Raw genomic sequence first — 72,089 nt, 5'->3', positions numbered from 1 at the left:
TTGCTGTGCTGTGACTGTATCCAAGTCATTTTGGTTTTGTCTTTAAGTCAATAATAAAACAAATTAAGCAATTCTCAGAGATGCACACACACTTTTGAGAACAGTTAACAGAAGTAAAAAATAAATGCAGGCTACATGTAAAAGGGTTTCTTTTCAGTCATCTTTACCATTATCATACATCAGCAAGATCTTAATGGTATCTTAGCAAATCTGTATGTACTTTTTGTATGTACTCTTAGCAAGCACATAAATTAGCTGGGTGACAACTCTTCTGTAAATGCCCACACTCTTGCTGGGAACTTCAGCCAAACCCCACACTCTGCAGGGCAGGGTCTCTGTCCTTCTCGGAACTTGCCCCAGCCCATGCTGCTGCCTGAATGAGGGCTGTGTGTTTGGGAGGTCTTGATTGCAGCCAGAGGGGCTGAAAACAAAAGGAGTTTTCAGTGGCTATGAAATAACTGCAACACTACAAGTGCTTGATTTATACTTGACTATGATCCATTTTACTGAGGTCACTTCTCCCGACGCAACAGTCACAGTCTTCCCAGCAACAAGACAGAGAAAAGTTACAGCAAATTAATATTTTTTAATCTGAGTGGCTTCACTACTTGTTAAAGGCACCAGCAGCTCTACAAACTGACAAATCTATATCCAAAATGCAGACAGAAATAAGAGCATCACAGAACTGAACCCAAAATAATTGGCTTCCTGTCCTGCTCTGCAAAGCTGTCTCAAATTTGACACTTCTAACAAAGCCAGAGAAGCAATTCAAGCTGTGAGGTTTTTGCTGCCCAGGGAGAAGGGAGGTGTTGGTGCCTGGGATGGGTATTTGCACACTGTGTGGAACCAGATCACCAAATCACTTCACAGAGAAACTCAGGAGGGTTTTAGAGAACTTTTAGTGTTTCCATGTATAAAACATTTCTCTGTGGTCATAATAATTCCTACTGCAACTTTTTCAGGTGGATAAATGTCTTGTCAATATAACACTTTAATGAGGTTTCTTAGCATTGATGACAAAAATATTTATTTTCCACTGAAAATGTTTGCCTTGCTAGAGATGGGGAGAAAAAAGAAGAAAAAAAAGGAGACAACAGCACAAAAAATACCTGCCACCTGCTGAACCATTTCTGCAGAGGAAACTATCATTTTCAACAACAGCAATCATTGCCAGATGGGACTCAAAATTAAAGAGGAGCCTAGGCATAGGAAAGCAAAAAAAAACCTCCAAGCAAAAACTGTATTTGGACGCTAACCTCCAGAGCTATCAGGTGCACCTCAGAGCAGCCTTCACTGGGGCATAAACAGTCCCTGCAGGTTGTTTAACATGCTCTAGGTTATCTGGTTTGATATCACATGTTTTGTTGTTTCACCTTGATTTGCCTGAACGTGCAGGAGTTTGGCCAAATTAGGCTCAGGGAGCACAACTTTCACAGCCAGTGCTACATGACAACTGCTAAGATATTTAAAATACTAAGCACAGCAAAAGAGCTGATTGCTGAGTGCTGCACTGCAAATGATAAATGAAAATCTGTCTGGTTGCAATCCACGCAGCCACCCAAGCACAAGAGAAACCAATAAGCATGCCAAGACATCCCAAGGTGCAAAACACAGCTCTTTTTGTATTTAGCACACAATTAAGATCTATTCATACATACAACGCTCCAATTACTTGACTGCCATTATTAATCATAGAATGGGTTGGGTTGGAAGGGACCTCCAAAAACCACCTAGTCCAACCTCCTCTGCAGTGAGCAGGGGCTTCCTCAACTAGATCAGGTTGCCCAGAGCCCTGTTGAGCTTCACTTTGAATAGCTCCAGGAATGGGGCCACAACCACCTCCCTGGGCAACCTATTCCACTGTTTCAGTGTTCTCTTATCTATTTTAGCATCATTTTACAAGAAACCTTTGTATTGGCCTGCAGTTTGCACTTCTGCAGGTTTACAGCTACAAAGACACCCCCTCCTTTTGTCAACACAAGCTTCTTCCCTGCAGTACATTCTGATCCACTGCACATTTCAGTGTGGAATAGCTGAAGCAAGAACACAGAAAGCAGTAGCAGTGCAGAGCAGCAAGTAGTAAAGTTGCTTAAACAACTGCAGTGTGGGGAGTGTTGGATCAACAGAGTGTGATTTACTGTTTGGCCCCCAGCCAGCCACCTCCTGCTCCAGCAAAAGAGCCAGAAAACTTGGGATTACAAAAAAATGGCTAGAACTGGTTTCTCTCTTCACCACTTGGAGGAGCAAGTCCTGGACCAGCACAGATCACCAAAGCATCACCTCCTGAAGGACAGCTTCTTGAAGCTCTTTATGTTTCATCCACAGTCTGCTGCCCAAGTGCTTGCCTGAAAAATCCCAATTACATCATGACAGACACTGGACTAGACGACATCTCAACATGGCAGAAACACCACAGTGCTCTTTTGTAAACCTCTGATGAACCACACTTTGCTGAGCCACGTTTCAGATGAAGGCTAAAGCTCCACTAAAGGATTTAATTTTCTTCCAGAAACAAGCAGCTTTAAACCCCAGTATAAAGCACAAGTTATGACAACAGACTTCACTTGGACGCCTGAACCACTCCTCTAGGAAGGATGCTCATGAAACAGCAGCAGTCAGGGGGTAATCTGCCATACTTCTATATACAGTTTAAATTCTTGCACATAAAATAAAACCTCATACCCACGCTGCACAGGCACTGACTAGGACACATACAGAAGTGCAGATGCTGAGGGGTAAACCCATGGCAGGATCAAAGTCATGACTATTAAACTGGGGTTTCTTTCTTTTTCTCACTAAATGCATATTAAGTTTGCACCTTTTTTTGAACTAGGAGGTAAATTATTCAGAGGTGAAGATGTACCTCCAGGTATCACCAAAGCAGGAATGCCTTTTAAACATCACAGCCTGAGCTACTGTAACTGGCATTAAATATTTTGGGGTTATTTTCAAATGACACTGCACTAGGAGGTCACAGAAGGCCATCCCTCTGTTATCATCTGCTGGGGAAGCCAAAGGGATCGTGCTGATGAGAGCTTGATGAGGACCTGTCCTTTGATGTGACTCTAAGGTAGAAGGAATGTGGCAATTAGGACAGTTTCTCTCTGTATTTCACTTCTCTGTCAGGCACAGTCAGGCATGTCTGAAACAAACAGAGATCCTTCTCTTTAGTAATTTTCTTCCATTCAGGGGTGGGAACATCACTGATCCAAAATGTGGTCAAGCTGTTCTAGGAGGCTGATTACTATTCTTGAAAGCCTGGGCTAATTACTATAAACCCCTGCAGTGTAACTGATGTGGCAAAAATCTCCAGAGACTGGAACTGGTGACAATAGGCTCAGGGACAAAGTCTCTTTATATTGATGAACTGGGTACAGTCAGTACCAGCAGCAATAACTCATGTTTATTTCCTTTTCTACATTTTTCCTCATTTTCAGATAGTATCAATAGCAGCAGCTGTCACGTAGATGGCTAACCAGGCTGGGAGAAACACAGGTACAATTTGAAAGCAACAAAATACAGCAAAGGTTGGGGGTTGCCTTAAAAAAAACCCTGATTATTGGCAATCTGTAAGCATCAGTGATTTGTACTAAAGACCTAGAACTAAGAAAAAAACTCCTAGAACCAGCATTGTGCCTGAATTCAGAAATTATCTATGACAGCTCTGGACTTCCTATGGACAGAAAAAGACCCAAGGGATGGAGCACCACTGCTACAAGGATAGGCTGAAGGAGCTGGGACTGCTCAGCCTGGAGAAGAGAAGACTCTTGGGGAGACCTTAGAGCTGCCTTCCAATAGCTGAAGGGATCCTACAGGAAGGCTGCAGAGGGATTTTTCATGAGACATGATAAGGGGGAATGGTTTGAAGCTGAGGAAGAGTAGGTTTAGACTGGATCTTAGGAAAAAGTTCTTCAATACAAGAGTAGTGGAAATCTGGAACAGGTTGCCCAGGGAAGTTGTGGATGCCTCCTCCCTGTGGTGTTCAAGGCCCCGTTGGATGAGGGCTTGAGCAGATGAGTCTAATTGTGAGGAATTCTTGCCCATGGCAGGGAGGTTGGAGCAGATGATCTCTGAGGCCCCTTCCAACCTAAGCCATTCTAGGATTCTAATTCCTGTTTTTATCAGGTGCCTATACTTGTATTTAATCCCAGGGAAAGGTGAACCATGGAACTAGGCAGGAGCATTAGAAGACATTGGTGGCAGACAAATGCTGTAGCAGGGCCTCCTCCAGGCAAGACAAAAGATTTTTTAACACCACAATCACTGCCATCTCAATTCTTAAGTAATGTGACAACAGGGGCATGAAGAAGAGACTTCTGCACCAAGTTCTGTTATGGCCAAAGAAGACTACCTGATTGGTCAGCCAAAACTTTTGTACACAGAAAAACACTTTAAAATCCTATTAAACAGTCAGATTGGAAGGATCAGTGGACCTAAGAAGCATTTTTGCCCTTTGAAATCTCAAGTACATGGCAATTGTCACGCTGCTGCAGGATCTACTCTGTCCACTTGGCCCCCAGGCAGCTGTGGACCTGACTTAATGACACCTGCATGGCTCAGCAGAACTGGAACTGGCAAACAGCTTCCTGCTGACTGGAACTCTGGAAAAATTTGATAACCTTCACAAAAATCACCCAGAGGACTTTGGTAACAACAGAGTAGCCCTGACGTAAAGGGAATAATGATCATAAGGAGCAGACAACATGAATTTGTTAAAAACTCCTCATGTCAAATAAAAGACAATTCTGGGGGGAGACCTTTCAAATGGACTTTCCAAAGCAAAGTAGTGTGGAATAGATGGAGACAGAAGAACAAAAATAAGGCTGTTTCCTAGTAGAGGAAACTGCTGTTTGCCATGCATCTGTGAGCCATGAGTGCTGGAGACAAGATACTGGACTGAAAACAAACCTTGTACACAGAAATTCTGAGCCCTCAGAGGGGAAGTCAAAGCTTGTGTGGTTTTGGGGGTCTTTTGCTGTGGCTTTTTTTTTTTTTTCCTTTTCCTAAGTGACAAAACAAACGGGATAAAACTAAAAATCCAGAGATTCAACTGTTGCACAGCTTGAGGACTCCCCAACGATGACTTGTGCACCAAACACCCATGAGGTGGTTTCTCCAGAGCTTCCACATGTCTATCGCAGCTACTCCTCCACCACTGCTTTAAAGTTAAAAAAAACAACCCTGGCCAAAAGTAGACAAAACACTTCTTCAAAGCAAGCACACATCAATCAATAATTCTACTGATCTCCATGGATTTTTTTCTGGGTTTCTGCCAGTCCAGATGATACAGAAATATGGCTCTACACTGACACTGCTCCCCATGATACACATTTCATAGTCATCTGCCTTAACTGGTAGTGTTTAGGCAGTCTTCTACTAATTCTATTAGTTGGGATTTCCAACACCTTAGCTGGTAGTGTTTAGGCAGTCTTCTACTAATTCTATTAGTTGGGATTTCCAACACAAATACAGAACATACATATCTTCTTACTCCATTTGTCTCTTCAAAAGCTGTGCCTACTTTTACATAAAAACCCTTTCCTCTGAAAATTATCAGAGGCAAAAAAAAATCTGAGCTGCTGCAGATATGCTAATTCCAGGGTATGTCTCAGTTACGAAGATTTGCCTTTGATTTGGACACTTGTTTCAAGAAAATTAACACATAACACAGAAATTAATTTCATCCTTTGTCTTATCTATGATAATTTTAAGATTTCTGTATATTTTTCTCTGTTACTTCCAGTCCAGAACATAAAAGTTCTGTGTTACATGGATTGCAAAAGGGGACTGGTGTCTTTCATGCACCAACTGCTATTTTCTGTCAGGTGAATTTCGGAGCCACCTAAAGCAGCTTTTGCCCTGCAACATGGAAATGGAAGATTATTTTGTTAATGTAGTGAACATTTGCCAATGTTCATGTTAAGGAACCATCAGCTATTTTATGATGCTGTGAATAGAATTGACCCTGTTACCATCACAGCTACCCAAACCAGGTGCAAGGCAATGACATTTCCCAGGCTGTCCATTCCAGGCAGAGGTTCCTCTCCGCTTGGACGCAGGGTTTAGGAAATAGCCATCCTGGAAATCTGTTCCCCTGTGAAAATCACACCCTTCTAAAGATCATTATTGGGGTTAATTCGGTGAGGCAGGTGGAACTGAGGTGGTTTGAATTTCACTTCCAAAGCCACTAGCAGTTTCTTGTATGATACTGGTGCTAATTTCTAACAAATTCAGCTGGGAGCTGCTCTGTCCTACTTCAGTGAAGCATCTGGGTTGGTGTGTACCTCTGATACGTTTTCAGTCTGAGACTAAAACTTGACATTTTGCTAAGCCACAACCCCAGGCTCTGCCACTGGATTCTTCACCCTGGAAATGAAGACACTGCTTCCTTCTTGACACCCTTTGGACTGCTCGACACACAGTTTGGACATTTATGTAGAGGGCATACATTTTACAGCAGTGGTTTTAAATGGTTCAAGACTCCAAAGCAGATGAGCTGCAGAAATCTCTTGAACTAAATTGCCTGCAGGACAAAAACCACACACACCCTCACCATGTGTATCCACACATATTTCAGGAAAGCTGTTCAATATTTCTCAACATTTCTTGCTCTTCCTTATTTATAACTTTCATTAAAGCTATCAGAAAGTCAATCTCTCCATTTCCTCTCATCAAATAACAACCAAAATCAGCACATTCATACCTTGCTCTGAAAGCCATTATCAAATAATAAAGCTTCTCTCCAAGACAGACTTTAAAAACACTATTATTCATGCTCAGATGGCACAGCAAAAACATTGAAATATCATTTTACCAAAAGGAATTAAAAGATTGCAACCTAGGATCTCAGAAATGTCTCAGTAACATAATAATATCCTTTAAAGTTGCTGTGATTAGCAGGTTGCCCTTACTTAATATTCTCAGCATCTTCTACACCACATTTCTGAGGTGACACACACATAAACGTGCACTGATTGAGCTACCAGGGAATAGTTATAGAAATGGAGCTAAAACTGATATGAACTCTTTGAAAACTCTCTTAGGGCTTTTAAACATGAATTAATTTTGGTTTATGCAAACCGTGAGAATTAGTTATGTATATGGGTTCCAATGAATACACAAACATAAACACAGAGTAGACAATAAGAAGCTGAAAAGTCAGGTCTAGGATATGCTGAACAGTAAGACCTTGCTTATGAGGAAAGGCTGAAGGACGTGGGTCTCTCTGTGCAGAAGGAATCTATTTCAAATGCTACTAGTGTATCTAAACATAAAACACCCTGGGAGGAAAAGTAGAGGCAACTTTGACCCTCAGAGTGGGGAAAAAATGCATCTCTTGCTAAAGGGTTTCTGATAGAGTGAGGAAAACAGAACAAAACCTAAAATCCCAACAAGGATATCCTGTCAAGCAAAAGTATCAGCAAAAGTAGGAAAGGAAGAAAATCTCAAGTGTATTACTGGGTTATGGTGTGATTAAGGACTTCACCTCAAATGGTTGTACTATAAAGACATTTCCTTTTGATGCTATCCAGACTGAACAGACATGAATGAACTAGCTCTCCTGGTAAACCTGTAAAAAAAGAAAAGAAAGCACCCTATTGCCTGGGATGGCTGTGCACAGAGACGACAAAATCAACAGCAGGTCTTCTAGGCAAGACCTGCTCTTATCTATTTTGTTTCCAGGAGGCTTGACACTCACAAGATGTCTTTGGTCCTCAGGTCCAGCTTCCTGATAACAGAATGACAGAACATTAGGGGTTGAAAGGGATCTCAAAAATATCATCCAGCCCAACCCTCCTGTCAAGAGCAGAATCACCTAGAGCAGGAACATGTCTAGGCAGGTTTTGAATGTCTCCAGAGAAGGAGACTCCACAACCTCTCTGGGCAGCCTGCTCCAGGGCTCCAGAACCCTCACAGTGAAAAAGTTTTTCCTTCTGTTCACGTGGAACCTCCTTTGCATAGTCCAGCTTTCCCCCAGTACCCCTTGTCCTATCATTGGATATCACTGAGCAGAGCCTGGCTCTGTCCTCCTGACACTGCCCTTCACATCTTTATAACCATGAATGAGGGCACCCCTCAGGCTCCTCTTCTCCAGCTAAAGAGCCCCAGCTCCCTCAGCAGGTAGATGTTCCACTCCCTTCACCATCTTTGTGGCTCTGTGCTGAACTCTTTCAAGCAGTTCCCTGAGGTCCTTCTTGAACTGAGGGGCCCAGAACTGGTCACAATATTCCAGATGTGGCCTCACCAGGGCAGAGTGGAGGGATGTTATTGTATTATCCACTCCCAATCAGACATTTATACAACTTTGTACTAAAACAGGGAACTTCCCTGCCCCTATTCTCTTAGCAGAAAGCTCCTCCAAAAGTTCATTAATCAAATGGTTACAGTGTAACTTCAGGGCTAAACTTAATCACAGGAAATTCATATCCATTTACCATCTGCACTAACATTTTCATCTCTAACAAAACAGGCTCCTTTTCCCAGCCTCCTCCATGGCCTTTGCTTTGAGATCATCTCTGTAAAGTCCAGGTTATTGAATTTTGCATATGAATACAGATGAGATGTCAACAGCAGTTTGCACAACACTGCTGACATTCACCATCTCTGCTGAAAAGCCTCACTTGATATTATCATAAAATTGCCTTTTTATGGCTATACCAAATGTGTGGCTCATCTTTATTCTGCAATCAGCCATATTACATTAAGGGTTTTCTCGCTTCTGACTTTCAAAACACCAAGATCCAAGACCACAGAAGAAAATGTTATTAGGCTACAACTGCATGATCTGGTGTTTTGTACTAGTGCCTTTCATCCCTTTTCTAGAACACCTCTGGAACACTTCATTCTTCCTGTGTTCTGCCCTTCTCAGCCCTGCAGATTTCATCAGCAAGTTCCTAATTCTAGCATCAAAATTAAATTACTTCCAAAAATCAAACTCTGAGGAAGTCATTAGTCTTCTAGGTCAGCCAGATTCTCTTCCAGTGCAAGTCACTAGCATCTCTGCTTCAGACCAGTTCTTACTGACAAGATGGCAAGTGAGTTCTGCCCAGGCCCTGCAAAAATATTTAGACTAAAGACAAAAGAATGGATGTTTTGGTACTTTACCTGTATATATACTTAAAGGGGTTACAGAAAGAGCTGGCCCCATTAAAGTAGTCCCATGTATGCTGATTTCTACTCAAATTATGGCAAATCTTGCTCATTTCCTTCCTATCTCTTGTGGTTGTTGTTCAGCACAGGTACCTACTGTTACTACCTTGTGACTACTCTCTTTTGGCTGTCTGGAGTCCTGGGAATTTTGATTTCCATATCCAGAGGCCAGCTCAGTCATGGTTCCCAATTCCTCTCAGTCACTAACTGCTAAAGTAAACAAGAGCTCTGAGTTCCCAGATCTAAAAGTCTTCTGAAAATTTACTACACAAAACATTAGGGTTTAATTTCTTCTTTATAACCCAAAGCAAAACGTGATTTTTTTTTTTCTTTTTGTAATGCTATAATCACAAAAGAATACAAATTCTGAGAGAATGTTACAGATGTAAAATTACTCATAGACTACCCCTCTAGTGCTGGATTTGAGGTGGTCTCATCCATGACAGTTCCTTCTGCACCACTTAGGGAAATAAAAGACAGTTCTTCAAAATATTTGTAGCTGGAGGCACTGCTGTAGCAGGCACAAGAGCTCTACAATTTGTCCTGCCTAAAATGTTAACTCTGAAGTCTTGAAAAGGTGAGAGTAAACCACACATACATATTTAATATGATGCTTGCTCATGTTTCTGAAACCTAAGAACTCCTTCACTCCCTGCTTTCTATGAACAGCTGATATACACACCAAGAAGCACATGGGCAGTTAAACTCTCGTCCCACAATACATTTGAAAACCAGTCCACAATTTAGTATTCTCAGTGGGAAAGCAAAACCTCAGGGATTAGATCAATCCCTGACTTTAGAGACTGAGTGAAAGTCTAAGTAACAAAAGCCATCATGCTGTTCTGCCTCCTCAGCACCTTCCTCTTTTTAATATAACCAGTGCAAAACGGAAGCACCTACATCTTGTTTTAAGAGCAAATCTTTAAGGTGTTGCCAGAGACATGTCCATTATCCAACCAAATGACTTAGCACTGCTAATAGTTTTGCTGCTGTTTCTGTCCATCCCAAGCTCACTAAACAAACACAATGTCCAAATGCTATGTCTCTATTCCTTAGAATGAACATTGAACTCTTCACCACTTCTGTGCTTTAGAGGAATGACACACCATTTCATCATGCCCTTTACTCTGAGGTGGGGTCTCACCAGAGCAAATACTGCACCCAGTTCCGGTGTCCCCAGCATAAGAAGGACACAGAGCTGCTGGAGTGAGTCCAGAGGAGGCCACAAAGATGATCCAAGGGCTGGAGTACCTCTGCTATGAGGATAGGCGGAAGGAGCTGGGGGTGTTCAGCCTGGAGAAGAGAAGACTCCAGGGGGACCTTAGAGCTGCCTTCCAACCTGAAGGGATCCTACAGAAAGGCTGGAGAGGGACTTTTCATGAGGGTGTGTAGAGACAGGCCAAGGGGGAATGGTTTGAAGCTGAGGAAGAACAGGGTTAGTCTAGATCTTAAGAAGTTCTTCAGTGAGAGGGTGGTGAGACTCTGGAACAGGCTGCCCAGGGAGGCTGTGGATGCCTCCTCCCTGGGGATGTTCAAGGCCAGGCTGGATGAGGCCTTGAGCAGCTGAGTCTAGTCGAGAGGCATCCCAGCCCATGGCAGGGAGGCTGGAGTAGATGATCTCTGAGGTCCTTTCTAACCTGAGCCATTCTGAGATTCTGTGATCATCTGTATATAGAAATGCATACATCAACATAAGGCCCCAAACATACAGAAATTATCACATTTTGTAAAATCATGTTATAAGTGACTGAGGATAAGATGTGGGAGGCTGAGAAGGTGAGTGGGGAAGCTGCTGCTGGGTGGCAGAGCTGCTGCTCATTAATCTTGGCTGCTGATGTCCCACCTGCTGTTCCAACCGCTCTCAGGGAGCCCAGCACCTGCACAGGAGGAACAATGCCAACAATGCACAAGGACAAAAGCTTGCATAAATTCTGAACTAAATACCTGGCTAGAAGCCAAGCAAAGTGAGACAGAAATTTTAGGCATATTCTTTTAAAATATCAAGAGAAGAGAGGAAGGAGAGGGGGTGATAAATCCTACTTTCAAAATTATGCCTAAAAGCAGAGATGCTGACAAAAAAAACCCTATGCTTTTTAGAAACAAAATACAATCCTCTTCCAAGAGTTGTCCCTTTCTGAATGTCAAGTAATTTTCCTAAAAACCTTTACATCATTTTCTCAATTTTATTTCACTGAGATTATTTTACATGCCAGCAATGTAACGGTGAAACCTCTACACTTAGTAAATTCCTAGAGGCTACAGAAACATTTCTTCATTAGAACAGCTGAAGAAATATTTCTTTATTCAAGCAGACAGATATATTGAAGGCATTTAACAACCTTAGTAAAAACAAAAGAAAAAGATCACTGAGCACTACACAGAGTGACATGTTACATGGCTGGAGAGGACAAAGGTCTTCAGCAGTCATTTGAACCTAGCTCATGGCCAGACCTGGAGATTGATGTCAACTTTACCAGATGCGGAATGAGATCAATATAAAGAACATTTCTTTTACCTCTGTTCTGAAATGGTTTGTGAGACAAAATGTAATTAAAATGGAATTTTAAAACGTTACACCATATCTATGAGTAACAGAACAAATATTGATAATTCATATATTTCTATTTAGAGTTGTATTCATGAGAACAAAATTGAAACACCACCTTTACACAGAAATGGGAGAGAGGAAGGACCACTCTTTGAATTCCCCACTAAGGTCTTGAGAGTTATTTGAAGCACACTGCAATGTATCCTCTCTGCTGCTCTGTCAACAAAGCCTGCACAGGGAGATTTGGCACTGCAAATGGCAGTGCCCTCTCCAGAGTAAGAATTTACTCATTTGGAAATAAAGTTGCTGATACTCAAATTCATTTTGCCACATTACTACTTAGTGATATTCCTTGAATTTGTTTTCTTATCCCAGTTGTTTCTGGTGTTTACCACCACACACCCCTATAGTTTTCCATTCACATTTCATTCATGCTCATCTCGAAGTTCTCATGTCCTGCTAATGTTCATTATTCAGCCTTTCCTTACTGCTGGAAAAACTTATTGTCCATTTGCTCAATCCTTGCTGCTGAGATACAGGTAGGTCATAGCTGAGTGCTGCTTTTCTACTTTACAGGTAAATGGACATGCTTCAAGTAAAGTATCTGTTGTTTCTACAGGTGTCTGACAAATTTGATAGCCCAAGCTGGGAAATGGACTGAAGGTATCATCTATTTTCTACAACCATCAATAGATACTAATGGTCATCATTACTAGTGCAATAAAACCATCCAAATCATTTTACTAAGTAACAAGGAAAGATGTTCCAGAGAAGGATTAAAGACTTGGCCCCAGCATTTATCAATCCAAGCTCGAAGTATATTGAAAATCAGCCCTAATTTAGCTATTAATGTTCCTACAAGCCATAAACATCAAGGGTAAACAAGGAAATGTTCACTCAGTCCTGATGGGCTGAATCTCAAAGTCATTAGAAGGCAGTCAGTCAAGATGACTGAGGGCAGTAAAACTACTGAAGTCAGTGCAAATCTTTCCATTAACTCCAGCAAGCTTTGACTGGGACTCTGAAAACAAGTTGTGGGGTTTGTCTGAACACAGTTAAGATAAGGCCTGCTTCCCAGGGCACACTTCAAGGTATTCATGTTAAAACCAACCCAAACGTCCCTGAATACTTTGTGTAACCTCTGAGAAAAGACTTAGGGCTCAGAAGGTCTTCAGGTGTAAAGTACAGAGCCTGGAGAGCAAGGAGAAGAGGCAGAGTTTTAAAAAGAGGCAGTGTGGGGAATAAAGGTCCTTGAAGTTGTATCCAGCAGTGGAAGAACAGCAGGAATGCTTAGGATCACTGGGTTCTTGCTTTGGCACTTGTGCCGAGGCTGCCCTGGGCAAGCCCCTGTGAAGCAACTGCCTGCAGCACGAGGCAGTAATCCCAGTTTTATTCCATACAGCACGTTAGCTGCAACGATGAAAAATGCTATTTGAGAAAATGATTGTGAATTAATATCCCCATTATTAGAATGGCAGCCCAGTCTCAGTTGGTTGAAGCACACAGTACAGTAATGGAAATCACACTTATTTTGTCTGTATTCCTACAAATCACAACTTTGACAGAAAAAAAAGCACCAAATAACGATGTGCTTTTCGTGCTCTTCCAATAAAGGGGGTTCATAAGGACATAATTGTGAAAAAAGATCCAGAATTTTCTGATGATCTAATCAATCACTGATGCTGTCACACCAGAAACAGCTCCCTACCCTACCCAGCTGCCCATTTCCAGAGGCCAAACCCAGACCAGCTTTTCAGGCCAGTTCCCATGAAGGACAAGCCACCCCAGATTCAACTGGTGTTGGTGCCATGTGACTCCACTTGCAAACTGTGCCCTCAGGCGTGGAACAGTGAAACCCCACAACCCCATCAGCCTCAGGACTTATTTCTGAACAAGATTACAAGTGCTACAGCTGTGGTATGGACTTTGGGGACTGGAAACTATCTCAATATGAAGTGTTTGTTTTACCCCTGTGTTCACTAGGGCTTCTCTTTTGGGGAGAGCAACTACATCTGTTTTCTCAGAAAGCTCCAGCAAAAGGTTAACCATTCATTCCCTCCTCCAGAAACAAAATCATTGTGTTAATCACAGAAAACATACAGTTGGAAGAGACCTCAAAGATCATCCAGTCCATCCCTCAACCCAGCACTGAAGGGTCAACACTAAACCATGTCCCTAAGCACCAGGTCCACAAGCTGCTTAAACACCTCCAGGGACAGCAACTCCACCACTGCCCTGGGCAGACCATTCCACTGAACCTCCCAGTGGCACAGCTTGAAACCATTTCCTGCGCTCCTGTCACTTGGCACCAAGGAGAATCCTCCCAAGAGAACAGATAGGAACAAACGTCCCTTATGCACCTGAAAAATCCACTGACTCTGGTCTCCAGCATCTACACCTGACACACAAAGCTTCACTGCCTCAAACGCACACTCCACTGGTTTGCAACCCTATCTTTGTCACTCCAATGACACCAACTAAAAAAGGTGACTTTGTTTAATTGTATTTACCAAGTGATTGTGTTTCCAATTAACTGTATCTGCTTTCCATTTGGACGAAGCTATGTTGTGCAGAAGAGATTTCCAGCAGGGTAGTTTTGCCCATTCACTAAAACACTCAGGATACCATTCATTAATCTGTATCAAAATGAGCCAGATTACACTATTTCTGCTCAGAGGTAGTAACTGCTTGATAACAATGATTTCTGGGAAAGGCTTGTTGTGGATCACTCCCCTAATTGCTGTCAGCTCTGTTTCAGACAGGCCACACTCCCAAGCTTACACTGCAAAGGCACAATCGTGCATCTTAAAGTATACATTAGCCTGTAATGAGCCCCTGGCAGCTCTTTCACAACTGAAAGCCATCGCCTGCTGCTTCTGTTGGTGATGTGGCTGTGAAAAAAGCAGTTTTGCTGACAAGCAATGGGGAGAGAGGCGTGTACAAACACAGCCTCAAATATCATTAACCATAAGCCCCCACACACTGCTTCCAAACACGGCCACAAGCTCTGCTAGCTTCCTTGCACAGCACCTTCCGCACCATTCAAAGCAGTCAACTAAAAATAAATTCAAGAACAAAAGCTGTGCTTGTCTTTTACAGGGGGAACACAAGGTAGAGGGGAGGAAACCCACACCTTTCCTCCCCAGCTCTGAAGCGTACCAAAGGAAATATGTAACTCTGCATTTAATCCATTTAATTTGATTTCACACAAAACCATCTGGTACCATCAGCTCCAGCGGCTCCATGCTCCTCGACCAGAGCAGCCAGTCTTTGGCAGGACAGTGACCTCCAGACCTGGTATCAGCAGCTCCAGCAGCTGGTGGGAGGCCATGGTCCTCGACCAGAGCAGCCAGTCTTTGGCAGGACAGTGACCTCCAGACCTGGTATCAGCAGCTCCAGCAGCTGGTGGGAGGCCATGGTCCTCGACCAGAGCAGCCAGTCTTTGGCAGGACAGTGACCTCCAGACCTGGTATCAGCAGCTCCAGCAGCTGGTGGGAGGCCATGGTCCTCAACCAAAGCAGCCAGTCTTTGGCAGGCCAGTGACCTTTAGCCAGAGCATAGCAGGCATTTCCCATCGCTCTCCTCCCCTTGTTTGTTTGACTGGTGCAGTCATCGCTCTGCCCTCGGCGTGAGTAAAGCAGTTACAGCACAAATGGAAATGCCAGCTCATAAAGCGCCTTTCTTCAGCATGTCAAAGCTAATGAGCATGATTCAGAGGATGATTGGAAAAATCTGTGCCTGTTCCAGTGCTGCTGTTTTCCGATCTTCACCACTGCTCTGTTGCATAGGTACACACAGCAACAAGAGCAGATCCTCCGCTGATGAGAGCTGGCAGAGCCCCCGCCAGTACCCAGCAGAGACTGTGGCCCACTGTGCTCAGTTGCCATGCACAGAAACAAACAGGCATAAACAGGCTGATAAGGCATGAGGACACCCACCCAAACGTGTGCATACCCAACCCAGGGCCTGCTTCTCCTGTGTCCATTCACTCATTTCTGGATTGGATCACAGCAATGTGCCTACCAGGACAGTCAGGCGAGGTTCCTAATGGTTTGCATGATGAATAACTGCTGCTGTTTCTTGACATTTATACATTGACATCTGCTCTCTGATACTGAGAGCTGCCAGATGCATTAAATACTTAAAATGTTCAAAAAATAGGGACTAGCAGAGTCTTTAGGGCACGGGAAACTGGAACCACTTTTAAGCAAACGTGGTTCAGAATCATCTTCTACAAAAGGGTACAAATTGTTTCTAAACACTATTAGTTCACACTTTCATTTATGTTTTTCAGAACTACCACCAATGTTCTTCACTGCCTCAACAATGTCAACAGATAATTCAAATGCTGCTTTATAAAGACAGTGGAACAATTAGATTTAATTGATCATAAAACTAAATTGCTGGAGGAATCTGTGCATTCCTGGTGCCAATTTAAATCCACACACTCTGCTCAGATCCAGTACTATACCAGAATATAAACACATGCCATCCCAGAATGGATTAAATAAATAAAAGCAACCAACCACTTCTGAAATACTTTGCCCATGGCAGACACCTTTATGCTGTTTAACCTAGAAAATCATTTCAAGCTGCAATTACTCCCATTTACGCTACCATTTCCTCAGGAGCTAGCCCTGTTCTCCAGAGAGCACCTCATTCATGGACTGAGTTTCTGTCTGTGTGTGTGAACTAAGCCAGGAGAAAACAGAAGTAGGTTACAAATTGTTTACCTGCATGCAAGCCAACTGCAAGCCAGCTGGAAGCAGTCACGGGCAGGCTGAGAGAATATGGATAGGCATCTACCTTTACTCCCTGAACTGTTGTGTGCTCAAGGAGCAATTTCTATTTCCCAATGGTTTGGGGAAGACTAATCAATGCCCACACATTTGACTTGCAATGCCTGTAAGATCAATTTGAAAATTAATTATGTATATTTAACACCGGCCTGTTTCTACCTACATTTTTTTCCCTTCTGTATTTGGTGTCTGAACACAATGAAATTAATGAAAATAAATAAGGAAATGCTAAATTTCTGTGGGGCCACAGCAAATTTCTACTGCAAATAAAATGTGGAAATACTGCATTATTCCTACACTGTGTAAGAATAATAACAGTAGGTTTAAACTTTCAGCTCAGCAATTTCTGTGACTAAAGCAACCCACTTAATCAGCTAGGAAAGATTTTGAAATAATTAATTCCTGCAGATAATTGAGGATGTAGAGCCCCCAGCCATCTTATTATTTTCTTGGCTTCCCTCTGTTCCTTACTCCTCAGATCTCCAGGGCCCCCATTGTCTAGCCTAAATATCTATCTACGTGCTGCATATGTCAGTCTCAATTTGCAGAGTGGAGAAACTTTCCTAGCCAGAAATACCATCTCAAATCATCAACACAACCAGGCCCGTGGAGACAGGGACACAGAGCTGCACAAAACATGGCATCTCAGATAGGGACAGACAGGTAAGAGAGTCAAAGAACACAAGGAGCTGTGACACACCCCAGGGAGCTGAACAGTCAGTGCCTTGTCTGCACATCTTGCTGAATGGAGACTTCCTGAAGAGAGCAACAGTCCAGCACTGGCTCAGTGGGTAAGACTTAAAAAAAAAAAAAATTAATATGCAGAAGACCAAACAGAATGCTCACTATGGGTATATTTAAAAGTATCAGCCCTTCTCACTGACTCGACTCACTAAAACACTTCTCCCAAATGCTCTTCCATCATACACACACTGAAGCATCCCCAGCAGGAGGCAGAGAAAGAACACATGGCTGCCTCCAGCATGGACCCCAGTGTCCCCAGAGAGCTGGGACAGGCATCTTAAAGCTGCTGCCTGAAAGCCCAGCTCAGCCCTTGTCACCAAAGGCCTGCAGGAACGCTTGACAGGACCGCAAGATGCACGGTGCGATACCATGTGTGTGATACTTGACAGCCCCAGGCATCCTGCAGGGAGAAAGGAAAGCTGGCTGGGGAAAAAGGGATGTGCTTCCCTGACTCAGTTGATGTTTGCCAAACACTGGTGAAAATGAGCAAAGACTGTGAATGATAAATCAGGAGCCCAGAATGCCTGGCAGGCGGGTGCAAGCTCAACACATCACGTGGTGCTGTATAAAACTCACCCCTCTTATCCAGATTATTTCCTCCTTGTTATCTTCTCAGGATTTAATCTGTGAAATGTAGCACTTGCACAAAACTGCTAATACCCTAAAATAACTCCCACCCATGTAATAACCCCCTAAGTAGTTGTGTCAGTTCTAAGACTTGTTCATCACTTAGGCCATCAACACAACAGAGCACAGTAATGCTTGAGGTGATCCTGTTATACTAGGGCATCAAGACCTAGAAAAGCCAGGCTGAGCTGTGTGGTGCCTTACACTCTTTACAACACTACAACAACACTCACAAGGACAACACAAAATGCTGTTGTACAGATGTTCAGCTACATTGCCTGTCATCATTTTCCCTGCCTCATTGCTGTAAGTAAATGGAAGTGATTTCTCCAGAGTGTCAACCACCACAGGGATGCTGTGAGAGTAGCACAAGGGGGGTGCTGATGCAATCCTCAAAACAATGGTTGCTCTGTGGCAACTAGTGACAACAGGGCAAGGTGTTTTATCTCACAGTGCCATAAACACACAGCATTTTCAGTTTGTTACCACCACACATAACAACTGAAGTGAGAGAGGAAAGGCAAGGAAAGAGAGAGGAAAAGAAAAAACACATCAAAGCCTCTGCAGCTATGATGTTAGTTTCATACCTGGCACAAAATGTGCTGGATGCCTTGTGATAGGAAGAGACAGTGAAGGGAACAAGCAGAACCTGATCTCAATAACGCAAGAGCATCAGTGGAGTTGCATCAGACTTACAACAGTACAAACCACACTGAAATGCAGTGCAGACATTTGGAATATCTCTGAGCCTTAACACTCTCTTTATGAACTTTCCTCTTACTTCCATGACCTAAGAATGAGTTTGCCCTTTCCTCCATCTATTATCTTGTTTCCTGAACATATAAGCACCTTTTCTCTGTTTGTTTACTTTCATTAACTCAGCTGAAAGCAAGGCAGGTCCAGGTTTTTTTAAGCTGGACCAATCTAGAGGAATAAAACCTTCCAGACCTACAGAAGCTACAACACTACTAAAATTAACTATGTCAAACACCAATGAGTTGGGTTAACTTATAACAACTACTTTGTGATAAAGCCTTTTAGATATCCTAGTCCCGAATATAAGAAAAAAATGTGGGGTTCCTCATTAGCTCCTCCTGCCTGTTCAGTTTGCTGTGTATCCTCTGAAGGCAAACCTTCTTTCCTCTAAAGCAAGAGAACATGATCTCGCTTAGGAGACATACTCCTGATTTCATCTCAGTTGCATCATCACACAGTACAGCTATTTATCTGACACCAATAATGATGGGATAGCAAGGGAAAGAGCAGCAACTGGAGCAGGCTAAGTGGGACTCTGCCAGAGTGAAATGAAGGCCATTTAGAGGGAACACCATGCAGCAGATTGGAACTGCTGTTGTACAAGGCCCCATACTGATTTGAGGCAGAGATGGATACCAGGTCGAATTTTTCTTCTAATGACGTTCATTTTTCCACTAAATTTGGTAGCTGGAGGAGTGAACTACCCAAGTAAACAAACATTCTCAAAGACTTTCACAGCCACGTTTCCCATTGATTAAGCTGCTGTGTAATATTACAGCACCATCACTGCACAGGTAAGGGTGGGAGGGAGAGGAACCTCCTTCTGTTGAACACGTTAGAGAAATCACATCTCATTCATAATTAATCAAGTTTCTCTTGGCCCTCTACCTGACTGAATCTATTAGAAGGCTGCTGAAGAGCCTCATTTCCTTCTCGCCTCAGAGCCTTTTGCTTTAACACAAAAGAGCCAAGCTCTTACAGTTTTTGCCTTCAAGAGGCTCTCTCTGCATGCTGTGTGTGCATTTGGGTTCTTGTTCTTGAATGCAGGTGACCAACACTGTGCTTGTATTCCAAAGTGGGTCTCAATTACCTGATCCATAGAATTAATAGTCTTAAGTAATCAGCGTTAATTAAAAGCATTAGCTTGAATACTGTAAAGGTTCCATTAGTAAGTGTACAGCTTCCACTGGAAGGACCTCACCTAACACATCCAATTTTCATTTTTTCCACAGACTCATTTCAAACAGGAATGATGCTTAGGTTAGAGAAAGAAGCCTCATTTATCTTCCTTTAAATCAGCATTACAACTTCCGCCAAGTCTTTCATGGTATGAACCTGACTCCAAACTTCTAATTTCTTTAAAGAATGAGCAAGTGACAAAACTGGAATTCTGCAGCAAGCTAAAATAGATCATGTTCACATTGATCCATCAACAGTGTGTGCTTTATGATCAGTGGAGTAAGAACCTGTGGTTTCTGGAAAACCTTTTGCCATCAGTGCCGTTAGCACTTGATATAGGAGCATAGATACAGATACAGGAGTACAGGACCAATGCACACCAGATGCTGTTCTTGCTGGGTTTCCATACAGTTACACCAGCACCAAAATGAGGTTGTCTTGTTCACACCTACCTCCAGCAGAGCACATCCAGAAATTTAGCATGATTTCTTTCCCCAGGAACACAAATTTCACCATATCCCAATTATCACGTGGGGGTGATATCTGGAAAACCGTACACAAACCTACTACTGGATTCTCAAACCTATTAAGGCAGCCCAGTGACTTAGTTCCACTTCTCTGGAATGCTTAAAGCCACAAATGTCACCACAAGGATTCAAGCTGGTTTGAGGTGAATAGTCATTTCCTCCATTTCAGTTTTTCCCATCCTGTATCAAGACATCACTAAATCCTTTTCATTGTGAAGTGTGTGTGCATAAAACCCCTGGGGTACTGATGAAATGGAGATACTCCTCCATGGTTTCCTAGCGAGGGCACACTGCTGGAATATAGAAGATTCAGCCGAAGCTTGGACCTGAGACACGTTTCTCTCTGTCTCTCCCAATACATAGATCAAACTCATCTGGCTCAATTAATATTTAATTATCCACACAAAAGAGATCAACTTCCATAGAACAGATAGAGGGCATGTTGGATGGCGCAATGCAGCTCCCTTCAGAAAAAGTAGTTCAGGACCTGAAAACAGGCAATGTTACTATGGATTTTGGAGCCCTTGCATTTGGCACTTTCATCTCTGCTCCCAAGGGAAATTGTGCCTACCTCATCAAAGCACAGAGGAATTCAATCTGGAATTCTAGTGTTCTTGGCTATTACAAGGAGTCTCTCATTAATAAAAAAATAAATAAATAAATTCTAGGTTTCAAGAAAATTATTCTTAGAATTTAAGAAGGAATATTAAAGGCTGGAGCTATATTTCCTCATGAAGTCACTAAGGGTAAATCTTGAGGACAGCTAATCCAATAGCAGAGGGACCAACATCTACTGCATCCAAACAGAGTAAATTAGAGGGATTTGGTTTACACTTGTCAGTTGAAAATATCTGATTGATATTGTCTAGTTGTAAAAGACAACTTTAAAAAGATACTCAAATAGGATGTTACTGAAAAATGCAGGTGCATCAGCTGTTGGAAGACTGGATGTGGAGACTCAAGACAAGAGATGCTTTTTAAGCATTCATCTGGCAGCAGTGGCTTATAATTGTGTTTCAACCTTGAAAGGCTCTAGGCCACTTGACTTAGAAAACAACAGTAAAAGCAGAAACCTCACATACATGCATAAAGATGAAGAGAAGGGAACATCCACATTGATTCCTCAGCTCTTCCAAACCTCTCTCCTAGTACAATATTGTTGCCAGGTTATCTAACAGTCAAATGAACTGGCTATGCACTTGATCATTTGATTTTTGCTTCCTCCTATGGATTTATACACCCACACAAACACACCTTCTAAATTCAGAGGTAAGTCAAAGCAGATATTCCCTCTGCTGCTCGGTTGTGCTTAAATATAAGGCCAACGTGCTATATAAATTCCCCCACTGTGTGGAGATCCAGGCAATGTTCCAAGCACAGTGGGGTGGGGTAAGGATGTTTTTGTTCATTTTCTTGCTTGGACTGGATTATCTCATGACCTTCTGGTTATAGGTACGAATCTTCTCGGTGATAAAACAGGACCTAAGCGTCACCTATTGCAAAACAGCTTTTCTTCACCAGGTCAAAGCCCAGCAGAAGTCCCTGAGGTGTCTGTCTGCAGCTCTCTCTACTCTATAGTGTATTGTCATTTATAGTAATGTGTCTTGCTCATGTGCAACGGTGGTTAAAATGCAAATTCTATGCAAAAGGAGGGGCTGCAGAATCCATCAGTGAATATATTTTGTATGGATTAATTTCTTCCTCAGTCTGCAAGCAGTCCCACACATTTCAGTGGGGTATCTCGTGCTGTGCACGTTAAAGAAGGGAAGGGGGAGGAATAACCATAAACCAATTTGTGTCATAATTATGCAGAAGCACCGACATCTTTCCTCTTAAAGGGAGAGAAAACCCAAACACAAATAAATAGTTGCCTGCAATTAAAGCCATTAAAAAGGAATTACCTCAAGCAGGGGGCATGCTATGCAATGCAAATCAACCACGTCTGAAAGAGAGGACACACAGCGAAAATGCCCTGGAAACTGGGTGTGGCTGGGCAATTCACATTTATACCCAATTATTTCTCATTAGCATCACTGAATTGCCACAGATGGTACAAAAGCCGGCAGCTCATCTCCCTCTGATGTTCATAACCCAGTCTGAGCAACGTCTCTGGGAAAGTCATCTTAAGGTTTATAAACCAGCATCGGTGTTGCCTGAGGAACCAGGGACAGGAGCACACAAGTCACTCCCATCGTGCGCAGGTTTGATCCCTTCAGTCAAACCAAACTGCCCTCTTCCTTACAGCGAGCACTGGGAAACTCGCGCCGAGAAGCATCCTCTCTCTGTCTCCTCACACCAACTTCAACCGAACAAAACCACCAAGGCAAAACCCAGACAGAAGCAACCCTCTGCCTGCCCAGTCATTTCAGACACCACAACACGGGTTGTGCAGGGAGAAGCCCCTCGCTTGCGGAGCACCAGCAAGCTGGCTACCAAGCCACCGGCCAGCACCAGCCCTCGTTGCACCCCTTCGTTTCGTGTCAACTGCTGCACCGCGCTCCCACCGCCCCCCACGGGCTCTTCCCGGCCATCCTGCGCTACCTGCCCTGGGTTCTACCGCCCAGAGCAAGGAACGCAGATGCTGGGAGTCGGTTCCGAGCCCGCCCCGCCGCCTGCCGCCGCTCCCCCGAGTCCACCTTTTTGGGTCGCTTCCTCCGCTGGCTGCCGCCGTTGCACTTCTCGCCGTCGCTCTTCTGGGCTGCCTCTTCGTTCATCCTAGCGAACGGTTCTGCCGGCGCCGAGCCGTGCCATGCAAGGCTCCAGCCGCCCAGCCCCTGCCGAGGGTGGGACCCGCCGGGGGCGGGCGCAGCGCTGGTGCCGTTGCCGTGACAGCAGCAGCAGCAGCAGCGGTGGGGCGGGGGCCGGCGGAGCCCCGGGGACGCCGGGCAAGGCGAGGGGCGATGGCGGAGCTCTGTTCCATGAGTGCACCCCGACAAGGGAGGATGCTCCGGAGGAGAAACGTCGTTAGGGCCATGGAATGGCTTGGGGTGGAAGGGACCATCAACGACCATCTAGTCCAGCCCCTGCTGCATTAAGTAGAGACACAGAGTCATAGAATCACAGAATCGCTTGGGTTGGAAAAGACCTTTAAAATCATCGAGTCCAACCATCCTCTGCCAAGCCTGGTGCTAAACCATGTCCCTCAGCACCACTGCTCTGCTTCTTTTACACACCTCCAGCACGGAATCATTTAGGGTGGAAAAAGTCTTTAAGATCATAAAGTCCAGCCATTAACCAAGCACTGCCCGGTCACCACTAAAACATGTCTCTCAGTACCACCTCAACAGAGATTTTAAATCCCGGGGACTCCACCACTGCCCTGGGCAGCCTGTGCCAGTGTTTGACGAGTTTTTGTCTTCCCACTCAAAACAAGCTCTGGAAGGTGGTCTCACTGAAAAATGCATGCTGTTCACTTCTGTTTCATCTGCCAGACAGAATGAGTATTCCATGTTGGACTTGCATGGCCTGGTACACTTGTTGAGCAGAGGTTTGTTATTTGCTTTATTTTAGTAGAAGAACCAAGAAATAAAGAGGCTCAGAACAGAAAGCATTTCCACCAAGAAAGGGCTGTGTTCTCCTCCCTCAGCTGCTGAAAAGTCACCAGTGCTTCTCCCTACCTGGCTGTGGTCAGAGAAGGACACTTGGTGCTTCCTGGGTGTCCCACATCCCTGCAGCCTGAGGTGCTGCTCACACACCCTTCTCCAAACCTCTACACGTGAGCAAGGCATTTGGCCTCGATAGTAACATTGCAGAGATGATTCACTGTCACTATTAAAACAGACAATGGCAACATGATTGGCACAGCATAAGGCAATAGTTTGTACTACTAAAATAAATCACCTCCTCCCTGTTTTGAAAGAACGACACTGCAATATTCACATGTAAATGCATGTGAGAATTGCAAATGCGTTCTTATACAGAACAGGAAAAAAAAACACCTGTTCCACTTACAAGTGAACAAAACAGCCAAGTAACTTGCCCTCCTTCTCAAACAGCAGTGAAGGCTGAGGAACAAAAGAAAAAAGTCACTTCAACTGCTTACTCAGCAGAGGAGAGGTTGGAGAAAGTGGAAAGGACCCAGCGAGGCATGAATAGGCTCTCCCATAATCGCTGGCTGCTGACACAATGAACATCTGCAGCACAAACAATGTCAGCAGTGTAACAATCTGAAAATCCTCATGCTTTACTTTAAGGGTGACTTCTTTGTTACTGCTAGCAGTAGTAAATGCTACCCTAGTAAGAGAAACAACTCATGTAAAAGTAAAAGGGAGCTCCAAACCCTGAAGAAGGCGGGTGCTATACAACACTGCATCTGTTATGCCATAATTAGAGCTGCAATCACAGTCAGAGCGAGTATTTTGGGGAAGATGTACAGCAGTCATTTGTTATCAGCGTCAGACAGTCATGGAAATCAGTTGTGAAAGCTGTAACGATGTGGTTATTCTTTTCATCTACAAACAAGCAACAGCATCTGCACTCAAATGTTCTTAAAGAAAGAGGTCAATCCCCCTTGCACATTTTAGTCAAATTTTGCACGAATTCATCCTTCTCCCCAGCACTTTTTTCATACAAAACTCCACCTTTGCAGTCTGTCTGATGTTTATTCCCCCTTGGGTTAAGGCAGATTGTTGAAGTATGTGGCCCTGATGTGTTCTGTGTTTTCTTCTTAGAATCATGTTTCTTGCAAAATTAAAACCAAAAATCAATGCTATTTCTGAATGTAAATACAAAGAAAACTTAAATCACACAGGAGGTCTGAAAACTTGATGTAGTGATGTAGATGGGATGAGGAGCACAGTGTCTCTCTCTTAACCAAATCCATCTTTTCTCTCTCTTTCCCTAGAAGAGATGGAACTTGCTGCCATATTTTTAATGCTACATTTATTTTGGTCATCAAGCTGGGAAAGACTAAGGAAACAGGATTGCAGGAGATTTCCATGACAGCTAGGAAAAGGAGCAGATTTTCCTGAGAGGCTTGTATGATTGAAAGCTTGATGCCTTGTGAAAGGAAGAAGTCACAGGGAGTCACCACAAGCAGCAAAAGGCCAGTGCCCCTGGGAGGCAGCTGTGCTAAGTGCAGGCTGCAAGGTGTGAGGAAGAAGTAAGAAACAGGAGGGTTTTCAGCTTTATTATGCAAGTCTTCTAGTTATTTGTACTCCATCCTCATATAGGTCCACACCAGGGTAAAAACATTGAGTGAATTAGGCTGTAGTTAGCTAGAAAGCTAGACTGCAGAGAGACCAGCGTGGCATCAACCTTACGGTGACAGCACCCACAAACAAAACACTGGAGAACAAAACACTGTAGGGGCAAGTATCTCAAATACTTATTGATGGGAGCTACAAAACCACCACAAACTCACATGCACAAATTTACTGAAGGAAAACCACCTCATTATCCTCAACTGCTTTTAGCTCAGGTCCCCAAATCCTGGGCACTCACCTTTGGCAACACATTTTTAGGTATAGCCAAAGTAAACCAAAGGTTCTTGCTTACTAACAACACCTCAGCATTCTTCATTGCCCACAATCCCAGAAATCCAGCATGAAACTAAATCTAACCTAACCTAACCAACCAAACACAGCTGGTGTGAGTTGACAATAGGTCTAACAACCACACAAGCTGTCTCACAGAAATGCCTACACACCCCTGTAACTCCTAAATATTCAAGACTGCTGAAGGTGTTCTTCCTCATTTAAAACTGGTAGAACAAAATTGATCTAGCATGTGGACTTCATTTCCTTCACAAAAGAAAACTGATTAGCTGGAAAGGTACACAGACACAATCAAATTTCTAATAGTGGGAATTGCACAGGAAATAATTTTAAGTCACTTGGAACAACCACACACACAATCATTCCTCAGCAGTTTAGAAAAGGGGTAACAAGTCTTCAACCCACAGTGCAGGATCAGTGGTGACCAGGCAGCTCCCATGACTGAGGGTTTAGATGCTCAGGTAGATCAGTGTGTGGAAACTTCCCACAGCTATATCTGTCAGTCATATAGTTTCAAGGCCCATATTCATTATGTCTAAGCCCAGGTGCTTAGCTGAAGTGCCTTAATCCACCCAACAGCTGAATCACACTATAGTGAACAACCTTTCAGGTTAGCAACACACAATTACCTCCCTCCACACAGCTCTGATGAAGGGGATTCCACCTTGGCTTATATCTACTTTATGGAGCTGTACAGAAATAATGCACCAGAAGTGAGAAGCAACTCCCTGAAAGTTGTTCAGCAAAATGCTGGCCAGTCTCCTCACAAGCATTGCCAGAAGCTTCTTGTAGCACATTAGCAGTAATGGCAGCAGGATTAACTGAATGCCTTTAATTTGGTAAGTGCAGTCAGCTGGAAGGTTTCTTACTGAGCTTTGGGCATTTTCCAGACCTAGGACCCTCACTCCCAAACGTATCCCTGTAGGCACATAAACCAAAGCTGGAGAAGAATGTCCTCTTTACAACTGCTGGCAGATGATGCGAGCCTGCACTGAGCTCTGTGGAGCTGCAGTTGGATCACTGCTGCTGTGGAAGTTGTTGGGCTTGTAACTAGCTCAAGCATGTCTACAGTGCAGGCAGTCACAAGCACCCCTTTTTCTACCACTGAAATCATGCTTTTCTTATAGAAAATCACCTTTTTTTCCCCAAGAGTCATTCCTTATAGCATCATTCCTGATTAATTCCATAATTAAAAAAGTAATCCTACAAGGCCAGCTTTATTCCCACTAAATTCAACAGCAGCAGATAAATTAAGTTGAAGATGTTTAAAGTCCCAGCGTTACAAACAACAAAAATTAGAAACTGATGATTAAACCTGAACTTCTTCCTACAGCTTGACCTTCCTACATATTCTGCACCAGTGCTAGCTAAACTTTAAAAACATAGTAATAATTTAGAAATCGTGGTCAGCAAGTTAGAACACTTCCACCTTCTACATTTTGGAAACTGAAGGCTCAGGGGGATCTTAGCAATGTGTACAAATAGCTGATGGGAGAGAGTAAAGAAGCCTGAGATGCGCTCTTCTCAGTGGTGCCCAGTGACAGGTCAAGGGACAATAAGCACAAACTGAAATACAAGAAATTCCTTTTAAACATAAAGGAGACAACTTTTACAATGTAAAGGAATAGGCTATGAATCCTCAGTCCTTAGAAATACTCAAAAATTGACCATTCACAGCCCTGAGTAACCTGCCCCATCTGATCCTGAGCTGAGATGGGGGTTGGACTAGAGGATCTCCGGAGACCCCTCCACACCTTGACTCTTCTGTGATGCTATGAACACAGAGCCTTGATTCTGCAGCTGTTTGGGGACTGCACTGCTTTTAGGAGTTTTTAAAGGCATCAAAATGCTCAGATGTTCCAGCTGAGTAATTGCAAATATTGTCATTGCCAAAACAGTGGCAACCTGTCCGTTGTCAGTTGCTCCTTTGTTTAGCATTATACACACAAAAAATACCCCTCTCAGTCTCATGTGCTGCAGTAAGTGCTCTGTATCTAGTCAGCAGAACACCAGAGATGATCATCTGGGATTTTATTGACTTGCCACTACAGGAGTTTCAGCTGGTTACCTTGAGCTGAACCCTCAGCCTCCATCTGTCCCACCCTGATAAGAGAAGAACAATAGAGAGAATCAGGGTGGATGACAAAGCTGGCTACATTCACTACTGAACCCATTAAACCAAGCTGCAATGGGAAAGAGTTAAAGTATACATCAATTTAATTCTACCATAAAGTCTGAACAAATTATTTTTGTGATGATTAAATGAAGTTAAATAACACATACCACAGAAATGAGCATTTTTACATGCTGTTATATAACCGTTCCCTATTTGTTCCCTCCTCAGTGAATACAGCACAGAATCAGTAGCAAACAAACAAAGGTGTGAGAAGAAAAAAAGAAGAAAACAAACAAACAAAGAGACCAAGGAAAATATTTCTGCCCCACTCAGCAGATAATGAAATTAGTCCTTTTTAATGTGACAGACATGTTTTTTCACCTGTACAGTTTGCTCCATGTAAAATTGGAGTAAAATCCTGGCCCTGATAAAAACAAGGAGAGTTTCATTGTTGACTTCACCCAGCCTTGCCAACTAATACCATTTAAACACAAAAACATCTCCCACTAATACAAAGATCAATATCTCCCACTAATACAGTGATCATCTTTCAGCAGCATCTTCAATTCTCTGTGCTCCTCAGCCGAGACAGTGGCGGTGGAACAACAAAAAGATCTAACTGCTCAATTCATGTCGATTTAATTTCATTTTCCCCAGCATATCTTCCAGTTGTCAGCATGGGAAAAGAACTACTATGGAAGAGCAAGGGTTGAATCACTCATCAATGAAATAAAAACAAAAACAAAACCCAGTGACCTGATAGGTGTATGCTTGTTTCTACTAATTCGGACTGAAATCTCCTCAGAAGCAGAATCTTCCAAGTGCCAGAGTTTTTCATTAAGCATAACCTGCTATGTTGTGTTTAATACTGGAGTGTTACAGAGGTGTCATCTAAAACATGCAACCAAGTGACCTTTCTTTCATCTGGATTTATGTTGCATACTATGGATTGACCTAGTAATGAAACTCTTCAGGATGGAGGGACAGCCAAGGAATACAAAGACGTCTCCCAAGAAATACATCTGATGTGTACATTCACTCTTTTAACAAATCATGTTGGAAAAGCAGATAAAAAAAAAAACAACTCTCAGCTCCACTTCAATCCCAGTTTCAAATTCAGCACTGTGGCCATGGACAGCAGAAGGGACTGAGCTCTTTCCCAGCACCTCCTCAGGTGCACTCTGGTCCCTCACTTTCTTCTCTTGAGCCTCCTAACCCTGGCCGAGCACAAACACCTTCTGTACTGGTTTCCACACAGCAGAAAGACAATAAAAATTTCTGTGGCAAATATACCTGGGTGTCTCATTTCCCCAGAGAAGTATCAGTGTTGGTAGCAATCTCAGCTTTCCAGTACCCACAGGAGAGCTGGGGACTAGAGGAGAGATGGGGAGAGACTTCTTACAAGGGCTTGTTGTGATAGGATGAGGAGCAATGGCTTTGAGCTGGAAGAGGGGAGATTTAAACTGGAGATTAGGAAGAAATTCTTTACAGTGAGGATGGTGAGACACTGGAAGAAGTTTCCCAGGGAGGTTGTGGATGGCCCCTCCCTGAAAGTGTTCAAGGCCAGGGTGGGCAGGGCCTTGAGCACCCTGGTCTAGCGGAACCTGTTGGAACTAGATGATCTTCAAGGTCCCTTCCAACCCAAACCATTCTGTGAATCTATGAATCAAACAAAGATGATCCCTGTGTGTCCTTGGTGTAAAGCAACAAGCTGTGGAGCCCTCATCATCAAAGTATACCATAGCTGATGACACACAGTAACACTGAAAACATGTATTATGAGACGATTCTTCTTCAAAGTGTGGAAATTTCACATCACGTTCAATACTGTCAACAACTTGTGTGTTTAAAATACATATTTAAATACTAGGCTCAATTCCTATCCTCTACAACGGTGTCATTCCATGGCAGTGTCAAGGAACTATCAATATTTAAGAATTCTTTCTAAAGAAAGAATAAAATAAATAATTGTATTAAATGAAACACCAAGTTACTTTGTCCTTCAGTATGAACATCATCTATTTGCTGGGATCACTGAATATTCCTCGCATTATCTGCATTATAATTACCAGTCCAGTTTTGATAGTCTACATAATGCGAAGTGCTCCACAAAACATGGACACAGCAAAGATTCACATGCAAACTGACTGCCAAAATGCAAATGTAAAACATGTTTAGACCAGGGAGAAGAAATTCCTCCCCTCACTTGCAGTGTGCTGTAGATCAAACAAATTAAAATCTATGAACTGAATGCAGCATTTTCTGCCCAGTGGGAGCTGCAAATTGATCGCTTGCATTATATCTGTCCATCTGGTGGCTCCAATTGAGGGTTTGTGACCTCACATAACACCTCTGTGTGGAAGACATCAAACTTATGCAAGAGAAAGGGTTCTGAAGCACCTCGAGATTATCATGCAGGTCACATGCTCCATGGCGATTGCCATAGTAACCAGACACTTGCCATGGCCACTTGCTAGCTAGAAGCTTTCTGCTTTTATGCCTTGAATTGATGCTCTTTGGGTAATTGTTAATTTACCTTTTATTTTGGAATAAAGTTTTGAGGGGGTTGTGTTCATCTGGCAATACAAAGATAACCAGAAGTCAAGTGTGAAATCAGTTATAGTATAAAGAAAAATTAGGATGTGTATGGTATGGGCTCTATAAAATACAGAGCCTTGTGTGATTAAACATGCACAAACTGCAAGTGAAACGTGTCATAATTCCTGCAACAAAATAAAGAACAATATTCTTTTCTTGCCAGGTACTCAAATGAACCTCTAGGCTCAAAATTATTACAGGTGTAGCTGGTAGCTATGACTGTCATACAACCTTCTCTAGCTAGGGACTGTTTGCATCTCCTTGTAAAATACTCTGATCAAACCTCCACCTCTTGGATTTAAGGTTGTCTCAAGATGAACTTGAAATCCTCATCTGAAAGAGTTCAGCTCTTCAAGATTAGACATCCTCATGCTTTGGATCAAAAAGCACAAAGGGTATCAGGGCTGCCCACACCAGGGGAATGCAACCACGACTAAACCTGGGAATGACACCAGTGGCACAGGAGGAGCAGAGAAATTACAACATGAGGTTGAAAAAGGAGCAATGGACAGAAGACTCCGTGCTTCCTAAACCTACTGTCCTCCAAAACTGAGAATACAAAAAAACAATCTGCAATCAAACAAATGTTTTGAAACTCTCTAGACAAACTGTGTAGTGCTTCACATACAGAGCATGAAGCTTCCACTGCTATCACTAAGAAGGAGCAGGTGGTTGTCTACTGTTCCAGAAGTGAGGAAAAGTCAGTAGCAATGGCACTCCTGCAACCTTGATTCTACCTGTATTGATGCATTATGCATATACCTGCATCAGCATGGATCTAGAACCACCTGGCTCAGCCAGGCTTCACCAAGGGATTCCCAAGGAATACAGAGTGAGGGTGTCTGTTACCTTATCTGCAGATGTTTTCAGAGACATTGGAAGACATGGTGTAGGGCAGTGTAGGCTGGTGGCTTCCCAGCTACAGCAGCTGAACTTCACCCCAGATAACAGGAGCCACGCTGCTTACATCTGTCCCTGACAGCACACCTAGTGCCAGACAGGTGCTGCCAAACAAGCTGTTCACGGAGAAGTTTCTTATTTTCTGGCTGCTTCTCAGAGAGCTTGTGATCTTTTCTTCAAAGGTTTAAAAACTCTCAGGTATAATCAAATCCAGAGGGCAATTTATAATTGGGATCTACAAGATGGAATACACATACTCTGAAAAACCAGCATCCCTGTTTTCCTGAACTAAGGCTCCAGCCAAAACTTTGGAACCTCACTTACCTCTCTTTCAGCGTCTCATCTATTAAACAGGAAGAAGTGAGACTCTTCACTGAAGTGCAATGAAAACTAATTAATTCTTTTTCAACACTCTGGATATTACTTTGATGAGCACTATAGATGATCCCCCAAGGGAATAATAATTCTGCCTTCAAAGGGGGAGTTGAACACCACATTGTAAGTAAGGCCTAGGGCCACAAATCAAACAAGGGGACAGAAACAAGCTATTGAGTGGCTGCTCATTAAATGGGTGTCAGCTATTTCTGCATCGAGTGCAGCAGGAGCTGGTGGAAAAACTACTATGGGCATATGTAATTGAAGACTGTATCATAATGTACCCACATGACTGGGCCAAACAAAGGTTGAAAAAGCCTATTCTGCCTCTGTGCTCCCAGTTAACTCCTTTCAGTGGTGTGGTTAAGTATGGATATGAAAATAATGAATAAGGACCCAAATATAATACAGGATCAGAGAATGAGACATTCTGAGTTACCTACCCCCTCCCTGGAGATGTTCAAAGCCAAGTTGGATGAGGCAACCTGGGCTAGTGGAAGGTGTCCCTGCATGTCCCCTCCCATGGCAAGGGGGTTGGAACTCAATGATCTTTAAGGTCCTTTCTAACCTAAAGCGTTCTATGAATAAGTAATATTTAACAATTAAATAAATAAGGAGTCTAGAGTATAAATAAACACCAGAACATCCTACCCCAAGACAGAGCCCAATTTTTGCACACACCCTGCAAGAGACCATCTTTTCTATCTGGCAGGTTCTCTACACAAGTGGCTAGTACCCTGCACTTAGCAGCCCCACTCTCTCAGATTCACCTTAAGGAGATGGCACTTCTCTTACAACGTGGCAATTAACACTCCCACGGTGAGTAACAGGATGAATCATTCCAGCAATAGCCAAAAAAGCAAAGCAATCAAGGAAAATGGCTACACTGTGTATTCTTCTGCCTTAAAATAGGTCTTTCCTTCGTGTGCTGTACTGTGAACGGCCCAAATACATTTGATCTTAGAATAATTTTTCTGTTTATAGTATCTTAAGCCAAAGCCTATAAGGAAATGAAAGCATTTATTTTTAATTCTGTCTCAACAGGGAAACTCTGGCAGTGAAGGGAGGTTAAACAACTCTGCTGTTCACTAGGAGCTAAAAGAAAAAGTAAAAAAAAAAAAAGGAATACAAACAGTGCTGGAGAAATGTTAATCTGACAAAGCTCTGGAAAGATAAAGGTCATCATGCAGATGGGAACAACGTGTAGGATAAATTTGCTCATAAGGAAAGTTCAAAATTCACCAGGTCTGAGACACCTGCTGTGGGAATTGGAGGAAGAGAGCACAAAAATTAAGTCGAATCTCAGACAATAGGCTTGAAAAGCTTCTCAGAAGTTCCTGGTTGTGCAGCAGAAAGCCTTTCACTCCACAGCACCAGTAATAAAGTAGACTTGGGGAGAAAAAAAAAACCAAACCCACAAACAACCACACCCAACAAACCCAAACTAAACAAAACAAACAAAAAACCACTAGCAGAGTATTCTTCCAAACAAACCTTTGGTTTGCTGTTTAAATCCATACTGGAACCCACCCTTCATCCCAGAAGAGCACCTTTCCCCAGAGAAGCAAGAGCTGAACTTCTGCAGAAATTCACCTTAGTTCAAGAGTAGGGAACATCTGACCTTGAGCCAAGAATGTGGAAGATACTGGTGTCAGTCCAAGCACAACAAGAAATCTTCTACTGGTGCAAATAAAACAGATGAAATAAGAGAGAAAGCAGATAAAACCAAAGATGACTCTACCCTCATATATAATTGATAAAATACAATTAAATAAATGAGTTGAACTGAACCTTAGAAAGACTCTAGGAAACTGAAGTAAGACATTTTGTCTACAAACTATGGGTTATAAAGATGATGTTTGTTTGCAGATCAACCACCATCACATGTAATTAGGTGAGAAAAAGCTTGAACACACCTAAAGGAGGGCACCACAGGCAGCAAATAAATCTGGATTATAATAGAAAAGAGTAACTTCTGCTGAAACAAGCAATGTACATTTGGGATCTGTTTTGTTGCATTTTTATGACAGTGATTTATTAATAAGGGCTTCTTTCCCTGCTGCACTACGGTTGGGATCCTTACCGAGAACAGAAAGAATATAAAATGTCTTTAGAGTTTCTTTCTAGGAAAACCACCTACAATAGCAAAGACAATTTTGAAACCAAATCTGATTTAAACAGGCCCAATAAAACAGCTTGGAAAACAGTTACTTTAAACTCTCCATAACTGTAACCACAAGTGTTTGGTTTGGGAGCATATGCAAAAATTCCACTTGCACAATAATCAGAAGAGATAAACCAAACAATTTATGTAAACCAAATGGATGTTTTCTCCTGCAAAGACTTAAAAATATTTCCTGTTGCCAGTAAAAATACTCATAAAATTTGGAATGTGAAAGAGCAGCTGGGAGCAGTTAGCTACAAGAGAAGCCCTCTGCTTTGTAGGTATTTTGCAAATCAATGCACAGATTGGCAAGCACAGGTTTTCATTTCCTTTGAGATAAGCCTTGTACAGAAAGAAAACTCAGCACTATTTCTTCCTGCCACGCTTTGGAATCTACTATGAATTTCATAAATTCCTATGTGAAGGGTCTAACCCACACTTTAAAACACAGCAGTCAATGCAATATGGAGACCACCATGAACAGGTGAAAAGGATCCTTAATGATGCAGCATCATTAAAAAGCATCAAGGTAGCACCTGTCTTGTCCAAGAGTTGCCATGCTCACTCTAAACAGCTTTTACTGACCAGCTGAGTCAAGTTTCTAGCAGAAGCAGCTTATCTGCAGAACGAATTTCTTGCTGCAGCAGATGTGAATCTGGTCTTACAGGGGGGTTTCACACTTTGTTTACACACAAAGGCATTCTTGCTTATTACTGCATGGGATGAGAAGCAAAATCTGGTACAAGGAAATGACTTTCAGTAATGTGCAAGCACCTACCCTACTAATAAACCTTTGCAGCTGTCAAATGAGGTGCTTGCTTTCTAGCAGTGTAGACAAATGTTATTAAGATGCCAATACTGACAACTGTGTTCAGATTCTACACACAGAAGTAGAGCATTTTTTTCTGAATGACAAAGAGAAATTAAAATGCCTAATGTCAAACACACAGATTTGGTTTCAGCAGAAAAGCTTTTGCTCATTTTTCACTTGATAATGCTGGGGTTATTCCTTCCCTGCAGAATTTGTCATGTCAGAGAAACAGAGGTCTGACAGCATTTGAGAAATTTTTGTAGATTTTCATTTCTCAGTTTCATTCAAATGTCTGCAAGGCTGTCATTGGCATGAAACTTAAGAGAACATATCTGAGTAAGTTCACTATGGTGAAAACAGATGAAAAGCAAGTGGTAAACACCATTTCTCAATACAGAATTTGACTTATTTCACTTTAAAAACACAAAGCAACAAACGAGCTGGGCTTTTAAGCCATACTGCTGCATTACTCCAATTACTTCACAGGCAAATCCCAACAATCACACATTATGGTTTATAATAGAGGAGTGCAAGTCCTCACTTCAGAAAGTGCATATTTAAAGTTAATTTTAGGGCATAATAACACTAAACACTGTCTTGGTGAAAGCTTTTATTGAATGTTTTTTAAGCAATCCCTATGGTTGAATATAATCTGTTAAATGGATCACAGATGAAGGAGCCCTGTGTATTTTTCAAACTGTTAGATATAATTTGATAAGTTAGGTGATCCCAGTGAAGTCAAGGGCTGGTGTTCAACCAAAGAGGAAAATTAAGATTCAAGTCCTTTCATTAGAAAGATCTTAAGGATTATTAAATACAGATAAAAATATTACCATTACACATTATCTCTGTCCCATCTTAATAGACAGCAGTTTAACTACATCAGAGTCTCAGATATTACTACTGTTATTAGAGGCCTGGAATGAACTGACACAGAATACACTGCCAAGCCAGTTCTCCCACACCCAGCTCTATATTCAAACTGGGCTTCTTTTCTCCCCAGATACGTTTCATTGTCCTCTCCAACCAGTGTGTCCTCCTGCCCACAGCTGCAAAGGTCAAGTTGATCATGAGATGAGCATTGTAGGCAGAACGGATCCAGGGATTTGGAAATTCAGCAGATGTAAGAATTCCTGAAAGCAAGTTCACTTTCAGCAGGCATCACTCTGCTGAGGCCAGAGAGGAGAACCCAAGGTCTGCTGAGGTTAGGTGTACCTGTGGTTCATACTAACACGCAGAGACTCGGAAGGACAAATCTAGAACCTGTGTTGTTTCTCTGCCATGTTTCATGAGCCCCATGAATTCTGAAAACCTGGACTCCAGAAAAGATGGGCAGGTGAAGTCAAACAAATTCCTAGAAGGGTCAGAGGTTGCTCTTGGGGAACATGGGGATCCAGGAGCCATCAGAATCCTCTCTCAAGATGATGGAAAACTGTCTTGGTATTTCTTCCCAAAACCACAGTGTGCTATTGTGCTTGCTGCAATTTCTGCCTAGGTTTGTCGTGTGGAGCGTTGACTTGTCTCTAACTCCTCCTGTCCTATGTATAGGCTTCTCTGTCCTATTTTCCCCCCTATAAACTCTTCCCTTCTTCCCCTCACTCCATCTCCTCATGTTTCCTCTTTGCAATTCTGCTTTTAGCTAAACTGAACCCAAATATATATATGTTTAATAATAACATGTTGTGCCTGTTTACCAACCCTCCTGCAGCATGTTTGCTCTAGGCCTTCTGTTGCCCTGTGTGTGAATCATCCATTTAGGCAGCAAACTCTGGGGGAAAAGGACTGCCTGTGTTTGAAAGCCAAACAGAGCCTAGCACACAGAGCCCCATTCTTACTTATTATAATAACTTCATTAATGCTCTCACTTTTTCCTCACTTCTGGAGTGTTGGATGCTTGCTTTGTCTGCCTTGACTTCTCTTACTAAATTCTCCAGCTAAAGCTGACAATCACCTTTGGATATGCATTGAGCAGTATGCATCATAAAGCAGAGCTTTGTGTTTGACACACACACTTTGCAGGAAACCTTTGCTGTAAGATCAGCGACTACCAAATGTCATCCTGTGACTTCTTGCACTTGAAAGCCACTCAGAATATCCTTTATCCCAGAAAAGCTTCACATTTAAAAAAAAATTAAAAATATACTGTTTGAATAAGTGTAATTACAACCAGCTCTGATGGAAGTGCAGCGCAGGCTCAGAGCATTATAGCAACCAAAACAGGTCCTGCAAGCTCACTATCTACAACACTGATACACATCCCTCCACCAGGGAGTACTCTCCTCTCTTAGCTGATCCACACAAAACCTGTTCACACACACACCACTTTCACATGCAGTTTGTGAGGAAAATCAAGCCTTGCTACACGAACAAGCACTACTGAAATCCCAACACTGGTGAGGGGCAGTGGGAAGAGGAAAAGAATGGCTTGTTCCTGCTCCTGGACACCATAGGACACTCTGAGTTCTGCCTTTGCTAACAAAAGCTTCTTTTCATTAAAGGGTGGGGGGGAAAAAATCCCCTTTTATTCTTTAGCCTTTGAAGGGCTTACTTACATCATTGCTCCTTCAGTTTCAGGGTTTTAGTGAAAACAAGCTTTCTCCTGGGCTGGTCAAATGACTGTTAACTAAGAATTCCTGGGAGTGTTTAATCTATGCTCTTTCTTAATTGCTGGTGAAGGTACCTTCTAATAATGACTCATCTTACAAAGAAACAAAACCACAGCAGAATCCCTCCTACTCCTACAGTATCAACGTTACAAGAACCTGGGCATCTTTCCACCAAACAAGTCACTATACTTGTTTGGGTTTTTTTAACCCTCTAATTAGACCCAAGGTTTCCAAGGGGAAATCATAATGAGCTTTATATAGGGCAGAGAAAATACTTCAACACTACTATTTCATCATATACATACAAATACAATTTCATCATCAAGTTTTTGTCCAACGGGTGAGAAGGGACATTAACAAAATTAATGAGGGAAAATAGATAATTGCACTAGCCCTGTCTTTTTTTTCCTCCACAATCAAATACTAAAAATAATAACACAGAATCCCAGCATGGTAGGAGTAGGAAGAGACCTCTGGAGATCATCCAGTTCACCCCCACTGCTAAAGCAGGATCACCCACAGCAAGTTGCCCAGGATCACAGTGTCCAGGTGAGTTTGCAATCTCACCAGAGATTGCAATCTCTCCACAACCTCTCTGGCCAGCCTGCTCCAGGGCTCCAGCACCTCAAAGCAAAGAAATTTATCCTTATTTTTTTCTAAAGATATCTGCATACAATTCCCTGTGATTATTTTCCTTTTATTTCACATGCATGAGCCTCAGCTTCACAAAACCCTAAGCTAAAAATACTTAGGGCCACATTTTTCTGCCTGATTCTGCCAACACATAAGGATTTGAGCACTCTCGTCCTGGGGGTTAATTCACCTGCCTGTTTATCTACTGCAGCAGAGAACATAACAGATTTGTTGTGATAACAACAAGTGACACCATGTTAGAATTTCTCAGGTAATGCACACTTCAAGTTTTAACCCAGCTAAGAGTCCTTCTGCAAATGGTCTTTAAAGCTGATCGGCGCAGAGCTGCTGCTGGAAGCTAAGCACAGGATTTGGTCTGTGCCTGGGTAGGTCAATATTAAAGCTCCCTGCAGATGAGCATGTTTATTTCAAAATAAGATCTCCTATTATCCACATGATGCAGATCACAAGGCAACTTGTGTGGATGGACCTGACCTGAAAAACCCTTTTCAGTTTGTGCTTATCTGCTCAGCCCCCAAACCAGAGATATCTGCGGGTAGTTTTAACATCAGTGGGTTCATGAGAGCTGCAGAAGTGTCAGTACATTTGTGGTCAGTGGCATACAATAAAAGAGGGCAGAAAATAAAAGATGGAATTGCTTTGCCAGCTATGTAATTGTTTCATCTGAAGGACACTCACTAATAAAAATCAGCTATGACTAACTGCAGCCTACAAAGCAGAGCATCAGACCCTGAAAAGCAAGTCAGTCTTTGGGAGAGACAGCACTAAACATTGCTAAATGTATGTTGTCTGGGAAAATAAATGGCAATAAAAACTGCAGAGGTGAGCAGTAAAATTCAAGTAGAACTAAGAGGAGTTCTTATAGTTTGTGTGCTTATTTTCATTAACTAATCCCCACCAGTGCTTACCATTGTAATCTTGCAATGCTATACTAAGAAAGGAAACAGAATGTCAAATGGACCTGAAGGAATCTGCAGCCAGAAAAAAGCCCCAGTCCAAACCCAGAAGAGACTTTACTTCATCTCACCACCCAGGATGAAAAATGTACACACCAAACCCATGGACAACATGAATGCAATCTGATTGCTCAGATGGTTGCTCCCTGTATCTGCCCAGCCCCTCAAGCTCTGACTTGACACAGGTTCTTTCTTTCTTCCCCCTACCAGAGTATTTAGCAAACAGAAAATACGGATCCTTCAGGATTTATTAGAAGATTTGCTTTGGATCAGAACATTAGGATTCACTCCCCAATGCAACAGAGGTAGACAACAGGGCTCATGAATTCAGACTGATTGCAGTGAAAGTTTCTCATCCTGGCAACACCGTTGCTATAGTGATCCCAGCTGAGAGGATATTCTTAGCAACCGCTCCTAACTCCCAACTCCAGTGCTCCTGGGTTCCTCCAAAATGAGCTGCACAACCTCATTTCCAGAACCTTGCCATCACCAGAAGAGCCACTAGAGTGGTGTGAGCTCATGAACTGAAGTGCCTTCTCTGCAAGTACCATACCTGCCATGGGATACGTGATCCCAACACCACCTCTGTGACTCCAACCACACCAATCATGTTTGGCAACCACCTTCAATTCCTGCCAGAAGCTGCATGAAGCCACAGCTCCTCCCGGCTGGGCTTTCCTCCACTTGCAGCAGCAGTGACAGAAATAGGAGTGCTCAAGACCCAAAATAAAATCTGAGTTTTCATGTGGATTCAGCTTAGGATGGAATGAATCACATCGCTTCACTCAGGTGATGCAGTGTGGACTTCATCTGGGAATGCAAACGGGAATAGTAGAGAATAGTACTCATAGTAGAGGAAGAGAGGAAGTTAAATGGATTGAGTGGCTACTACTTACAAACAGATTTAGAGCTGCTACCCACTAGCAAGCCTGGATGTGCTAACACTAGGCATACCAGATAGTGCCAACAGCAGTGAATTTGACATGACTGACAGGTCCCATGAAGCCTGATGGACCAGCTGCTCTGTTCTGGATAGGTACTCAGTATGTGACTTACAAGACTCGTAAAGAAGAACACTGCAACTGCTTGGAACAAATAATACATTACTAAGCATAAACTATGTGAAATTAGACCTTCAAGAAGGTCTCTTCAAAGGTAAAGTTTGTAGGACACAAGCAAGCAGAAAGCATGAGCTAACTGCCCAGCCTGAACTAAAAGAACCCAAGTACAAAGAAATACAATTTAGAAGCCCTTGGCAAAGAGCAATTTTCAAGAAGGTATCTTCAGTGTCACGGTGAAGTCTCATCTTGCTACAGCAATTGCAAGCCTCAGCCAAGGTCAGGGTCCAAAATATGTTCCCACTATGAATGTGGAATGAATGACTGTCACTAAAGGAAGTACCTCAGTGATTCTAGACAAGAAAGCTCCTGATAAATTTCTGGCTTCCTTCAAAACAGAAACCCTTGAGCACTCCCTGTTGCAACAATAACAATTCCTAGTTTGAACACACAACGTTTGTAGCAGGAGAACAACAACTGCTTGGCAATGAGCCTGATCTTGACCCCACACCAACATGTACCAAAAGGAACTTTGATCAGCTTTCCAGAATCACATCAGCTTGACCTCAATATACATAAATAAAATGGAGATTAGGCCTGATATTTCAGCTTTGCTACTTTTTCTGAAGTAGAAATTAAGCAGAATTCTGCCAGATGCTTAGCTAATACGCAAATGATTTGATAAATATCAGCAAGTGCTTTACTTTTTCATTTCCTGCATATTTCTATTCAGAGGGATCCTGGGAAGATGCAGGACATGGAGCTGCAAAGAGCCCAACTAGATTGTATTTACTTGGGCAGATTTTGTGGTCTCTTTCAAGTGTGCTAAATATAGCTGATTATTTTTCTTTCTAGCCTAAAAAAGGAAAATCACAGCTGACACAGATTTCTTCTCAGCAGTTGCCTGCAAGCCCTGGTTGCAGATCTCTTCCCATAGTGAAGAGCAGGCAGCATATACCTGTGGATGTAGGTGCTCTGACCACACACTGGACTACTACTACAGAGTGTTTCCTGTTCCAAAATTAAATACAGCTAATAAATGGGAAATGTTAAAAATAGCAATGCTTCAGGTTAGGAACCAATGCAGTCTAGTTCTATTTCTAGATTAAATTGCAAAAGTTATTCCACATACCATATCACAGAATCATAGAATGGCCTAGGATGGAAGGAGCCTTAGAGATCATCTACTCCAACCTCCCCAGCATGAGCAGGGACATCTTTCAACTAATTTTGGCTGCTCAAGGCCTCATCCAAACTGGCCTTGAACACCCCTTGTGAATGCTTGAGGAAGCACTCACAACCTTCCTGGACAACCTGTTCCAGAGCCTCAGCACCCTTGTACTGAAGGAACTTCTTCCCGTGACCCAGTCTAAACCTATTCATGCTCAACTTCAAACCATTCCCCCTTGTCCTATTGCTAGACACCCTTATGAAAAGTCCCTCTCCAGCCTTCCTGTAGGATCCCTTCAGGTACTGGAAGGCAGCTCTAAGATCTCCCCAGAGTCTTCTCTTCCCTGAGTTGTTCCAGCCCTGGGATCATTTTTGTGGCTTCCTCTGGCTTCACTCCAGCAGCTCAGTGTCCTTCTGCTGGTGACACCAGAAGTGGAGGCAGGATTGGAGGTGAGGTCTCAGCAGAGCAGAGTCAAGGAGCAGAATCCCCTCTCTTGCCCTGCTGCCCACACTCCTCTGGCTGCAGCCCAGCACACAGCTGCCTGCTGGGCTGCATGAGGGCACTGCTGGCTCATGGGGAGCTGCTCAGCAATCAACACCTCCAAGCCTCTTTCTTCTCAACCCACTCTGCACCCAGCCTGGATCTGTGCCTGGGACTGGCCCAACCCAGATGCAGGACCTTGCACTTTCACTTGAAGCTCATGCATGTCATCATATACCATATCATATCCTAATGAACCACTGGGCTTAACAGTCTCTGTCTAGAATCAAAGCACAGTTTGCATATATTTTGGTATCCAATTTATACAAATACAATAAAGCTTTATGGCTTTCTCTTCTTCCTTTTTTTTCTTTTTTTAAGACTAAAGAACTGCCAGTTGACACTTTCATGGTGCTGAGCCAGAACCATCATGTCAGCAACCCATACATGATTTATGTGGGTCATTTTCATTCTAAACAGGTGCAAAGACACGTTCAAGATTCCATACTAAAAACGGCTGATTCTCCATTTTCTTTTTAACTTCTATTAAGTGTTTTTAATAAATAAATAAACTGAAGATGCCACCATGTACTCAATACAATTTATCCTCCTTACTTGCAATAATCTCCTTCTAAAGCCCTGTTTTTCAAGGTGAGGAAATGCTACAAGCTCTGCACTGGGAGCATATGGTGCATTACACAAACTTATGCCACACAAAGAAGCGGTGCTAAGAGAACATTATGCTTGCAAATCCACAAGCTCAAAGAGTGGCAAAGCTAGAATTAGACAGTTTCAATCTGCCCTTTTGTGTGTATCTATATTGTGCATCACAATACCATAGAACAGAGTCCTTTTTCCCCCCTGGTAATTAGGGGATGCCTCATCCAGTCTCTGTTGGCCCTGTTCTTTCCTTTTATCTGTCCTTTGACACAATGCCTGTCCAGGACCACAGCCATTATTCCTCTCTGCCCAGTCCATGAATGCCCACCTCCCAGCTGTGCCCACTCCTTGCCTTCCCTCACTCTGGCCCAGCATGCCCATGCAACCCTCCATCTCCTGGGCAGTTCTCCTCTCCTAGCTCCTCCACGCAGTCCACCACCACTCCATCTCACTGCAGATGGTCAGTCAGGTTACCTACAGCCTCCCTCACTTTTCTGCCTCAGCAGGTCATGGCAATTAGAGCAAAGCTACTCTGCTTTACCAGAGAGCAGAAGGTAGCCCCTCACTCCTAACAATATTTGCATATGATGTATGAAGGCTTATTTTCAGTAGAAACTCTCACAGAGAAATCACACATGAGGCTCTCAAGAATTTCCTCAAGGAAATTTGGAGCTCATTAGTATGACTCCTAAGGCTATTTGCGTGAGTGCAGCTCTAAAGCAATCCTTCCAGTAAGGAACCTGATGGAATCCACAAGTCATTAGCACCACAGTGGGAAACATATCTCTTTTTCATCCATCACAATTGATGTGCAGCTCGTGTGCAGCGACTTTAAAACATCTGCAAAGATCTGAACTTCAAGAGGTCAGTGGAAATAAAGTGTTGAAAATAAAGTGATGCAAATTGTAACCATTGTTAAACATAAGTCAGCCATGGCAACTGTTTGAGGCAGAAACTCCAGCCTCATTTCTCTGCTATAAATCTGACATAACTGAATCAGCAGCCAGATCCTGGACTCATTAAAACTAATTATTCCAGCAGTTCAGGTGAAAGAAAATTAAACCTCTTACCTAAAAAACTCACAGGGAATTCAATTCCAAGTCAAAGGAACCACAGAGTGGTAGAATAAGTCACATTGGAAGGGACTTGGGGAGCTCATGTCACCAGCACTCAAAACAGGTCCAAATCCAACCAGGCTGTCCAGGACAGTGTTCAGTCAAATACTGACCACCTCCAAGGCCATAGGTGCCACAGCCTCTCTGAGCAGACTCTTCCAATGCTTGACCCTCCCTCACAGTGAAAATTTTTCTCCCTGTATATAATCAGGAGTTGCTGTGTTGCAACTCATGCCTGATGACACTTGTCCTACTCTTAGTATTGTGCACCTCTGAGAGGATCCTGGCTTTATCTCCTCCCTATTAAGTAGTTGAAGGCAGTGATACAATCTCCTCTTCATAAATCTTATTCATGCAAAAAAGAGAAGAGCTTCCATAGTGAGGGAAGATTCTCAAACCTTCAGCAATCTGTGTGAGGCATGCTGTTCCTATTAAAGGTTATTTGGCCACTTTTTGAATAGGAATCCAGCACACTCAGCTCCTTATGCAATTTAGCATGGACTGCGGGCACAGCATACATAATTACTGCTCCAAGCATGTGAGCAGCAAGGGTCACCAGCAGCTGAAATGATTCTGCAAGGAAGACAGACAACTCCTGCATCTACCTTTGCACTGTGGTAAGATCATAGAATGGCTCAGGTTGGAAGGGATCTCAGAGATCAACTACTTCAACCTCCCCGCCATGGGCAGGAGATGCCTCTCACATAGACTTCCCTGGGCAGCCTATTCCAGAGTCCCACCACCCTCACTTGCTCTCCCTCAGCTTAAAACCAGTCCCCCTTGCCCTGTTGCTTTCTGTGGGATCCCTTCAGGTATTGAAAGGCTCTAAAGGTTCCCCTGCCTCGTTCTGGGAGCAGGTTTAGGGTTTGATCCTGCAAACCTGCACAGCTTTGTGCTTTTATCTTTGGAGACAAGCTTGCAAATTTAGCTCCATCTGTTATTAGTCAGGAAAGAAACAGATTTAGGTTCTTAAATCTTATCTCCTATGACCTTAAACCTTAAGCTGTAACAAAATAAAAGCTATAGAGCTCATATGAATTTCTCCACAGACTTACAACTTTGAGAAAATATTTTCAAACTGGAGAGAAGCCTGAGACTGATTTTCTGGAAGTTCTGTGTTTGCAGAAAGACAGTAATTGACCTACTTACTAGATCTTTTGGAGGAGCAAACCTTGAATGGGATGTTAGCTTGTCCCACAGTGCCTGATTAACACTCTGTTTTCAGAACATACTTCTCTGAGACCAAAGAACTAAAGGGAACAGACAGGAGTCTCCCCAGATTTTCCAATGTCTTTTTTGTAGATTTAATTTTTCAAGATGTCAGTTTTCCAGTTACTGTTAAGCCTTGAGCTCTAACCCAAAGTAAATAAATACATACACAAATACAGGAAGGTTATTATAAAAACCCTTTTGGGATATGCCCTACATAGCAGAGAGAGGCCAAGATTTTATACATATTTAGCTGAGTTATTCTAAAAAATCCTCTTGATAACAGAGATGTGAGGTAAAATGACTTGAATTACCCAAACCAATCACCAAAAGGCTCTGAATTTGACCATCATCCTCATGACTTTGCTTGCAAGGTGAACCAGAGCTGGAGTCCATGATGAAGGAGAGCTTTGCAAGGAAGCACCTCCACCCAAACAACAAGGAGTCAGTGCACAAAGGTAACGGTCCCACTAACCCCAGCTTCCGCCTGGTGGGCTCTGGTGGGTTCTGCTTTCTGACAGGCAGCAAAGGTAGCTGCTTCCCATTGGAGCTGCCTGGGAATTATGAGGCTTGTAGCCATAGCATGGAAGCCAGAGAAGAATTATAGAATGGTTTGGGTTGGAAGGGACCTCCAAAGGTCTCCATCCTTCTTGTAGGCTGATACCAAGAACCAATCAAAGCATCAAGTGCCACAGCAGGAGCAGGGGTGAAACAGAGTTAAGAATGGGAAGAGTTGTTGGAAGAACAAAGAAAATCAGACAATAAAAATATCCAGGTGGAGCAGTGAGATGTTTACAAAGCGAAGCAGAAGTGCAAAGACTAAACCTGAAGAGAGCAGTTCTGAAATGACAATGCAGTCAGTATTCCCAGGACACCAGCTACCCTCTCATTAAACTCCAGCTATATATAAACATTCAAACAACAATTCAGCACTTCAGCAATCTTTTTAATCTTCCAACTATTAAGAAAATACATGAAAGGGAACAAAAGCAGATTGCCTTTACTTTTGTTTATATGAAAAATCCCACCAGGCAAGCAAAAGCCACAGAAGTGCTGTGCTATAAAATATTTTGCAATGAGAATATTCAATGGTAGAATTATTAATGTCAGCCTGCTGTAACTCAGATAGCCTAAAAAACCTAACAGCATCTAAAACCCTATGATTGATTTGTTGTTCCTTCATACTAGTTCTGATCATTTTAATTGGTCACTATTTGCAATACCATATTTAGGGAAATTAGCCAATAAATTACATAGCTAATGATGTGGTCACACAAATCACATAAACATCATATTACCGTGTCTAGCAAACTGCCTGCTGTTCTGCTTGGGACTTCAGCAGAAAAAAAAAAAAAATAAAATCTGTCACAAAGCCAGTGAATCTTGATGTTATTTTAATGGGGGTACTTCATTTAGCTGGTTGCCCCTTAGGCACACCCTGCTGAGATGCCAGCGTGTTGCAGGGTTATTGCAGAGGCAGAGAAAAGCAGAACCAGCAGGGACTCAGGGCAGGAAAAACCCAACTGCTGTATCCCCAGGACAGTGAGGAAGGTAGATCTGGGACCTCCTAGCCCAGCAATTCAAATCTTTTTCACTCCTGGGCCCACATGAAACTGCCAAGTCAGAGGCTCTACCAAATGTACACTAGTTTAAACCATTTGACTATTGCAGTAAGTCAGTAAAGGTGAAAATAGTTTACTTGTAAGTATTAACTGTGGCTACAGATATATGCCAGAGGGGAAGAAACAGTATCTTCTCCCCTCCCTGCCCTAAGATCAGGGAACTGCAGAAAAAAAAAAAAAAAATCAGGAAGCGTGCAGCACCCTGTTTTTCCTACCCCCAGTTTCCTCCTCCCACTCTAATTTCTCTCAAGACATTGAAAAGGCTCAAGTGTAAATACACTGGAGTGGGTGATGTGGCATATTCAGGTTTGGTTCATGCAAGATTTGACTCTGGGTCAAAAGATTTCCTCAGTAAATTTTCATTTCCCTTGGCGTAACATCTACATACTAATGGGGAACTCCTGGTGTTCAGAAGATGACAGAGATTCACATTAATGTGAGTCCTCTCATTTTTGATGGATTCCTTCCACTGAGTTGCTGCAGGGAGTGCAGGGAAGAAAATTATGTTTAAAAAAAAAAAAAAACAGGGCAAAATTTTGCTATCACAGAAATATGGAGTGATTCCTGAGAAGGAAGCAGGAATTCTCCAGCACACACTCTGCTCATTTCAAACTGAGCTGATCCTTAGCAACGTTAATTGTCGGAGGACAGCATCTTTTGTAACACATAAATAACCAGGAAAGAGGTCTAGCTATACTCTGCCTAACAATTTTCAGCTAAAACTTTGCCAATTAAAGTTTGCCAGCATGCTGCATACTGTGTAACTGAAATTTGCATTGCTCCACAGAAACAGGTCAAGGATCTAATTTACCTACTTATAAGCAGTAAACAAGCTTCATGCAAAACTTTTTACTTGAAATATTAGTGTCTGTAGGAGTAACATTATCTCAGAGAGCTCAACTTATTTAACTTTGAAATTTCCTTAAAAGTCCAAAGCCAAGATGCTCTGAAAGCAGAAGCTGAGATCATTGGATCAACTCTGTGCCAGAAAGATCTCCTCTGTAAGCAGAGAGCATCTTTAATGTTCTTGGGGTTGTTATCGGCCGATGGCCATATGGCTCTGTGCCACAGTCAATAGCTATTGACCTACCTTGAGATTATGACAGCTGCTAAGAAAGATTCTGTAACTCACTTGAGCATCACCTTTCAACTCCAGTAGCTCCTTAAAAGCAAAAGAGTCTAGGTTCTAGTTGGTAAACGAAAAGAACTCCACAAGCCTAGTTCAGTCCCAGGAAATGATTAGTTGACACTAACAATACTCAATCTGCCCACACCACCAGCAGCCTGTACTTGTCATGGCTAAAGTGGTAAATCGCTCTTGAGAAGCATTTACACTGAATTCTCTCCCTGCATGCACGATATGGATAGGTACAAAACAAAAGAGCTCTACCAAAGCAACAGTGGTGCTTTGCTGCTGTCCTCCTCACACAGAGCTTTTCAGAGCCAAACCCACAGTTCCCAGGTTACACCTGGCAGCTGCAGCAGTTCGTCACAGCTTTCTGGTGACAGAGGGAAACATTCTGGGCACAACACAATGGAAACCAAACCCTGACAGGGCAGTGAAGTAAATCACAACAATACTATGAAAACCCACTAAAAGATAGGCATGAGAAAATCCCTACTCCAAAGCAGTTCTAAACAGCCAAATAAAGAACTCTGGTGTGTTTCCATGTCAACCTGATGCACAGGAAAAGGAATGGACTTAAACAGGCATCATTACCCAGAAAATTATGGAAACTAAGGGCAGTTATGACTTTAGTTTGCTCAGACTTCCCCAGAAATTACTATTTGCTTTGAAATGATATATTAATTATATATTAGAATAATAGCATAAGTATTCTGCAAGCATGAAGAGACCCCTTCCTCTGCCTCTATCTTTATTTCAAGAGGTTCATAACCTCAAGAGCTCTCAAAAGGGGGGGAAAAAAAAGTGATAAATATGACTGTAAAGGGAGAAAGGTAATGTTCAAAAAACCCAGAAGAACAAAAGCCTTGGGAATATCAATAATGCATAGTTAATACCACAGCTCAAAGGCTTGTCAGGAACCATGCAAGCCCAGGTTAATTTTGCAGAGACAATAAAATGAGAACAGCAGGCTTATTTGTACTGACAATAAACCCATAAAATAGCAACACACAAAATAAAAAGGTACAGCAAAAGGAAAAGAAAGTAGATTGACTATATTTCAAATTGCAAAAACCCCAAGAACAAACAGCAAAGAAAAAAGTTTTTATGGAATGCCATGATGTATCTTTCTTATCCTGGTTCCTCTCTCAAATGATTTCTGGTTCTTCCAAGCCAGCATGTCCAGTAACTCACACCACCAGTTCTCTGAGGTTGAAAGCAGGGAGAGGCTCACATCACTGAAAGCACAGTAAGACATAAGCCTAAAGTGGGGCAACTTAGCTGCCAGAAGGAGCAAGCCTCCCCTCTTGCACATCCCCAGGTAGTACTTTGCTCTTCCTGCAGCCAGCCAAGTTTTCCCCTCAGCTTTTATCCTCTCCACTTTGTGGAATTGAGCTTTCCCATGCACATATCAGACTTGTAGAGAAACAGAAGGTGCCTAAAAATGGAGCTGGTCTGGTGCAGCCTCCGGTCACAGAGATGAGCTATACAACACAGTTTTAAGGTGGAAGGAATTCTAGAAGCATATCAGAAAAGGTTTACCTTCCTCCTTGGGGAGAAAATTGGCACCTGTAGCTTTGCACAGAGCTTGGACAACACTCTTGTTCATTACTCTGAAACTAAAAGCTAAGAAGGAGCCAAGCTCCTGAAAACTTGAAGAGGGAAGATCATGGTTCTTTCTCACAATCCATTCTACAGGGACTGACCCAAGGTGGTTTGGGGAGAATGTAGCAGAGGGCTCCTTAGGCTTCAAGCAGATTTTCTGAATAAACAGAAGTATTTTATTTCCTGTAAAATGACTCCTGACACACTGATTTTCTGCCAGTTGAGAGATGGCCTTGCAAAACCGAAAGCAAGGAGATGAGCTGTGACAGAATGTGCTTTTTCCCTTTCATTTTAATTAATATTAACAATATTGAACCACGTTAATCAAACAATATGCCACAATTTGAATTTGAGGTTATCTGTATTATTCATAGGCAAGCTTAGAATTCGGTCTGCTCTGCATGTCAGATGTAATGCTGAAGGTGATGCCTCATTCTAAATCACTCAGAGTAGATGCACTCAGCTACAAAATCATGAGGAACTACTGGTTGTAATACAATGCCTTATCTTTCTCCTTACTGGATATGTGCCACTGCACATACTGTATTGACAGTGGAAATGAGTGGCAGTTAGGAGCTTAAATAACTTTAAAAACCTCTCTCAAATGCCATGGTGAGATGCTTTATGATGCATCAGGATTGGAAAAATCTAAGTGCAAGCCACATTTATGTCATTTTCTTCTCAAATTCTTCATTTACTTAACAAAAGTGTAAAGACAAAATACCAAAAATCAGGTTTATGTCTGCCTTATATGTCAGTATTGGAGCACACAGTAAAACTCTGTCAGAAAAACGTGCAGCATAGAGCATTGGAATGCTGTGGAGTAGTCAGAGGTGATGTGCTTCAGTCTAGCTACCCCATCTTGCTTTTCACATGTCCTTTTCTCTGGGCTGTCAAACTTGGGCTCAGCTTTCACATACTTCACTGTACTGCTGGTCCAAATGAAAATAAATGGAGAGCTCCCTGACCTCACATTTGCTTTCTTCTAGTCACCTGATGGCACAGCTAAGCATAGAGTGGAAAGTGTCTCATTAAAATCTAGCTAAATTGAGGAAAGCAAAGCACTTCCTACTGATTGAATTTTTCCCAGGGCTGACAGATTGCCTAGCAGAGTTGCATTTTTGCTCCTGACACTCTCACACCGTTTTGTTCTACAAGCCTCTGAAAATCTCAAGAGCAGGCTTTTATAGCAGGAAGTCACCAGTTAAAAATAGGCTCTCCCATATGTACAATTGTTCATTCTCTATTTCCATTTCAATACATGCACTTACTTCTTGTGTACACCAATTGAAAAACTCCACAACTCTGCTGAAGTGGTGGAACGGGGAATTTAACCCAAAGCCATCTTCATTGTAACTCACACTTTAAGTCACTCTTTGGCATGAACATGAACTGCTAGAATTAAATTTCCTCTGAATTAGTTACCAGGGTGAGGCTGTGGTTTGCTTTACACAATTGATGCTGGTTCTGGAAGTAATTTCATCTGAGATTCCCAGCTCTTGAAGATAACGAAAAATTAAGATTATGTTCATTTTACAGACCCACAGAGAAGTTGATTGACAAAGGCTCTCTCTCATGAGGGACAAAGTAGTACAAATCAAACCCCTCCTGCCTTCCTCACATCCACAGATAGAACTTGGCCAACCACAAAATTAATGTAACCCATGGTCACAGGCTCTTCCCTTTGTGATTATGGAGTGGAACAATCAGCTGTCAACTTGTTTATGGCACAAGACAAAACCTCATTAAATTGTATTTCTTTCCTTAAACACATTCATCTGTGAGCATTGACAACATGAAATCTCATGGATCATCAACTCCATTGCAAAATAAAGAGGCAGTATTCAAACGTGGGGAAAAAAAATATATATATGATAACCAACTTGCAAGATTGGCTTTTAATATACCTTTTCATAAAAATTATATTGTGTCTTTAAGACATCATAAGTTTCCTGCTAACAAGCAATTGACCTATTAGAACACATGCCATTTTTATTTCACTCTGTCTTGTTCTCAGCAAATACCTGAAGCAAGGGTAAATAACACAAGAAAGGCTTCCAACTATGTCTCTAGAGAGGTTTGCAGTAACACTGAGGGTCTACAGGAAAAGGGGGCTCATTTCATTCCAGGACAAGTACCCTCTTACTGCAACAGCAGCACAAAACTGCAGCAGGCCTCTCTGAAGAGACCAGTGACAAAAATGCTACAAAATAGACGTAAGAGCTACTAAGAACAACAGCTGTGAGTAGCAGAGATGTGCTTGTGGTGGGTGTTTCAAAGAGTAGGAGAGCAGCCCTTAACTGCTGGTTTCTACAGACTGAGATGTTCAGTCAGACAGCGAGATGTGGTCCAGCATCACAGACGTCCCCAGGTCCCTGTGGTACCAGAGGGAGAGCTACAGTCCCTCCATTAATATCCAAAGGAGTAAGCTGCTGCACAGCAGCAGGGACTCTTCACTAGGAACTTGCTTATTAAGTGCTGTGACTGCAAATACCCAAAAATCCCTGCAAGTGTGCAGCAGCATTTTGACATGCCAGCTGCAGTGAACAGGCATCCTGGATAACAGACACCCTTCTGCTAATTACATTGTAGAACCCAGGTAATTACTGGATTTATGCATCTCACCACCATTCATTGCTTACCTATAACTTAAAACCCACCTTTATTTATTTCTGCAACTGGAAACATGTAACTGCATATAATACAGTTTAAACTCCAAAATAAATGCTACTTCCCCAAAATACAAAAGGGATAAAAATAGTTTGGAACTCCTACTGAACAATTTCTCTTTTCTACAATAATTTGCAGTATGATAATGGACTGAGAGAAAAAAATAGAACAGAAAATTCAGTATACCAAAGCAAACTTTAGTTAAAGGAACATGAAGTGACTGCATTATGTCACAGAGATGAAAATAAAATCACACAGTTGAAATGGAAATTCTTTCAGTTCTATCGAACATTAAAGTGATACAAAGTTCAGGGTAGGTCTCTGAAATGGGTTTTTCATCACCTTCTTATTTTATTCATACTCTAATGGTATAATTGTTCTCCACATGAAGAGTGAGAAAACAGAAAGCTGTCAAAACATTTTTCATAAAGTAATCTTGCAAGACAAAAGAGTCATGAAACACAGCAAGTGTCAAGAGGACACAAGCTGCAAGAGCAGATTAGCTGGTTTGATGCTGTATCTAGAGGATCTGATCCATTAGCACACGAAGATTAGAAATTGCTTTGCTACAGCTGTGGCTCTATCCCCTCCCTTTTTTATAATTATGACTTTTAAACTTTAGGGTGAGTTCTGATGGATCCTGAGTGATCAGCTGCGAGTGAAAATGCAAAGCAGTAAAAAGAGAACTGCTGCTAATAATACACACAGAGGCAATATTGGAGTTAAGCCACCCATTAGCTCTGTTTACAAAGTAAGGAAACCAACAATGCCTGAACAACAACGCTTAGGAGTTCCTGCATTTTGTTTTTATCATCAGGAGAAAGACTAGTTATACAAAATTAATAAGAAACTTGGCCTTTATGTGAAATGGTACAAGGGAATTTCTTTTGTGCCACAGCTGTAGTGGAATATTTATGAGCACTGGGAATCAGGGCAGTCAGGATTACAATGAACAGAGGTCACAGAGGGTAGGAGTGCAAGGTTACATCGGTTGGGGTTTGCTTTTTGGTTGGTTTTTATTGATTGCATGCAACCATGCATCTTCACAGATATTTTTATTGTCCTGGAGAAACCAAGAATTGTTATGAATTTGTTTGGAAGTGACCTGGATATATGTAAGCACATTATTTATTCTAAATCAATACCTCCATGTGGACTAGTTTTCCTACGTGCAGGAAGACCCCACTGCTCACGTGCTTGGCTTTTGTAACCACAAAACTGCTTGAAGCTAGAAATCAAAAGTGGAATCTGACAAAGAGATCCCACTGTGCTGGACACATCAGAAAGGTATAATCACGTGGACAGACATAGTAGTCACTGCAGAAAGAATGTTTAATACACTTTTGATTCCGTATACAGCTACTGAATCCTTTCAAACAGCAACCAAAGCACGAAGCTTCCTTTCTCAGGTCCAATTTGCAGAGCTTTAAAATCCAAACCTGCAGACAAGAAGAAAACACCCTGACCTTCAGTAACTCATTTGCCCACAAGTTGATGCTGGATCCTTTTACAACTTAATTGGTGAGAAAAATACAGTTTTAGGGTAATAGTGGAACACACACACTGCTCTTTTGTCCTTTTCCTTTGTATACACACGAATGACCCAATTTAGCTGAGCACTGAGGGAATCTCCTGAGACAGGCAAAGTTCATGGAAATATTCATAGGAGGAAAGGTATGTCATTATCCCCAGGCACTGCCTCTGAGACTGTAATTAGAACAATACCTCTCTTTTAGCAGATGGGTCCTCTTGGCCTCTTTCCAGCCTACACTTGATATTGTCTGTTGTGGCAACCCAAACTGTGAATGAAGTGAGTAAAATGAAATGTTTCCTAGTGTACCTTTGGACAGAACCAACTCAATACATATCATATGTGAATACAACTTTTCAGTAAGAGGCACAATGGCTCAATAAATTGGTAACTGGCTAGAGGATCACCCACACAAGGATGGCTGGATCCAAGCTCCTTCAGCAACGCAGAGACAGAGTCGTTACTCTGTGACAAGCTTGTGATTCCTTTATGAAGACTCCAAGCCGTAAGAAATATGACTACAAACAGTCTTTGTTGGCAACTTTAGCAGGAAGATCCAACAAAAAATGAATCACCTGTTCTGTACCTTCTTTAATGGCTCAGCCAAGTCAAGCTAACTAGGAAGTTGGTAGCAATCCTGTCTGCTGTCCTACAAGCTAGAAACCTCTGTGGCTGTTCCATTTACCCTAATCACAGGTATTTCCTCCCCCAGCCCCGCCAAATAAACCAAACAGAAAAGACAGTGATTTGGTTAGGGCTAGAAAATAGCTAGGAAGCAAAATAAAATTACAGTGAGTGTGGAGAAGTGGCTAAGAGCAAAAGCTATCATACCAATAATTTGTGAAGACCAGAACATTCTACAATTCTGTGATTTTTAGGAACATAACAGCAGGCACAGTAGGAAAAGTGGCATTATAAACTCTCCTGTGCTGCTCCAGCAGCATCTCCCCAGTGACTCCCCTTTTCCTCCTGAAAAGAGCCAAATCCTGCATCAAAACACTGTTCAGACCCCAGAGCCACACACTGCTTGGTCTCTCTGCAGCCAGCAGGTTGTCAATTAATAGAAGCCAGGGAGGTGATCCAAGAGATGGGGATATGCCTGTCAGGAACTCCCCAGAGCCCTCAGCCTCTTTTTACACAGACTACTGAAGAGTCATCAGATGGTGTCAATTTCCCCTCACTGTTACAGCTGAGCAAATAATGAGAAAAATGATATGCAAACATCCCAGCAACTGCTGTATGATTTTGCTCCAACTGTGTTCCCACATTTTCTATTGGATTATCACGGATGTTTTATGGGGAAAGTTTGCTCTCAGCATTCTCTCAGGACCACAAAGTCAGTCTTACTACCACCAGCAATTTTCAGGGAAGGAAAAAAAACAACTACGCACAAAATTATTATAAACAGCACATGAGTTTGCAATGAGTTGCAATCTGTTTGCAGACAATCTGCAATCAAGAAAGAAGGGCAATTCATCAAGCAAATTGTTACTGAAAATTGTCTTCCTCAGCTCTAATTACACAGGGTGCTTGGAAACTGAGGTAGGAGACTTCAATGAGTCCTAGCACCAACTCCCTGGTTTATCCACTTGCCCTAAAAATGTAAATTTACTTCAGGAATTACTTTGCATGTGGAATGAGTACCAAAAAGCATGGAACGTCTACTAATACAGAGTTTCAGTGTCTTGTAAGATGTGTTCAGAGTGGCTTTGGCACTGGCACTGGTCTGTTGTATTTATTTGATTCAGTCATAGCCTACATGAACATTGCTACTACCTACCAGACACCTACTCCATTTTGGAAGCTGGTAATAAAACCAAACAAACCAAAAAATACTTCTGGAATGATTTAGAAGGAAGATCAGTCATTCTGGCAGAATCACTTCTGTCTGGCATGTAATTAGTTTACTTGGGGGAAGTGATCTGCTCCTTATTCGTCTACAAGCTTTTCTCTCTGCTCAGTGCATCCTGAGAGGAGAGATAGCTAGAGGATAAAATTAGCAACGAAGGCAGATGCCATTGTCTCTTCCCATCACCTCCTCCCACAGCAGGCATCTTGCATTCAAACTGAGTGGGACTGAAAAACACAAATCTAAAGCTAAAAAGAAACCCAATTCCCCCAAGGTAACAAAAAAAAAAATCAACAAAAAAAACACACACAAAAAAACACCTCGTCTTTAACACAAGTGATACAACACATTATTCTGGTCAGTGACTACCTCACATGCCATTTTCTAACCAGTAATTACAGTATATGACTTTGTTAGCATCTTAGGGTCAGACTCCCCAACACCCAAGGTCAGTATGAAATTGCATTATCTCAAGACCAAAAAATTAGGAGTACATGACAATTAAGATTTCAAATGGTAGACTTTGAAGAAAACAAGACATCTTCTGAATAGCCTGTTTCTAGGATGAGATGCTGTAAACAAGAACGTCAGCACTGACTTCAGCTCAGCTGCCACAGGGAAAAAAAAAGCATCTGTTTTTCTTCCTGGCACATACTGAACACAACTGAGACATCCTCGTGTATTTGGGATGTACTATACCTTTGATTATTTTCCACTGCCTCATTTTCCCTGCTCACTGCAGGAGGGTTGGATTAGATGATGTCTGCAGGCCCCTTCCAACTCAAACCATTCTGTGATTCTATGATTTAAAGGGAAAAACAAACAAACAAACAAACAAAAACATTCCTATGGTCATATCTTCAAATCATTTTCAGAGATCTACATACAGCCTGATACAACATGAATGGGACCAATGAATTCCAGCATCTTGAAAAAAAATTCCAAGAGAAAGAGAGAAAAAGACTGGCATTACTGTGGTGAGGAAACCATTTCTACATGATAAAGCTCTTATATCTCTGCCTAATATTCTCATCTGACACAGACACATCTCCTCATCCTTCTTTTCTTACCTGCTAACTGGGGGTACTGGCTGGCAGGCAGCACAAAACAGAACCAAGGTAATATTTGTAAAACATATCAGGATCCTTAATAGTGCAAAATATTAGGAGTAGATTAATCCTTCTATCAAATGGCTGACAGCATCATTAAAGGTCAGGGTTTACATGCACACAGAGCTCCTCTTGAAAAATTACTAAGCCATCTCCTGCTCCTAACCAGAAATGAAGAAAAATTAATTCTTTGTTGCCCTTGAATAACCCTAATAAGCAGATCCTTCCTTACCCAGAAGGACTTGAGACACTGCAGGGGGTGTGGGGGAGGAAAGGGGAAAAAAAAATCTTTATTAGAGGAAATTTACTTCAATAAAGAGAACAAAGCAAGCCGGCTCCTGATCAAATGGTTCACTCAGACATTCATAAAGACTAATAACTTAATCTCTAAAAAGAAATAATGAAGATGTGGTTTGTTAATATATTTAATTAAAATTTAATTTTAATTATAAATTCACATATATAAGATGCTCTGTGTTTCTGTAAGCCTCCAGTATCTCCAATTCAGTAAATCCATAAAGGTTTCCATTCAATCCAACAACACTGCCTATTCATAACCACAACAGCAAGGGAAAAACTCCGTGTTCTTGGATGGCCCCACTGCCTACATGCTCCTCATGGCACACAGGGTGTTAGTTACTGCTTGCAGAGGCAGGGAGCTGCACCAGCTCCTGGAGGATTCGTCCTTAGCAGAGGACAGCACATGGTTACACCAGCCAAGTCCAGCCCAGAGAAGGTAGGTCACACTGCTCTGGCTCAGCTCACACCAGTCCCCCACAGCTGCCCATGGAGTCCAACAAAAGCTCCTCTCTCACCTTACCAGGGTGTGGGGAAGGATTTGCTCCTGCATTTTTAATGCCAGCAGGAGCTCCACCAGCAAATCCAGTGGTCACAGTGCCAAGCTGGCTAGGAGACCCCTGCCCTCTTCCAGCCCACTCTTCAGGCACATAGGCTGTTAGAAGGTAGGGTGGTTGCAACTAAACAATCCCTCTAGGAACAGCTACCACGTTCACCTCACTAGGATGACACTGTACTCAACTTAGCAATTGCCTGGCAGTAAGAACAGCCCTTTGAGTACAGTGATGTCACACTTCCTGCTCACCATGGCAAGCAATTAAATGTAAATTGTTTGACTTGTATTTGTAGATCTTAGTATATGAGGGTGATGAGACCCTGGAATAGGCTGCACAGGGAGGCTGTGGATGCCTCCTTGCTGGAGATGTTCACAGCCAAGCTGGATGAGGCCTTGAGCAGCCAAGACTAGTTGAGAGGCATCCCTGCCCATGGCAGGGAGGTTGGAGTAGATGGTCTTTAATATCCCTTCCAACCTGAACCAATTTATGATTCTATATCATATTGACACTTGTAGAACTGGTTATATTACACAAAGATGCAGTGGAAAAAGGTGTTTTAAAATTCCAAGCAAACACAAAAGGACAAAAAACAACCCCCACAACCCATACAAACTGTCAAAATTCATAGGAATGTTGCTGCTAACCTCACTGAAGTGGGGTCTGACTCCATATTGTTTGCACTATTCTTGTGATAATCTGAGTGACGTTGCAGAGAGCCAGCAGCTTCCCAGAAAACAATGTTCTTGGCTTACACAACTGAAGTTGTAATGTAAGAAACAATTCCAAAATCATTAAAAATTAATTTTCTGGAATAAGAAGTTCAGCATTTTTTTTAATTCAGAAAAGCTGAGACTGCTATTAAAGAGCTGTGTTTGGTTTGGACAGGATAAGAAATAGCATCAGTCATATGATTAGGGGTAAAATGTTTCCTTTTCAGTTAAAGACTAGAACTGAATGTAAATTGAAAAGCAGACACGCATTGGGATTATGACCCCTGAAATGATGTACAGCTCTATGCCAGACTCAGAAGCGAGCTACCAGAGCTTCAAAGGGGCATCCTCCACTGGCTGGGGTTTAATCTAACAAAGGGATTCCAGGGGCATTAGTATCAATGAAGAGAGAAGGTTATAAAGCATTTGCTCTCTCCAAGTAGAAAGGATAATGACATTATGCAGCTCCTTTCTTCCTGGGCTGTCAGCAGATCCTCAGTTAGCTGCAGACTCATTACCTCTGCTTTCGACAGCTGCAGCACAACTGGGAAAGTATCGAGGGCTCCAAAAGCTCTACTGGAAAATCCCACCCAGCTGGCTGAAGAGACACTAGATGTCTACAACACGAAACATGGACTCACATCAAACAGATGCAAGACCTGCTCTACCTGGATCTCTGGAAAATATACCATGTTTACAGGCACGGGTGTGGAACAACCACTGGGACATCACAACAACTCCTCCCCTCACAGGAGGAAAAGAGGAGTGCTTCTTCTAAAACATAAGGGAATAGGTTTGCCCTCTAATAGCTGATGGCAGCTGTGTTTGCTGTGCTCACTTTCCCATTGGCCTTGTTTCATTCGTTATCCCTACTGCACACCTCTCAAAGGTGCATATTAGATTGGAAGGCACCACTTACTGTTGTGCTGAAAACATGGGATTTACTGGGATGCACTGGCCCACTCTCAAGAAGGAAAATTTTATTACAATGATAAAACTTTAAAAAATATCCTAATCAATGCAGACAGACCTCCAATAGTTCCAGAGTATGAATTAGACATGGTTCCCATGTCAGGATAAGGTATGCAGTTAGCTCAAGGACCTATGCCCACTTCCTCTTCAATACCCTTCATGTGATGCATTGGTAGCAGGACAAACCTTGGTCAATTTTTCACTATATTTCAGATAGAAAACCCTAGACTGACATCTTGCTCTCTTCCTCCAATTCTTTTTTGCTTTTCCTCCTACCTTGCCCTTGCTCCTCCCATTCCACTCCCACCCTTTTTCCTTCCTTTCTCCATTTTTTCCTAGTTCCATGATCCTAAGTCACAGGTATCTCTAAGGCAGCTATTCACATGTCACAGTTCCCTTTGCCAACAGGCTGCACTGAAGCAAGACTGTTCCTCCATGCACCTGTGAAGAGTTAACCACACAGGGAGATTGAAGGATGGAGCTGAAGCATTAATGGCCATTTATCTTCTGACCTGGCAACAACTTGAGGAGCACCCCAGTGCACAGATGAGAGGAAAAAAGCAGCACTTCAAACCCATCTGCTGGCAGAGCTCCCTGTATCAGACACAAGGAGCCCTTTAAACATTTCTTGCATCACCTCTTATCAGCAGCAAGAATGTACTCCAGAATTTCCACCGAAGGAAAACATTATCTCAGTACTTACTAAAATAAAACCTGAGCAAATGGTGAAATTTCACTCTATTTTAGCTCTGCCTTCTTCAAAAACTCAAGCAACTGATACAAAGTGTTGCTACCAGGACATTAAACAGCCAGCTACTTCTACACAGCACAGCTCCTCACCAGAGTTCACCCTAAGAGCAGAGAACCATCTCATTTTGCAGATCACAAGCACTTCTTTGGCAAAAACAGAGCATGCCCTCCTCCGACCTCTTGATTTTCTATGCACAAAAATGCATCTGTGATCCAGCCTCTCCGTGATAGACAGGGAATGAAAACATCCTCATCAGATGCACTTAACTCCCTCTGTTCCCTATGGGGGTGAGGCAGCAGAACCTGTTTACCCTTATCTCTAGAGCAAATACAATATAAAAGGAAGTCCTATACACCAAGACAGAGAAGTTAAATGCAAAATGTTTATAAATCAGCTCACACTCAGGTTCTCTGAGAGAGACAGCACCGAAAGCTCAGCAATGCTTCTTCTATCTTCTCTGCTTCCTAACCAAAAATATAATCCAGAAACAGTCTGTGGAAATTCATTTTAATATAGATGTCTGGGTTTTTTCTATGGTGCTAAAAGATTCTGTAACTTGAAATCCTCCTTTTTCTGCCTAGGTGATGGTAAGGGAGTTTTCCAGGCTCACTTGGAAATATCCTACAGAAATGCCCAAGCAGACAATCAAAAGCAGGAGGTCTTGTCCAATTTTCTGACAACTTTGATGACACAATTTGACATGAACACTGTGCTTACAGGCACGCAGTTGAAGACAACATGCCCACAGAAATCACCACAATGAGTCAAGTGGATAATGATTAGGAAAACTCTTGGGTTTGATGCACTGAAGGGAACCAGACATTGCTCTGCTGTTTCATATGCTTCAAGAGATAACATACTTGAGTTTCTTCACACCCAGACAGAAGCTAGCTACATGCAAGATAAATCCAGGAAACTATATAGATGAACAGAGTGTGCTGTTGTGGTTGAAATTGTATTAATATGCTGCCTCTGTACACACAGTAGAGGTTGAGCTAACCTGGACACAAATGACATGGAATATGGTCTATATTGAAGAACTTTCTCCATAGCTTTGATGGGAACACTGAGTCATGTGGTAATTAAATTACTGCTTCTGCTTCATTGAATTGACTCAGTTAGAACTTGGTTTTAGACCAAAAACAAAAAAATAAAAGGCTGTTTTGGAGTTTCAGACCATGAAAACATTTGGCATATCCTGCAGCTCCAAAGAGAGACCAACTTCAATCTTGATATCATTTTGTGATGCAAGGTCTGCCTTTTAGGCAACAAGTAAAGGTGACCTCTGATTGCCATTTTCTGGTCTATTGAAATGCACCTTCACGAAGGAAGATTTAATCTGGTCTAACAGCAAATGTCAAAGCTTGACTAAATGTCAAGATTTCATTACACTGAAACAACGTCCTGAAAAGTATCTGCAAGTGAGAGCTGATTTTTAAATAACAAAAACAGTAAACGCCTCCAAACTTAATGTGACTAAAATCCAGATTCTGACAGAAACTGAAATATCTCTTTGTGATTCCCTTGTTATTTTACATTTTGTGACCACTTCAATCTAATTCACAATATTCTTAAGCGATGAGAAATGTTTTTCAAAACAAAATTTACCAGTAAAGACCTGACACTTACAAGATTGTTGCCTAGTGAACCACAAATGAAAATAAAGCAGCAAAAGTTGCTCAGGTGCCTGAGCTCAGAAGCCAGCTGGCTTCAACAGCCAAAGCCATTTTTACCACAGTGTAACAGACAAGGCAAATCTCTTGTCTAGCCTCTAACATCAAGGTCATTATGCTATATCAAGGCATGTCCCATTTGCCTCTCTAAGTTTAAAGAGATAATTTTGCTGTATTCATAAATATGAGTAAAATATGATGCAGTTGGGAACCTGCTGACCTCCATAGTCCACTTATTGTTAGCTGGCAAAATTTATTTCTCCTCTCTGACTTCACATTCTTTATCCTTTCTCAGCTGCAGGTGTTGAGCAGGTTCAGACATGGGAATTTACTACTGGTGTAGCTACTAGGAAAGCAATGCCAAGAGGGGAAGAAGAAGAATCTGGTATATAAAGGTACACCTGCTTCCTCAATCTGTCAAGTTTCAAGGATCTAATTCTCCCAGCTAGAAGTGTCCGTTAGAAACACCATTAAGTTTCCTCAGTTCCTTCTCTATTGCAAATTTTACTAGAAGATAAATATGCCTTTCATTTATAGTTTAAATCATATTATTTCCAGCATTTTTAAAAGGACATGTTAACTGGTAGTATCCCAAGGTACAAGAAATATCAGTACCTGCTATTTTTCTCTGCTTGAGCAACGGAGTTCCTAATGGAGCAGAAGGAGCTAAAGTCAGTGTTTGGGCCATATAATATGTGATAAATGCTGACAGGATAAACATTCAGAGCCATGCATTCCAGAGACCACCAAGTTGCAACCTTTGGAATAAATCGATACACTTTAAGAAGTCAATACTTTTTCTACAATTCCTCCTATTTAAACATTCAACAGTTTCAATTAGCTTCATAAACTCTGTGGTTCACAATGCAGTACACAAATATCATCTGGTTCAGTTTGTGATTCATGAGCTTTTAAGCTAATCGAAATCAGACTGAGCTGCTCCGTGCCAGAGAAATGGCTTACATCTTCCTTTTCAAAGTGAAGAAAATTATCCTTCATTTTCCAGGGGAAGACATTTTCCTTGTCTTATTTAAATAGGGCTTTGCATTCAGAAGAGGAACTGACATTTCCTTTTGGCACTGCTTCTTTAAAAGGCTGTACAACCAAATGCCAGCTCTAAGGCAAGTTCCCTAGCACATTGCAAACGTGCGGTGGAAAGAGGGGTGAGCAGAAGGTGGCAATAGAGCAGCAGCTCAAAACCTGTAGACGTTTTATTCGGCCCAAAACTCACACATGCATGGCTCATACACAACACTGATTTCTTACAGCACTCTCGGGTAAAAGTAAATCTAACAAGGGTACCTTTATTGCTGGGGAGCTGGCTAAAGGACAAGATTTTCCTAACCACTTCAGTGTGCTGCCTACGTGGTTCCCTGCATCTACAGGGGAAAACCGAAAACAGGGTTTTGTGCAACTTGTCAACAGAAGAATGATAAGCCTCTGAACCTCTAGCTGAAAAGCTAAATTTCAAGCACCTATCTTAAAGCTAGACTTGAAAAGTGTTATTACATTTTATGGAATAAGATTTTTCTTGGTTTCTAAAGAGCCATCTCTTGATGAAAGTGTATGGAAAAACTTCATTTTACTCTTTCCATGGTTTGGATTAGTGCTTAACCGTTAACCTGGTAACCACACCGAAATCCAGCTCATCTGCAGCTTGTTGTCAAGCTTATAAACATCAGCCCATCAGTACCCAAAACTGTCATTTCTTGGTGCTTCATAGAGAGTCTCCTCAAGTGCGTAAGGATGATCTTAAATGCCTCTTCTCATTAGAAACCTGTCCTGATCTGCAGCCTTTAAGCAAACGCTGAAACGAGCAATAATCAACATTATTATTAGTTATTCTTTGGAAAGGCCTGACGTCGCCTCCTGGGTGGGCGGCCCCTTGGCGAGGCGCAGCGGAGTCGGCCGGACGAGAGAGGGACCGAAGGACCGACCCTGCCCGGCGCCCGCGGAGCGGCCGAGAGGCGAGCCCTACCCGGGGGAAGGGAAGGAGGGAAGGCAGGCAAGGCCTCCCTCTTTCGGCCAAAGGGACACGCAGCAAGCAGAGCACTGCCTGAAAAGCGAAACACTGTGAGGGCAGCTGATCCCCCCCCCCCCCAGATTTTGACGCAAACTAAAACAACGGAGCGGGGAATAAATCGCTTCTATTGGTATCTGATGCGCAGCCCTTCCAAGATGCAAGATGTTATAGTGCGGGCAAAGCTACGCCTCTCTAAACACTGAAAGGTTCAAAACACGTGAAGTTCCTAGTTTGAAGCTCTGCATGTGTTTGCTGCTTTCAAACCCTTCGAAATGAAGCTTCCCAGCATCTGAAGGTTCTTCTCAGGAGTGTCCAGTGACAGGACAAGGGGCAGTGGACACAAACTGGAACACCGGAGGTTCCACATAAACACAAGGAAAACATAATTCACTTTGAGGGTAGCAGAGCCCTGGAACAGACTACCTAGAGAGGCTGTGGAGTCTCTGAAGGTATTCCAAGCCCACCTGGATGTGTTGCTGGGTGATCTACTCAAGGTGACCCTGCTTTAGCAGGAGGGTTGGACTAGATGATCTTCAGAGGTCCCTCCCAGCCCCCACCGTTCTGTGGTTCTGTGCTAACCATGGCAGTTGAACAGAACGCTGCCCGCTGGCAGCAATACCTGCCTGCACGCTGTCGTGGCTCAGCACCAGCTCTAGCCCGCTGGGGTCTTAAGTGTCCCAAGCCCTTCCCAAGAAACCACACAGAATTAAAACCTCATGGGACCAGTTGCACAGGTCTAAGCATCAGGAGCTGAAACCCAAGCACAGCGTACCACAGATACATCTGTTCTGAAATGCACACCCACCACAGTTACCACATACCAACCAGTGAGTATCTCCAGGGATGAGGAGGGGATATGAAAGCAGCCTGAATAAAAAGGGGCAGTGGCTGAACCTCCTACGTCAACAGCAGAGGGGAACTGAGAAGCAAAGTGTGAGTGAAATTCTCCCTGGCTTACTCAGCAGGGACCACAGCTGGGGACTGTCAGGTCTCCATCCTTGCCATCTGCCACCTGAGGCTGGACATGATAGAAGTGTCAGCCGTGTCTTCCCTCAGCAGGCAGCAGCAGTGTCTTTCCTCCTGCCTGTACAGTTACTACAGGGTGCTAAGGAAACGTTTCTGGCAACAGCTCTAATGGTCTGCATCAGCACAGCAGCACTGCCAGGTGGAGATCTGGGTGAATACCAAGCTATAAATACATCCCCAGGCTGTGCTCACTGCTCACCCACCACAGGAAGGATGCCAGGGTCATACCTGTGCTAGACACAATTTATGTCGCTGCAAATGATCAGATTTTTAAAGCCCAAGAAAACTAATCCAATTGAAATAGTCAAAATATTAAACACAGCCCTCTAGATCAAATACAACATTAGGGAGTTACTGAAGTGGCAAAGAGAACAAACCCCTTAGTTAAGATTTCAAATGACTGAATATGTAAGCACATTGGTGTTTAGCTGAACACAATCTTTAAAACAGCCTTTTAATATTGATGCAGGGTCAAATGCCACAATAAGCCATGCAGAACAAGCAAGTAAACACAGATAAAAGCTGTAACAGGTATTCACAAGTGCACAGGCTCTGCTAAAATATTGAAGAACTATCTTTTAGGAGCTACAATTGCAGCTTGCTCAAACACTAACCCAAGAACAGACATCCACAAATGCATGTCCATCCAGGGAGGCACTCTGAGGACAGCCTCAGGGGGGAAAAAAAAAAAAAACAAGTTTGTATCCACCAGGAATTTATCATAAGTTATTCACATGATAGTGTTCGTATCAATAACCAAGTTCAAGACCACATTCTCATCATACAGCTAAAAACCTCTTCCAAATAGCTTCTTCCACTGAAGTTAAAAAAATAACCATGGGGCGATGATCTCCTCACCAGCAAATAATGACATTATTAACAGACACAGAACAAAACAGTCTGCTTTGCATAAATATTAGTAAATTATTACTGAGCAAGATGAAGCACCTAAAATTATAAACCAGGAAACAAACTATTCACCAAATATTGGATATTCTTTTAAAAAAAAAAAAATCATTAAAGGGTAAGCTACACAGCACAGCAACCAACACTTACTAATCTCTTAATTATCAGTGGTTTTAAATAACTTTGCTTCACTACCACCACAGCTTCAGCTGCCTGACTGGTTACCAGATAAAGAAAATTGTTCTGGAGCTATTTCTTGCCCTGGCATGTTGTCTGGCTTGGTGACAACATTACCCAGCCCAGCTCTCCAGCAGGCTGGCAGGAGATGATCATTCCCATTTAACCTTCATTCCAGAGCACTGCCCTTTATCAGTTCCATATAAATAACTTTGCTTCCCCTTGTAACATGGGCTTGGATGCAGTCTGGACATTAACTGCAGTTGTTAGGTGCTATAATTGCCTTCATATGGAAGTCCAGTCTAAGGGAAATGATGGGTAAGAGACATTTTGTTCTTTGGTAGGTGGCAACTCTAAAGTAGATTAAACAGCACAAATTAGTCCAAGAAAATGAGAAAGAATGAGAAAGACATTTCCTTTCAAAAAGAATAAGAATTAGTAACTCCTAAACCTTATTTTTCTTAATTCTCTCTTCAGCAAGTTAAAATCTACTTAACATGCCATGAAAAGACTGTCACACTCAAATAAAACTTAGCAATCATCAATCATTTTACAGTATAAGGGCAAGTTACTTGTTATTACACCAAACTCCAACTGGTTTGTGCTTGGAGCCTATCTCAGGCTGACAGTTTAGCCATATAGAAAAGAAATTGTGTGCAGAGCAGATTAGGTTAAGAATATTATTACCACTGTTTTGCTGAAAACCTCAGGCTTTGGAGCACATGGCTGCCACATCATGGATATGCTTGCTGTCATCCCCATGAAAATTCATCCAAAACTGAACAAGCCACAAGCCTCTAAGAACACAGCTTACATTTAATGTTACAGTGTGTGTCCTGTGTATAGTGATTTTTATCACTGGTTTTCCATGAGAACTTTGCAACTTCTTTAAACAGAACTTTAAAGGTGATTAAAAGTTTTCTGCAAGACTCAGTTTGCATTCAGCATCATCTGGCCCCTTCAGCTCCTGACTATTGAATTGTGCTTGGGATGGCACTCCACATGGCCCCTGTCAAGCAGGGCACATAGCTGGCAAATGCTTTTCAGGGCACTGGGCTCTGGCAGGGGAGAGCAGAAGGGATATGGTCTCTCTGAATACTCCTGCAGTCAAGGAAAAGGACAGACCACCCTGCATGTGGGGTTTGAAGAAGGAGGGAAGAACACAGAGGGGAAATGTGAAGGCCAGGACAGGGCACAAAGCAAGAAGAATGAGTTACCTATACACTTAGGCAACCAAATACTCCCAACAGCCCAAACTGGGGCACAGTTCCTATCTCATCCCCCCAGTGCCACAGGCTCACAGACCAGGTGGAAGTGTCCCAGCACTCCTGGATGGAATAAAGCTGTGCTGCCCTGCTGAGGAGACCTGTCTTGCCAGGGTTGGCTCCATGGGATGAGGCTCTGTCCGTCATCTTTGATCCATTTTCTAAGTTCCTTCACTTGAACAAAGTTATTTTCAAATCAGGAAACTAACAAAAAATTTGTCAGTGTTTGAAGTGGAAGACAGGAGGAGCATGTAATGCCAAAAACAATGAAACAGAGTACATTAATTTCTTGTCCTTCAGAATCAATAGAGGCTTTTTCACAGAGCTCCTGCATCGTTCAGCACAAAAAATGGATGTGAGCCTCAGTGAGAGCTTGCTATTTCATCTTCACATTTTAAACCCAGCTGTGACTACAAAGTTATTCATTTCCTGATGGCTTCCCTTTGAAAGCTAATATTTCATAAATAAAGCCATATTTAGGAGAGCAACAGCACTGAGAAGACAAACAGCTACTGCAAATACTCAAATGCCTAGTCATTTGATTAAGGATTTCTGTCTTTGGTAGGTGGTAGTCTTCTGTTATTGTTTTGGATTTGTTCTTGATCATATGCCTGTATTCAGCACAATACTGCCACTCCAGCAATAACTACCCATATCCTTTAGCATCACTATTCTCCTTTTTAAACCTTGTAGCTCCTCTCTCTGAATTTAAGAACATATCCTATATTCTTGGACAGCAGGCTTCATGTGTCCCACCCCAGCATCAGGAAGAGTGGAGGTGGCAGGAATTTCCCTTCATTTAGCAAGATGGAAAGGGTTTACCTCAGCTCAAGGAGGGACAAGTTTGTGAAAGAAGGTTATTAAATACACAAAGACAATATCCAGCTCCGGAAATCCCCTAAGCTGAAAACAGCTGGAGGCTGGGATATTATTCAGGGGAAGTATCAGATATTCTTGCTCTGTTCTTGCTCTTCCCCAAGAACCAGGCTGTGGCTATCATCAAGGAGAAAATGCTGAGAAACACAGACCCTCCGGTCTGATCTTCAAATGCAGCTTTTATGGATGACAGCCATGGTTAGGATCCCAATGCCCAGAGAAAGTTTATGTCATTGCATGCTTTCAGACTGTCTGAAGAATAAGGCAAGGAACAGTTCAGCAATTAACTGTATATTTACAGTTGCAACATGAGTTAACAAAACAGAAAAAGGAATGAGGACAAATTAGAGCGGTCGCATTAGAAGTTGTAAACGTCAGCCAGCCAAACTCCTCTCGTAGAGTCATGAGAAGATAGGCAGCAAATAGCTTCCAGTTAACTCTCTAACAGGGAGACATAAATAAGACTGTCCCAGACTCTCACATCAACCTTTTCCTAAATGGGAGGATCAGTTCTTCCTCCTCTTATGAAAACACCATCTGTGCTCTCCTGCACAGTACTGCCCTTCCTTAGGCAGTTTCTGTTGCTCTGTTTGGGACAGGTGTCCAACCCTGAACATTATTTATAGAAGATCCTACATCAGATTTCTGTTTCAGTATTTTTCCAGTTCTTAACACAAAGCAAAATTTTTCAGCTGCTACTCCTTTTACAGTTTTGGATGACTGATGGCTCCATCCAAAAGCCATTAACTGCTTTCCTTGAATCATTACTAAATGTGGACGCCAGCAACTTCTCCCACTGACCGTAACCTCACCATCACCCACCAGTGGTTTCTCTTTCTAGAGGGTGCAGCTGCAGGTTCTCAGCAGATCCATAACCACTGACCTATGTTTGCATCCCTCAAAAAGCACTAGGATTTTTAGTTCTACTATTTGCATTCACTTAAAAATCTCTTCTATAACAAACAATAAACAGACTCTTTAGCAAGTACCCAGTAGCCAGATAAAAAATGGCTGTTCATGGCTAAAAGCTAAAGAGCCACAATGTAACAGAAAACATCTATTGCCTACCACTGTCCAGGATTTATCCAAGTGCTTTGAGTCTTTAACTCAACTGCATCAGCTGACCCCCTTTTGAAAATTGATAGAGATTCATTAACCTCACATCACGAATCTGGGCTTTGTTTTACTTAACACACACTTACACACTCCATACCCACTCACCTGTGTGTATACACACACACACATATACACACACTTCTTAGTTTGTGGTGTTAGTTGGGGTTTTCTAAGTAAAAATGTTTGGGGAAAATACTAATTGCAGAGCTTTGTGATTTTGAATACACAGCTTCCTCCCTAGCATTTTTATGGCTTTCTTAGTTAATATAATTACTGTTGCAGCAGATCATCATTTGTTCTCCTGGCTACAAATTAATGAGACAAATTGCTGTGACATTACATTCTTAGCAAAATAAGAGCAGACAGTGAGGCAGCGCAGCTTTCAGCAGCTTCCTTGGCTAAAACCTGAGTGCACAAAGGAAATAAAAATTGGTGCCTCTACCTTTGCATTCCTCATTCTGCAGTGATGCAGCTTCTGGACCATATTACAACCAGGGGTGGTTGCAAACATATAGGTTTGTAGCCACTTTGAAATATATGCAATCTAAGGCAGCACTTTCCCTCCTTCCTCCTACCTGAGTAAATCTGGAGAATGGGGTTTGTGAGGGAGTAAACAGGTTGCTCACATAATAGGTTATTAAAAGCTTTGCATTCCTAACCCAAGGTAAACACTGGGGACAATATTTTGTAACCTCAGCTTGTCTGCTTTTTACAGATGAAAAGTTGGGGGGGGATTACAATTTTTAATGATTATTTCATGCCATTATAAAGTGGTCTAGGGAAGCCAATGGTTTATAAAACCAGAGATATTAACTACATGCCACTGATAGTTTATGAAGGAAAAAGCCTACCCTATCCACCACCACTGGAAGTGATGGGACCGACCAGGTTCACCATCAGACGTGTCAGTGGAAACCCTTCTACCATTAACACTTCTATCCAACACAAACACAAGCCTCACTTCCAACTGATTTTGCGTTGACTCCTGAAATACAGCCAACCAAACAATGATCTTCAGAGAGAAGAGAACATGCATGAAGCACTCTGATTGACAGGAGATTAAATGTGCAATTTTAAGTGACACTTGAAGACTGAAGAGTGACATTTCTGCTGTAGACCAACGCACTTAAAGGTAGGCACAACCTTAACATGGTGACTTGGACACCTCCTAATGTCTGGCAGTGTTTGAAGCCCTGACAAAGTCATATACCTTGGCCCCATATTCAACCTCTACCTGTGCCAGAAACAGTAACATGGATGGAGAAAAGCAGAGGCAAGGATATTCTGCACTTAAGTTTCAGGTAATTTGCTTTCACTCCCAGCCAACAGTTAATATTCTGGGCAGAAGATGTAGCATTGCCTCCTAGAAGCTGTAGAAAAGACACAGAAGGGCCATATACAATCTGCTTCTTAAATACTGACTGCCTCAGGCAAGAGATGCTTTCCACACTCATTTCCTTCCCAGCTCCTGAACTGAAAGCTGCTTTCAAGCATGGCTACACAACATCTTAAACCAGCAAATACTCATTCACAGCACATCGTTCAGCCATCAGCCAACATATCCAGCCTCCCACTTCTGGTGGCAGTCTAGGTTCAAAGCTGGTGCTGGCCACTTGAATTATCCTGTATGCCTTTACAGCCCATTAGCTTCAATTTCGGAAGCAGCCTCTTTGGCAGTGTTTAGCTTAGCTGCTAATTGCCCCAGCATCTGAAAGCACTGCATGTGAAAATCAATAGAGAGAGTGAAACACTTTTAAGTCTTCATAGAGACTTTGGAATTTCTCCCATTTCATGGCCCATTTTCTCCCATTTTGAAGATCAAAAAGAAAACAACTCTGACTTCTCCATCACATTTTGGCTATGATAAAAATGCTTTTCTTAGCATTTTGCAACATGGATCATGGTAGATTAAATTAATCATGAAGAAAATGAACCCCTACATACCTACAAAGGAATACAAGAGGGAAAAAAAAAAAAAAAAGTGCAGACTCACCATACACCATTTCATTCTTGTTTGGAAGGAACAGTCTGAAGTCAAAGGGCAATTTATTCATTATCCCCATTTAAACTTCCATGTCCCCTGAAGCTGCCAACAAAAGTGCTGTTCAATGTGAAATGCTGCTCTGGATTTTTCAGATGTAGATGTCTGGTCCTTAGAAAATTGGAACATGACTTAAAAATCACTGTATATCTAGGCAGGATTTAAAGATAAGCATTTTGTACCAGTTTTAATCAGAGCACAAAAATAAATATTAACCTACAGCAATGCAAATGGAAGGAAAGGAGGAGTGCAGCTAAAATGTTAAGTTTACACAGGATGGTCTAGGTTGGAAGGGACTTTCAGAGATGACCTTGTCAAACCTCCCTGCTCTAGGCAGGGACATCCTGTCTTGTGTTTGCACACAGCAGCATTTCACAGACCTCAGGAGATGCAAGTTAGCTTTTAACACACACAAAGAAGTGCAGACACACAAGATCCTTCTGGTAGCTCTAAAACTTCCTTTGCTCACCGTAAAAAAAAAAAAAAATGAATACAAGCACACTTATCCTCCACTTCCATTTCTTTCCACTACCAGGACAATGAATTTGTCTAAATAAAAATGCCACAAATCACACAGGCAAGGCAAAATGACCAGAGGAGAGTGAGACTGAATTCCCTGAGGACTTTGGCCTACTCTTGAGAATCCCTGACCTTAGCATGTTGTTTGCATTTATCTAAATGATCTATAAAGTTCTTTAGGGAAAGCTCAGACCTGTGTGTGTGGCTCAACAAACACAAACACAATGTAACAGACAAAAGTGGGGAGAAAAAAGGAAAAAAGTGCATCTCTCCTTCAAGAACCAATATGGCAAGTGGTTTGAGATGGTGATGATGCAGCCCACAGAACGACGTCTGGTTTACTGAGGTAACCTCTGAAAACTGGATTCTTATTCACATAGAAATTAAAGAATTTTTGTGTTCCTCAGCAGCTAGTCTCTGCTAGCTTCTGATAGCAAGCACAGAGTCACAGCAAAGGGATGACAATCACTGTAGATGATCATCAAGACAGACAGGACACGACATGTTTCCAAGGGGAAGCTTCTAACCATGTTTCAGTGACCTGATAACATGTCAGATGTAATAAACTAAATTGCCTGAAACAAATCACTCTAATTTCAGCTTTCACATCATTATATCTGTTTCCTCACAGCACATCATTAGTGAGACATAAATCTGTATGGTACAAACTTTCATGAATTTTACACTTATCAAGTACATGAGCTGTTTAGTAAGCATTGCATCAGATCTGTTATGTTTACTTGGTATTCAAAACTAGTGCACAAGTCATTAATGCTGATTTTCAGACAGATTTTATCAGGTCCAAATAACTACTTAAGAAAAGACCCAGTGATGCAAAAATTGTACTCTATTTTCCACGCAGTTGTGTCTCAGCTATACAATGAATCTTAAACTCATCCCATGGACTGAAGGAGAACCCCTCCCTTAAATAGGTGGATGCATTTCAACCTACTGAAAGGATCAACTCTGA

The sequence above is a fragment of the Indicator indicator genome, chromosome 25 (genome assembly GCF_027791375.1).
Source record: "Indicator indicator isolate 239-I01 chromosome 25, UM_Iind_1.1, whole genome shotgun sequence".
In the NCBI taxonomy this organism is placed as follows: domain Eukaryota; kingdom Metazoa; phylum Chordata; class Aves; order Piciformes; family Indicatoridae; genus Indicator; species Indicator indicator.
The sequence above is the reverse complement of the archived record's forward strand: the minus strand, read 5'-3'. Positions refer to the sequence as shown.